The following is a 72,089-nucleotide window of genomic DNA, read 5'->3' on the forward strand; positions in this document are numbered from 1 at the left end:
GATAGCCAGTTTCAATTCCTATCACCATTCCCGTTCCAGCATGTCATTCCATGGCCTCTTCTTCTGCCCCGAAGAGGCCATTCTCAGTTTGGAAGAGCAACAACGCACACTCCCTCTAGTTAGCCTCTAACCTAATAGCATGAACTTCGATGTCTCCAACTTCCACTAATTAATTTCCCTGCCTCTTCATAATTTCCCCACTTTGGCCTCTAGTCTCTTTTCCTCAGCTGCCTATCACCTCCAATGGGAAACCTCTTCCTTCCCTTTCTCCCATAGTTCACTCTTCTCTCCTATCAGATTTCTTCTTCGACAGCAGTCGCTGGAATTAAGAAGCATCGTGGGGATCTCATTGAAACCTTCTGAACATTCAAATTCCTAGGCAGAGTAGATGTGGAAAGCGCGTTTCCCTTGGTGGGGGAATGTAGGACAAGAGGACACAGCCTCAGACTAAAGGGGCGTCCATTTAAAACGGTGATGCGGAAACATTTCTTTAGCCGGGAGTGGTGAGTTTGTGAAATTTGAGGCAGATGGATTTTATTCCAAACATGTTCGGGATGTTGCACTTCAGTAGGACGAACCAGGGTTTGGAGTATTGTGTGCAGTTTTGGTCACCAACCGACAGGAAAGATATAAATAAGATTGAAAAACGCACAGAGAAAATTTAGAAGTATGTTGCCGGGATTGGCAGACCTCAGTTCTGTGGAAAAATTGAATAGGTTAGGATTTTATTTCTTGGAACATAGAAGATGGAGGGGAGATTTTATAAAGATATGCACAATTATGAGTAAATGTAAGCAAGCTTTTTCCACTGAGGTTGGGTGGCACTGCAACTAGAGGCCATGGATTGGGGTGAAAGGTGAAGTGTTTGCGGGTATCATGAGGGGAAATGTCTTCGCTCAGAGGGTCATAAGAGTGGTGAATGAGCTGCCAGCGCAACCGGAACATGCGAACTCGATTTCAACGTTTAAGAGGAGTTTGGACAGGTACATGGATGGGAGTGGTATGGAGGGCTATCGTCCGGGTGCAGGTCGATGTGCGTGGCAGTTTAATTCAATGGTCACGGACTAGATGTGCTGAAGGGCTTTTTACTGCGCTATACATTTCTATGACTCTCAATCTAATCTGCAGAAAGAGGATATGGGTAATGGGCTGGGCGTGAGGGTGTGGGAGGGAAAAATATTGCGTTTACGGCAAGAGGGGTGAAAAAATAAAGGAGCAGGAGAACAGAGAGGACTGGTCACCAGAAGAAAAAGTCGGTAGTGATGACGTTAGGCTGGATACTGTGAACACGGAAAATGAGGTGTTATTCAATTAACCTGCGACAGATCTTACTGTAGCATTACAGGAGGCGTTTGACAGATATGTCAGTTTGGGAGTGGGAAGTGCAATTAAAATGGTTGGATGTTACGGCCGACTGAGTGAGGGTGCTCAACGAAGCCGTCTACCATCCCCGCTTCGTCTCACAGTTGTAGAGGAGGCCGCACCGGATGTAATAAATGACCTCGGTGGATTCACGGGTGAAGCGCAGCCTCAACTGCAAGGACTATTTTAGGGCATTTAAAGCATGACAAACGTGGAGGCTCTGGCTAAAAGAAGTTTTGTGTAGTGAAGAGCATCCAACCACATCGCCTCTGCACACTAAGAAATGTAATCACACTTTCCCTGCGGTAGGGTGACTAGAATTTAAGGTCATACTATCGCTTTATCTTCAGCCCTCTCTCCATCTGCGTTCCCTGCGTTTGCCAACAAAAGATCTAGTATGCCTTCGTCAATATCTTTATTCCCTAACCACGAATCCTAAATCCTAATCACTGGTCCAAATCACTCAGCTCCTGTTGTTCAGATGTCTGACAACAGACCATGTACCAGACAAGTTTTGATACGGAAAGAGATTAAAACGCGGTCAACAGGATTTGAAGGATTTATTCAAAATCTCCTTGGGGAAAATGCTTCACCTAACTGATTCCTAAACATTCCATGCCTGTCACTGTTTTAAGTGGTGACGCAGTGCGGGTGATCATACTGAGAATCTTGCACTGAAGTTCACTGATATCCAATATAAACGGCAAAAGAACCACATCCCATTCACAATCACACATCATCCGGGTCTTCCTCCTCATATGAGGTACATTCTGGGGTCTAAACAAAACCTTTGGTCTGTAAAAAAGTCCTCTGAGTTATGTTACTTTATGGAGCTGAATTATGGAGCAGGAACCTGAAAAACCCCTGAACAATGCCACCAAATAAACTTACGATATGTTTTGAGGATATGCTGGAAGGGCAGACGCACTACAGCACTGGAGGAAGCTTACAAGAACATCACCTCCACCACGATAATGCAACACCATCACCGATGGATAGATCATGTAAATCAAATACCTAACTCTCTTCTCCCGAAACAAATACTTTACTCTCAGTTGAATGAAGTGATCTGATTGCAGAGGAAACGCTTCAAATACATCATCAAAATCAGACTGAAGAAAGTCAACATTACATCTACAAAGTGGAGAAGGCATTGCACTCAGTTCATGTACCTGGAGGAACAATGTTCCAGATGGAACTGCGATACATGCGACTACATGCACTGAGCCGCAAGGAACATAGGGGGGTTGTGAAAGGAGAGACAGAACAAGCAAAAGACCCAACTGCTAACCAGAGCTCTTGTTCTATGTTCAAACTGCGAAGAGTTCTGCAAAACACATTTCCATTTATCCCGTAGTCCTTAATAACTGTATTTTTTCTTCACTGTGCTTTTCAAGGTTCAGCATTTGACAATAACTAGAAACAGTTAATCTTTTTCCAAATCTTCCACAGCATTTGGTTTATAAATCGTTGCCGTTCATTTTCTCACTGAGTAGATATATGGCTGACCTCACTAATTCTTCAATGAATTCTTCCAAATATCCTGACTACATCTTCAGATCACGAGGCTTAAATTGCAAATGAGCATCATAAACCTATCATGATTCTCTAAAACAGCAGCAGACAGTATATTTTTGCACTCCAGTATGTAAGGTACAGTGCATCTTTGTTGGATGGGTTTCAATTCCACACTGATTGAAATTGGAATCAGAATGTAATTGGAATCAGTGATGTTTATCATCGCTGACATCGTGAAATTTGTTGTTTCATAGCAGAGGTATAGTACAAGACATAAATTATTATAACTTACAATAAATAAATAAACAAACAAACACAAGCAGAATAACAAGATTGTGTTGATAGTTTCAAGGATTGTTTATCTATCTGATGGCACAGAGTGGGTGTTCAGGCTCTACTTCTCCTCGATGCAATAATAAGCAGAGGGTATGTCTCAGATGGTGAGAATGCTTAATGATGGATGCCGCCTGAGGAAGATATTTATGATGGTGGAACAATTATGTCTGTGCTAGAGTTGACTGAGCCTGTAACCCTCAGCAGCCTCTTTCAATACTTCACATTGGAGCATCTACAACAGACTACACTGTATAACTAGTCAGTGCATTCTCCACCGTACATATGTTGAAATTTGCTGGAACATTTGGTGATATCCCAAATCTCCTCAGATTCCCAATTCCTGATTCTATCAATGTGTTGGGCCCAGGATAGTTGCTCTGAGATTACGTCACCCAGTAGCTTATCTAGTATCTATTGCTTATCTATTTCACCACGGACCCATCAACTACCGAAGGACCAAATCACATTTCAAAAACTTGAAAAAGTCTGCAGAAGAGTTGATGAGCCCAGGACTGCATTTATAGTAGTTTTGCCATATAGAATACTGAAAATCTGAACAAATGCGAAGAGTTCTTTCGATGTACTTGATGCATTTGATGGCATATTTGATTGAACTTTAGGTCTATTCACTGAAATCACAACTATGTTGCAATTGTTTTTGAAAAGTCAAAAGCCGTCTTACAAGCCACTACTTCTCCATCTCTTCGACGAATCTATCAAACCCAGAGACTTGCCGTCCCGTGCTCCAACAATTGTTTCAATACTACTGACCTGCCAATTGTAATTGTGACGAATGCTCCCATGCTTTACATTTTTTTGGTCTCCGACACTTTCTCGACAGTAACCTCTGACACAAAATATATATTTTAACAAATCATCTGCCATATTCTTGTTTTCCGTTATTAATTCCATCATTCTTTGGAGAAGCAGAGTTTTTGAAATTTTGCTCAGTGTTTATTTGGAGCCCAGAAACTGTATATGGCTTTCTGAATTTTATTGGACAGCGGTTGCAAACTGATCACTGTATTGCTTCTGAAGCCACCGTACTAGCTAAATGTGTTGAGAAGCCACAGAATAAATCTCAATTAAATCAAATGCTTACATTTGTCCAACATCCAACTGACTTACGCAGAGAGGTTAGAGAAACTGGGCTTGTACACGCTGGAATTAAGGAGATTGAGAGGGGATCTGATTGAAACATATAAGATGGTTAAGGGATTGGACAAGATAGAGGCAGGAAATATGTTCCAGATGCTGGGAGAGTCCAGTACCAGAGGGCATGGTTTGAGAATAAGGGGTAGGTCATTTAGGACAGAGTTAAGGAAAAACATCTTCTCCCAGAGAGTTGTGGGGGTCTGGAATACACTGCCTCGGAAGGTAGTGGAGGCCAATTCTCTGGATGCTTTCAAGAAGGAGCTAGATAGGTATCTTATGAATAGGGGAATCAAGGGATATGGGGACAAGGCAGGAACCGGGTATTGATAGTAGTTGATCAGCCATGATCTCAAAATGGTGGTGCAGGCTCGAAGGGCCAAATGGTCTACTTCTGCACCTATTGTCTATTGTCTATTGTCTATCATCAAGTGAATGCCCATTGAATATGCTTATGACTTTGATTTTTCAACGCAGTGCAGGTGGCCGTTCGGCTCACGGAAACAGCTGTACAAGACTACTGCCACCTCCGCCCACCTATTCTATCTGTCATCCTGTGGTATAATTGTATTCACTGAATCATCGCAGAGTTTTACTTCCTGAAAGTTAAGTGAACACCTCTTCTCAATGCAGCACGGGGCAAACCCGACTTCAGATGTTGCGGTCACCAATACAGAACAGATGGGCGATAATGGATGGCAATTGAAAATAGATGCGCAGGGGTCACTTACTGGTCCTTCCACACGTTACACTCTTTTACTGGGCTGTTCTTTCATGACACAATGTTGTAGCGAAATAATGAATATTTTTACAAACCTCCATGTACTGCTTTGAAGCATCAACCTCGTTACATCAAGACACAGATAATATGGTACCAAGAATTAAATAGACTAGGCTTTTTGCATGAATAAACATATTTAAAGTCACGGCAATACCATCAATCGAAAGTGTCCTTGTTAGACTGTGAAAATTATGAATATTGGTTTCAATTTGATTTCAAATCTTTCTGCTCTTTAGTCATTACACTGAAGCGGATAGCACAATTAGTTTCAAGTGATAATAAAGTATTTCGTTGTGCCCGTTAAAAGATTTGGCAACCTTAAATAGCGCCATGAAATTGGCACGGCTTTATCACATAACATAGTCTCCAATCTTGGTTCCCTTGTCCGTGCAATTTATTCAGTCGATTGTCACTAACAGGAATTAATATTCCAGAATGAAGTAAAGAATAAACATGCGATTAACGAGCTTCGGAGGTAGACAGGCATTTGGGTAAATAAATAAAATTTTTGGACAGTGTCAGACGTATCATTTTGATTTGGAAAGTTGAGAAACGAATATATAATGTAAGTGTTCTTGTGTTAAGAGGAACTAGGAAGTTAAAGAATTGGATATATATTGGCTCAACGACATTGCACGTTTACAACAAGCAGCCAAGAGTAAAATTTTGCTCACTGTCTTGGCGGGATCATAATGGTAAATAGAGCCCCTGCCAAATTCTTTGTGGGTCCTCAGTTGGATAGACAACTGAAATATGTGGGAAGGCCTTTCGATTGATTATCTGATACACATCGTTTTTAAAGTTCAACGCTTTAGATATAAAAGACCATAAGACTATAAGGCATGGAACATATTTCCTCAAAGAATTCCAATGTCAATTTGGTGTGAAAGGATCATAGATTCCAACTGATTTTTGCAAAGTTGGAATACCAAAGTGATGAGCATTATTGTTTGAAGCACTCTTCGTATTATGCATTCTACATTCCGAAAAGTAGTAATTTGAGGATTTGGTGATGTAGCGTAACAAGTTTATTCTGATTTTTAGCCAGAGCAAGGGAGACTTTTCTCTTCACATCCATCTTTCTTCGGAAGCAGGCAGCGTCTTCCCTTCATTTTGCTCTCCAAGCATATGTTGAACATGAAGATATGTTCTGATTCGCGCATTGAATCTACTAAACTTTCCTTGATTAATGCCCAATTCACTTAAATATAACCTTGTAATTAGCGAGCCACAGTTTTGATTCATAATCTACTGGAGACTGCCCCTTTCAATCTATCCGGTGCCAAGACCTCATTTCAAAAGTCATTTTCACTACAACAATCGTTAGTCCGAGCAACACAACAGAATGCTGGAGGAACTCAGCAGGTCAGGCAGCATCCATGGAAAGTACAGTCAATGTTTCGGGTCACAGCCAAAGATGCTGTCTGGCCTGCTGAGTTCCTCCAGCATTTTATGTGTGTTGCTTGGATCTCCACCATCTGCAGATCTTCTCTTATTTGTGATTGAATCTTTAATCTGAGATCTTCAGAAGGACGACTTAGTCTCATCCTTAGTTTTTTCCCTATATTTCGTCAAGTTGGACTGATTTCCAGAGTATATCAGTTTGTAACTACTAACGCCACTGTACCAATGTAGAATTTTTAAAAACCTACGATCTATAGTGATGGGTCAAACAGAAACAAAATCTATAATGATTGCTAATCTGGCTTTTACATACTACGCTTGTGATAATAAGTTCAAGTCATTTTATTTGATTGTTAGTGTTAATAATCAGAGCTTTTATTTCTAATTGAGCTAATCATAATTATACTCATCCGTTCGGCCAGCACATGATTCACCCCCTCCCCCCATACACGCACACAGAATTCTCTGTATGTTCATGTGCCTGTGCAAGACCTTCCTGAACATCTCCATTGTATCTGTATCTGCCATCAGCCTTAGTCGAGCATTCCAGACACACATCACTCTCCATACAAAACACATGAGCCGCATGTCTCTTTTCAAATTTCCCTCACACCATAAATATATGTCCTCTAGCACTACACATTTCAATCCTGTGGAAAATATTTCAGCTGCTTAGTCTTTTTATGCTTCCCATGAATTTATAAGTGCTCTCAGGATTTCTCTTGCCACGTTACTCAAGAGTAAACAATTTATGTTTCCCAAGCTCTCCTTATACCCTCTAATCCAGACAGCATTCTCTTAAACCTCTTCTGCATTACTGAAACATTACTTCCTGATGCTTGAACACAGTTCTCTGATTAATAAAGACAAACATGACATTTATCTTCTTTACCATCCTATCAAATGTGCTGCAACTGTGAGATGTCGTGATGGATTCCCATGACCTCAAAGTCTGAAAGGGTCCTGTCGCTAACTGTGTAGATGGGACTTTATTTTAGATCTTCAAGAGTGCAGCATCTATATTTGCAGGGCTAAAGCTCTATCTGAATTTTCTCTACAATTTCTGCAATTGATCTATTTTCTGTTCTAACACTTGGCAAGCCTTTGTATTATCCATAATACTACCTACCTTCCTGCCATCTACAAACTTAGTATTCCCCACATCTACGGTTGTGTTAAAGCGATGTGTATGTATATGTAATCACAAACATCTAAAGTCCTAGAACAGAAGAACATTAGTGACGTACTTGCAACTAGAATAAGAGCCATTGGTTACTACACTCTGTCTTCTGTAGACAACAGAATTATGAATGCAAACGGCCAAGTCTCTCTGGATGCAGTGCTTCTTAATATTCTATACGAGATTCCCAAGAATGGTCTTGTCGAATATCTCACTGAAACCTACGTAGACATATTCTATCTCTATCTGTACCAATCACTTCCATCTTCTCGAAAACCTCAATGATGTTACTCAGACATGCTCTGCTTTTGCACAACACCATACTGACCATCCCTAATTAGGCCATGTTTTTCCAAATGCTCATAAATTCTGTCCCTAAGAATCATCTTATTTGTTTCCCTACCTCTGTCATGAGACCCACCAATTTATTATTTCCAAATTATCGCCATCTCCATTCTTGAGCAAAGGAGCAACACGGGCTACACACACCTTCCTTGAGATACACATTCCTTGAAATCACATTTCACAAACTTGAAAAAATCTGCCGAAGAGTTGATTGGCCCAGGACTGCATTTATAGTAGTTTTTCCATATAGAATACTGAAAAGCTGAACAAATGCGAAGAGTTCTTTCCATGTACTTGATGCATTTGATGGCATATTTGATTGAACTTTAGGTCTATTCACTGAAATCACAACTACGTTGGAATTGTTTTTGAAAAGTCAAAAGCCGTCTTACAAGCCACTACTTTTCCATCTCTTCGACGAATCTGTCAAACCCAGAGCATTGCCGTTCCGTGCTTCAACAATTCTTTAAGTACTATTAACCTGCCAATTGCAATTGTAACGAATGCTCCCATTCTTTATATTTTTTCTTTGGTCTCCGACACTTTCTCGACTGTAACCTCTGACACAAAATATATATTTTAACAAACCATCTGCCAACTTCTTGTTTTCCGTTATCAATTCCATCACTCTTTGGAGAAGCAGAGATTTAAAATTTTGCTCAGTGTTTATCTGGAGCCCAGAAACAATATTGGGAATGTGTGTATATGGCTTTCTGAATTTTATTGGAGAGCGGTTACAAACTGATGATCACTGTATTATTTCCGAAGCCACCGTACAAGCTAAATGTATTGAGAAGCTACAGGTTAAAATCTCAATTAAATTTAATGCTTACATTTGTCCACCATCACCGTGAATGCACATTGAATGTGCTTATAAATTTGATTTTTCACACAGTGCAGGTGGCAGCTCCGTTCACTGAAACAGCTGTACAAGACTACTGCCACCTCCGCCCACCTATTCTACCTGCCATCCAGTGATATAATTGTATTCACTAATTCATCCCATAGTTTTACTTCCTGAAATTTAAGTGTACACCTCCTTCTAAATGCAGTACGGGGCAAACCCGACCTCAGATGTTGCGGTCACCAATACAGAACAGATGGGCGATAACGGATGGCAACTGTAGATAGGTGCGCAGGGGTCACGTATTGCTCCTTCCACATGTTAGTTTTTTCCTGGGCAGTTCCTTCATGACACAATGTTGTAGAGAAATAATGAATGTTTTTACAAATCTCCATGTGGTGCTTTGAAGCATCAACCTCGTTACATCAAGACAGTGATAATATGGTACCAAGAATTAAGAAATAGACTAGGCCTTTTGCATGAATAAACATATTTAAAGTCACGGCAATACCATCAATCGAAAGTGTTCTTGTTAGACTGTGAAAATTATGAATATTGGTTTCAATTTGTTTTCAAATCTTTCTGCTCTTTAGTCATTGCACTGACGTGGATAGCACAATTAGTTTCAAGTGATAATAAAGTATTTCATTGTGCCCGTTATTCGATTCGGCAACCTTAAATAGCGCCATGAAATTGGCACGGCTTTGTCACGTAACATGGTCTCCAATCTTGGTTCCCTCGTCCGTGCAATTTATTCAGTTGACTGTTACTAACAGGAATTAATATTCCAGAATGTAGTAAAGAATAAACATGCGAGTAACGAGCTTCGGAGGTAGACTGGGATTTGGGTAAATAAATAACATTTTTGGACAGTGTGAGAAGTATCACTTTGTTTTGGAAAGTTGAGAAAGGAATATATAATGTAAGTGTTCTTGTGTTAAGAAGAACTAGGAGGTTAAAGAATCGGATATATATTGGCTCAACTACTTTGCACGTTTACAACAAGCAACCAAGAGTAAAATTCTGCTCACGGTCTTGGTGGGATCATGATGGTAAATAGAGCCCCTGCCAAATTCTATGTGGGTCCTCAGTTGGAAAGACAATTGAAATATGTGGGAGGGCCTTTCGATTGATTATCTGGTACACAGCGTTTTTAAAGTTCAACGCTTTAGATATAAAAGACCATAAGACTGTAAGGCATGGAACATATTTCCACAAAGATTTACAATGTCAAATTTTGTGTGAAATCATCATAGATTCCAAGAGCTTTTTGCAAAGTTGGAATACAAAAGTGATGAATATTATTGTTTGAAGCACTGTTCGTATTATGCATTCTACATTCCGAAAAGTAGTAATTTGGGGATTTGCTGATGTAGCGTAACAAGGTTATTCTGATTTTTACCCAGAGCGAGGGAGACATTTCTCTTCACATCAATCCCTTCATTTTGCTCTCCAAGCATATGTTGAACATGAAAATATGTTCTGATTTGCGCAATGAATATACTAACCTTTCCTTGATTAATGCCCAATTCACTTAAATAGAACCTTGTAATTAGCGAGCCACAGTTTAGATTCGTAATCTACTGGAGACTGCTGCTTTCAATCTATCCGGTGTCAAGACATCATTTTAAAAGTCATTTTCACTACAGCAATCGTAATCCGAGCAGGTCAAACAGCATCCATGGAAAGTACAGTCAATGTTCCGGGTTACAGCCATAGATGCTGTCTGGTCTGCTGAGTTCCTCCAGCGTTTTATGTGTGTTGATTGGATCTCCAGCATCTGCAGATCTTCTCTTATTTGTGATTGAATCTTTAATCTGAGATCTTCAGAAGGACGACTTACGTCTCATCCTTAGTTTTTTCCCTATATTTCGTCAAGTTGGACTGATTTCCAGAGTATATCAGTTTGTAACTACTAAAGCCACTGTACCAATGTAAAATCAGAAAAAAAAATACCTTATGATCTATAATGATGGGTCAAACAGAAACAAAATCTATAATGATTGCTAATCTGGCTTTTACATACTACGCTTATGATAATAAGTTCAAGTCATTTTATTTGATTGTTAATGTTAATAATCAGAACTTTTAATTCTAATTGAGCTAATAATGCGTAATTACACTCATCCGTTCGGCCAGCACATGATTCACCCGCCCCCCATACACGCACACAGAACTCTCTGTATGTTCATGTGCCTGTGCAAGACCATCCTGAACATCTCCATTGTATCTTTATCTGCCATCAACCTTAATCGAGCATTCCAGACACACATCACTCTCCATGTAAAACACATGCGCCGCATATCTCTTTTCAAATTTCCCTCACACCATAAATATATGTCCTCTAGCACTACACATTTTGATCCTGCGGAAAATATTTCGGCTGCTTAGTCTTTCTATGCTTCCCATAAATTTATAAGTGCTCTCAGGTTTTCTCTTGCCACGTTAGTCAAGAGTAAACAATTTCAGTTTCCCAAGCTCTCCTTATACCCCATACCCTCTAATCCAGACAGCATTCTCTTAAACCTCTTTTGCATTACTGAAACATTACTTCCTGATGCTTGAACACAGTTCTCTGATTAATAAAGGCAAACATGACATTTATCTTCTTTACTATCCAATCAAATGGGCTGCAACTGTGAGATGTCGACATGGATTCCCATAATCGCTCCGTACCTCAGAGTTTGAAAGGGTCCTGTCGCTAACTGTGTAGATGGGACTTTATTTTAGATCTTCAAGAGTGCAGCATCTACATTTGCAGGGCTAAAGCTCTATCTGAGTTTTCTCTGGCCATTTCTGCAACTGATCTATTTTCTGTTCTAACACTTGGCATGCCTCCATTATACCACCTCCCTTCCTGCCATCCACAAACTTACTATTCCCCACATCTATGTTTGTGTTAAAGCGATATGTATGTATATATAGTCACAAACATCGAAAGTCGTAGAACAGAAGAACATTAGTGACATACTTGCAACTAGAATAAGAGCCATTGATTACTGCACTCTGTCTTCTGTAGGCAACAGAATTATGAATGCAAACGGCCAAGTCGCTCGGGATGCAGTGCTTCTTAATATCCTATACGAGCTTCCCAAGAATGCTCTTGTCGAATATCTCACTGAAACCTACGTAGACATATTCTATCTCTATCTGTACCAATCACCTCCATCTTCTCGAAAACCTCAATGATGTTACTCAGACATGATCTGCCTCGGCACAACGCCATACCTACCATCCCTAATTAGGCCATGTTTTTCCAAATGCTCATATATTCTGTCCCTAGGAATCATCTTCATTAGTTTCCCTACCACTGACATGAGACCCACCAATCAATTATTTCCAGATTATCGCCATCTCCATTCTTGGACAATGGAACAACACTGGCTACACACACCTTCCTTGAGATGCAAAAATACAAGTTATACAAAGCATTACCAATTGTAAGTCAACACGGTGCATCAACAATGATGATGCCCTCCTTCTTAATAGGCTGAATGTCTTCTATCCATGATTTGACCAATTAAATGATGCGACATCAAAGTAAGGTCCCTCTCTTTCCGGAGAACAGGCACCATGACTGCCGGCAGCTGAGGCGAGGAGAACCCTATCTAGGGTAAATCCATGCAATGCTGCAGGTCTGGACAACATACCTGGGCAGGCACTAAGGATCTGGGCGGCCCAACTGACAGGGATCTTAACGGAGATCTTTCTATTTTTCTGAAACAGTCCACTGGCCCTGCACGTTTCGAGGCAACCACCATATATCGATACCCCTGAAAACAACAATAGCTGATGTAAATGACTGTCGCCCAGTGGCACTGACTTCAATAATCACGAAGTGGTTTGAGCGGCTGAGTAATGGAATACATAAAATCCTGCCTCCTAGCTGCATTGGACCATTTCCAGTTCGCCTACAGCTCAAACTGATATGCCATTGATGGTGCCATAGACTCAGCCACTCTTGTCCACCTGGAAAAGGATGCCTCGTACTCCAGAATGTTTTTCATTGACTGCAGCTCGATGTTTAATATTATCATCCCTCAGCAGTTGGTGGCTGAGTTGTCCTCGTTGGGACTCAACACCCCTCTCGGTAACTGGACTTTGGACGCCTTGATGGAAAGACCCCAATCACTTCGTGTTGGCCGGAACATCTCCAGCTCCATCATGCTGAGCACTGATGCCCCCATGGTTGTATTCTCAGCCTGCTGTTCACGCTTCAGGCTCACGGCTGCACTGCCTGATTCATCTCAACCCGCATCACCAGCTTCACTGATGATACTACAGTGGATGGCTTCATCAGCAACAATCACGAATCAGCATTCAGAGATGGGGTATAGAGGCATGTCAAATGTTGCTAGAATAACCTTCTGAGTCTCAAGGTGGATAAGTCAAAAGAGATTATTGTGGTCTTCAGGAAGGCACAGGTGGACCTCTCTCCATGGCACACCTTTGGCTGTGCCATGGAGAGAGATACAAGAGCGCAAAGTTTCTCAGTGTGCACGTAACTTACTATCTACCCTGGACGTACAACAACTCTTTACTAGTTAGGAAGGCACGACAGCTCTTTCATGCGAACTTGAGGCGTGCAAGGCTCCCGCTGCCATTCTAACAGCTTTCTACAGAAGTGCCGTCGAGTGTCATATTGGCTGCATCATTGTGTGGTACCAAAGCTCCAAGGCAACAGGGCGCAAGATCAGAAGACAACCAAACCAGCTGAAAGGATCATTGAGGGTCTCCCACAAGCCACCCCAACCCATATATGACATTTAGCAGAAGCATTGTTGTGGATCAATACCACCCAACCCACAATCTCTTAGTCCCACTTCCATCCGGAAGGAGGTAAAGAAGCGTCAGGAATAGGTCTGCCAGACAGGGTAACAGCTTTTTCCCTGAAGGCTGTGAGACTTATGAATACTCTGCCACAACTGGGGTCCCGTTACTAGGACTGAGAGCTGTTTACTGGTTACACGTGTAGCGTTTTACAACATGCACTTTCAATTATATTTTATTAACTCATTTATAGTATAATTCATTGGTTGACGTGCTGTGTGATATCTGTTGTGTTGAAGCACTGTGGTCTAACTGTACTGAATGTTATATTATTTGGGTTGTACTGTCAAATGACAATGAACTTGAACTTAAACAAAGTTGTTGGTCAACGGTAATTGCACCTATCGCCTCTATCCAGAAGACTTCAAAGTAATGATTTTAAAGTGATCTAACGTTACCTATTTCCTTGTCAAAATTTCCTAGCATCTTAGCATGCTCCACTCTGATCTCATTATCCTGTAAAGATTTCTCCTTGGTGAAAACCGACGCAAAATGCACGTTTAAAACCGCACTGCTGTCTCTCCAAAAACATGCTTCCTACTTTTTCTGTCAGTGGTTCTATCCTCGTCCTAGTTATCCCCTATCTCTTGATATATATGTCCGCCTTGCCAAAATTTGATTATAGCACCTAATTTAATACTGAACGTCTTTTCGGGCTTCTTTCTATTTTCTCGGTATCACTGTTCGATGTTATCCTCCTAAACCTTATGAATGATTTATTTTTCTTATTGACTAAATTTGCCACGCCTGTCACCATCGAAGGTTCCTTAGAAGTTGTATATTCCATTCAAGTTCCACAGTTTTATGAGTAACATCGACCTTCGGAGGTTGATAATTATTCACATCCGTTGCCCATCTGCTTCTTCCCTTCACTTCATAATGGAATGTGTATCGTATTTTGCCACGTTATTCGAATTTCGAACAAATATCTTTAATGTAAACAACCAGACAGGATCTTCGTCCCTAAATATAGCTGTGGTGTTTTCCCTGTTCTGTTCTTCCTGACCATAAATGACCCGAATTATTGCCCTAAATTAGGCACATCTGAATTCCTTTTTCGCAGAAATGTTTTCTGTCAAGCCGAATTCCTCCAGAATCTTGTGTGTTGCTTCGTTATTACGCACATACACTGCAAGCGAGGTCACTAAGTTCTAAGACACCACCATTGACAATAAACTTAAGGTCAGTTTTCTAACAACGGCTGGCCTCAGATTCATGTTGACTACCAATGTTGAACAGACGAAGGACCGCAAGGCAGAAATATGCTACAACAGGAATATTATTTAGTTATTCATGGTGATTAAACGAAAGGCTTTTAGTGCATTTGCTGTCTCAAGTTACTCGTGGATGCTTTTAACACATTATTGAAGCCCTCTCCAGATAATAAAGCAAAGAAGAATGGAAATACATTCAGTGGGGATGGAGATCTTTCTCTATATCTCTATCCATACGTTAATGCTCATATATTTCACCGATGTAATTATGGAAATATCAGATATAATATGTATCATTAACCGAGCTATAATCGCTGTTGATACGCCTTCTGCATTATGCAAATGAGCCCAGACTCCCGAGGCTTATAAAGTCTTTGCTCCTTCACAAGTTTGCACAGACAGCCGACGCTGATGTCTGGAAACTTCTCTACTTAACAGGCTTTCTGGTGGTGAAGAAACCATGAATATTTTGTGTGTTTTGATATTTTTAGCGTGGTTACCGAGTACGTGCAGTTTATTTTTAAAGAGAATGATGATTAGTATTTTGCCGTTGCGTAAACAAATTTCATTTTATGTTACATCCTGTGCTGCTTCAGATATGTGATGATTAAATTTGGTTTCCTCCCTTCAGATGCCTTCGGTGTATGGGTAGAACAGACACCAAAAGAAGCAACAAAACAAACAGGCGAAACTCTGACCATCAACTGTGTTTTAAAAGATGCTTTCTGTGGCCTGAATAGCACTCTTTGGTACCGCCAAAGACCCGGTCAAACCAATAACGAAAGCTTATCGATTGGAGGACGATATGCGGAATCTCTCAACAAGCCAACAAACTCCTCTTCGCTGCAGATCAGGAATCTAATTGTTGAAGATACAGCCACCTATTTCTGCCATGCTCTCTACTACCACAGTAACGAAGTTGAGCGCAAGCCAATTCAAATACGTTGGAAAATCTTTCACGCGAGAAACTATGATTGCTTCGGTCTTTTGGAGAAGAAAATTGCTGAGCAGTAACGGGTTACATTGTAGAGCGAGGGTTGGTTTATAAAACGTTAGCGACAGTCACTATGCCGCACATATCCAAGTGGGCACAGTTGGAGGTGCAGCGTCACTTTGTCCTTCCAGAGTTATGCAAATGGAGACATTATTGCTACTGAATGAACCACTGTGCAGATAAAGAATGCCACAGTGATCCAAAGCATGGAATCTGCAATTCAAAAATCACCAATGCATTTGGTAATTGGAGAAAGGACAATGCTAACCCGTTTCTGAACTGTACAATGCAGACGCTATTTTCGAGGGATTATTGGCCATAAAAGTAGCTGTGCGGAATAAAAACGGCCTTAAGCAAGATTGTAATTTGCGTCTTGACCACATGATCTAGTATTGATGTACAAGGAACCTTTTAGTACTGGCATCAATGACTGTGTGAACAAAAGTGTCACAGTGATGAATCTTCAATCGCCGTCATGCATAAATCTCCTCCGCAATTCTTAATGCAAAGCTAATGCAAGACATTCTTTCAGCAACTAAAACTTTTCACTGCCAAACATACTGCCTCTGCCAGACACTGGTACGCATAATAGAGCCTTGCTCTATATACTTGTGTAATTGTTGTGTAAATGTTATAATCATATGAATAACAAAGCTTTGATATTTTCCTTGATATCTGCCTGGCTGAGAGTTATTATCGATGGAAGCCAATACAACATTTTCATTCATGTCCAGTTCCCTCATATCATGGAGGGATAGGATTACTTGACCGATTTATACACTATTTACAACAGTGAGTTTATTGTGCTCACGTGAAATGATGTGTCAACACAAAGCCACAGCAGTCTAAGCCATAGCACAAACCTCCGGGGCAGTTTTATTTTGTTCGTCGATTTGTAAATGGGATTACAAACTGTGCCTTTACGTTCGTGGATGTTGCTCGACATAATTTTAAAAAGATACTTCTTCTTTGGGTTGAATTCCACCTACATTCCTTGGTGCTTAATCAACAATTTTCCCGTTTCAATATCACAAGCGCTTTTAATGCACCGAATATACAGAAGTGCGGATGAAAACTGAAAGAAATTGAGACCTGCTGACCACTAGAATATATTGTTAAGCATTTTGCTTCTGTCTTATTCTGGAAGACCTACCTCTATAATTCACTTTTAATGATCACTTTCCGTATTGGGATGAATAGGAAGTAAATCATTGTGTACGTATACGGAGGTGGCACAAAGCTGACTGTGACAGCTGGTAAGTGACATATTTTATTACATGTTGGGCAAGCGCATATGTTTCCCGATGAGAAGGGCAATTAGAATCTCACTTAATCTTCAATAAAAAAAGAAATTACAAAAAAAACCCACTTAAATTATGCAAACGGAGTAGTACACTATCATAATGTACTTTTGCAAATAGAAAAATGCTAACTCGCTGAGATGTCCCAGAAGAAGTTAAATACGCGCCTTTCCTCCCAAGATAATTCTTTCGTTGGCTTAAAAGAAGAAAATTGAACTTGGAGTACTTTTACAAATCGAAGCGTATCAATTACCCTCGACCTGCTGCATGCCTCCCCCGACAGTAACTTTAAAGTGTTACCTGATACATTGATATAATGCGATTTTTCATATATTTGTATATTTGAGTGCCGATTAGCAGACATGAGCTACATCGCCATGCGATACCTATATTAGAGAAAACCTCTTTATCAGTTGAAATATATGAAGATTTAGTGTGTAAAGTGAACCCAAGAACGAAAGAAGTTTGAAGATGAAATAGGTTTCAGTACACAAAGGGGTCGCTATAAATATAAACGGTATTTTATTAATTTGATGCTTGGCAGGGAATTTGAATCATAAACTCGTAGTGAAAACAACTTGATACATTGCTGGAATAGAATAAAATGTATTTATTTAGAAAGACATATCGTTTTCTAACAACCACTTAAAATCCGTGCAAGCCTGGAAGTACAGGATGAAACAAATTTTCTCAGACTCGTTTGACTTGTATAACTTTGGTTATATTTTAATGCACCGAATTTTAATGTCAATTGTCAGACTGTTCAGGGAGGGCAGAGGTAGGCGATAGGTGGTTCTGATCGCAAGGCGAGAAGAGGTACTAGTTGAATGATAACATAATCAACTTAGTCTGTGAAAGCGGGACACGATAATATTAAGTCCCCACCATCTCGCTGAATGCCTCGAAGTCAATTGCCAATTCAAATTCAAATAAAAATTACACTCCAGATCGTAATGAGTGTTATTTCAGGCGTTCAGTATCGCTCAAGATATCAATTATAAAATTGGTATTAAACAGACTGTGTTGCAGTACAAAATATAAAACTGCCGTTAGTTAAACGGTCTGCTAAATTATAGGTTGCAATGGAACCGTTGCTGCGAAACGAGTTTTAATTTTCATCAAATAAATTGAACGATAGTTCCTACAAGTAATTCCTCCCCCGATACAAACTCAAAAGAAGTTAAAAGTCTGACCCAGAAAAGCGGAGGGAAGCAATTTGCAATACTACCCATAATTGATGCAATTTACTTCAACTTATTGCTGTTTGTTTGCTTCACATTTCTTAGTTTTTAACATGCTGTGGAGCTCCTTTGTCCGAGCTTAGCTGGTTTTAAAAATCCACTGAATCTCATTTTTGTTTGTATTTTTGTTGGAACCTAATCCAGCTCTACGTGTTTTGTTTTTTAAATAGGCAAGTAAAAAAGTCGTCTTTGTTAGTATGTAGCGCTGTGTTATATTATTCCATCTGCCCAGCCCATTTTCTCCCAATACTCTAGCAATTAATGCAGACCTTCCCCTCGGGTTTTGATCATTTTCATGAAAGGAACTTCTCCGTCGTCAAGCACAGTCGATGCCACGCACTTAACCAAACAATTGGGGAGGTGAATTTATTGAATACTTCCAGACTAAATCAATGCCCTTTCTATTTTGCTGTGCTAATGACAATCAAAATGAAACTGTCCGATACCAGCACCTGTTATTCAGTCCAATGAAATGAATGGATGGTTCCTGATCTCCGAGTCGTATCTCAAGATTCCTTCGCTTCGGCAAGTGACATCCCAGGTTTTCTGTCTTGATCTCAAAAACTCAATTCACGTATTTTATCTTTCGCTTTCCTTCCCTTGCAAATCCAGTGAGGTTACAAATAACGCTCTCAGTTAGTGCCCAAGATTACCCATAAGGCCATGAGTCTGGAGCAGAACTAGGCAGTTCGGCGCACCGGTATGCTCCACCATTATCTGCACGCAAAGACTTATCAAGAATCTATCAACCGGAGCTTTAAATACACTCGAGGATCTGGCCTCTATCTACACCGTGTATGCCAACGAAATCCACAGATTCACCACCCTCTGGCTAATAAAAATATCATCCTCATCTCCTTTCTAAATGGACGTCCCTCGGTTCTGACGTTGTACCTTTTGATTCTAGACTCCCTCACAAGAGGAACCATATTTTCCTTGTCCACATTATTTAGACCTTTCCACACTTGATACGTTTCAACGTGACCACCCTCTTAATTTTACTAAATTCCAATGAATAAACGCTCCTGTGATAGACGTTCAAAATCGTAATCACTTTTGTGAATTTCCTTTGAACTTTCTACAATGTCATCACATTCTTTCTAAGAGGCCTCAAACTGCTCACAATCAACGATGTGATGCTTTATAAGGCACTGGTAATGAGGCCTTACCAGTGCCTTATAAAGCATTACATCCTTGATTTTATATTCTAGTCCTCTCGAAATGAATGCTAAAATTGCATTTGCCTTCCTGATCACCGATTCAACTTGCAATTAACCTTTAGAGGAATCCTGCACGAGGACACCCAATTCCCTTTACACCACAGATTCTTTGAAATTTCTCCTCATTCTAGTCTAGGCTTTAATTCCTTCTACCGATGTGCATGACCATACACTTCGTCTTTCTATTACAACTGTTACTTTTTTGCTCATTGTCCCAATCAGTCTAAGTCCTTCCGCAGACTCCCTGTTTCCTCAACACTACCCCGATTCTCAGCATATCTGGAATCCTCTGCAAACGGCCACAAAGTCATCAACTCTGTCATGCAATTCATTGGCATATAACGTAAAAAGAAGCAGCCCAACAGACCACTGTAGAACACCAGAGTCACCACAGCCAACCAATAAAGACTTGCATTATTCCCTCTCTTTGCCTCCTGCCAATCAGCCAATGCTCTGTCCATGCTAGTATCTTTCCTCTAATACCGACGCTACTTCTTCAAAGAGTTCTAAATGATTTGTGAGGATTTTCCCTTCAGGAAACTATGCTTTCAAGTATCCCGAAGCCTCAGCCTTAACAATCAAATCAAGTATTTTCCAACCACTGAGGTAAGCTTAACTGGCCTATAATTTACTTTACTCAACCTCCCTCCTTTCTTGAAGAGTGGAGTGACATTGGCAATTTTACATCCCTCCGGAATCATGCCAGAATCTAGTGATTCTTGAAAGATCACTACTAAAGATTCCACAATCTCATCAGCTACCACTTTTAGAACCGTAGGCCGTAGTCCATTTGGTCCAGATGACTTATCCACCTGCAGTCCTATCAGCTTTCCAAGCACCTTCTCCCTAGTAATACAATATCTCCCATCCATGCTTTATTACGCTTGCTGTTCCTTAACTCTACCTATAACGATTCTACATCTTTGATCCTATATCACCTCTTTCTCAGGATTGAATTTCATTTTCTCCCAACAGCATCACGCTATCCCTTCTGCCTACCTGCCTGTTCTTTCCATACAATGTGTATCTTTGGACGCTGAGCTCCCAACTATAATCTTATTTTAGCCATAACTCAGTGATGCCTACATCGTCATAACTGCCTGTCTTAAACTGCGCTACAAATCATCTACCTTATTTCGCAAACTGCATGCATTCAGATATAAGATATTCTGTCCAGTATTCGTCACCATTTTTCCACTTGTCCCCCTGTTGCACTGCAACTCACTGACTGTAATTTTGCCCAATCATCTATCTGACCTTCTTGAAAATCCCACTGCACACTACCTCTGCTTGCATACCAGCTGCCACATCCTCAGCACTATCTCACCGTCTCCCATCACCTCGCCAAGTTAGTTGAAACCCTCTTCAACAGCTCTTGTAAACATTAGCGCAAGTATATTGATCCCCAAACACGCTCCTATTGTGTAGGTCATCCAGAAGGGATCCCAATGATCCATAAATCTTCAACAGTGCCCCTGCACTAGTTCCTCAACCATACATTCATCTGCTAGACCATCCTATTTTGAACTTCACTGTGGCGTAACACAGGCAGAACTCCAGAGAGTACAGTACAACACTAGAGGTCCTGGTTTTCAGCTTTTTACTTAGCAGATTAAATTCTCTCTTCAGGGCTCCTCCCTTTTCCTACCTACGCCATTGGTGTTCCTATGTACCAAGACATCTGCCTGCTCATCTTCCCCATTTAAAATCCTCTGGATCCATTCTGAGACGTCTCTGAATCTTGCACTCAGGAAGCAACATACTATCCGGGTGACTCTCTCGTGTCCACAGATTCTGGTGTCAACTGTTCCTACCACTAGTTCAGTCCTCTTCTGCCCCCTTTCCTTTTGAAACATAGCAGCAGATGCAGTGCCAGAAACCCTAATGCTGCGGTTTCCCCCTGCTGGTAGGTCATCGTAGTGCACCACACACATACACACACACACACACACACACACACACACACACACACACACACACACACACACACACACACACACACACACACACACACACACACACACACACACACACACACACTCCAAAGTGGTATACTTATTATTGAGGGGAACGGCCACAAAGGTATTCTGCATCGGCTGCCCATTTTCTGTCCTCCTGACAGTCACCATGCTTAGGCGTGACCACTCCCTGTAGATGCTATTTCTCACCTCCTCATTTTCCCATATGAGCTGAAGGTCAACGAGCTGTGGCTCCAGTTCCATAACACGTTGTTTGAGGAGCTGCTGTTCGGTGAACCTGATGCAAATATGTTTATCCAGAAGGCTGGAGATCTCCCAGGGTTCCAATTCTGATAATTAAATTATCTGTGATAATTGCTCTAGTATCAATTGTTTAGTGACAATAAAGTATTAAAAAAATTAAAAATGGAATGCGGGTCATTTAGACCAATGTCCTTAATGTAGATTATAGATTATTTACCTCCATCATGGCCAAATGATTAGAGGAGTTTCTACCCATATTGATACGTAGCGATCAGACAGGTTTTATACGACAACGCCAGACTCAAGACAATATACGAAGGACACTTCACATTATGGATCATATACAAAAAATAAAATCGAAGCAATAGTGATAAGCGTGGACGCTGAAAAAGCATTTGATTCGGTTAATTGGAATTTATTTTACGGAGTTTTACATAGATTTGGTTTCCAAGACACAATTATTAAAACTATACAGTCACAATATGACAATCCTACTGCTAGGATTAAAATCAATGGATATTTATCAAATAGTCTTACCCTAGAAAGGGGCACGAGACAGGGTTGTGCATGATCACCGCTACTCTTCGCGTTATATCTGGAACCATTAGCTCAATATATCAGACAAAATGAAGATATCAGGGGAATTACTATTAAAGGGACAGAGCATAAATTGGCTTGTTATGCGGATGACATTTTGATCTATCCAGGGCAGCCAACATACTCTTTACATAAATTGATGCAATCCTTTGAAAAATATGGTCAATTATCAGGATACAAGATCAACATAGATAAAACCCAATTACTTTCATATTACTATACCCCACCAAGATAAATTGAAAGTAGGTACCCCTGGGCATGGCACACAGAGTCTTTCAAATATTTGGGCATCATTATGCCAAAAGATTTGGCAAAATTATCAGAAGTAATTTTCAGCGTTTATGTAAAAAAATTAAGGAAGGTATGGCAAGATGGAACCTGATTCCGTTTTTTCAGTCTCAGTTCAAGGATTGAGTCTATTAAAATGAATATACTGCCCAGACTGTTATATTTCTTTCAGACCCTACCAATAGAGATTAATCAAAATCAATTCAATAATGGAACAAGATGCTAATAAAGCTATATTTGGCAGGGTAAAAGGCCTAGAGTTCGTCTCAAAACTTTGCAATTAGCAAAGAAAAAGTGGAGATGGCGCCTTCCTTCCCTTAAAGATTAATTTTTTGCAGCACAATTGAGAGCTGTGATATGTTGGTGCAACCCATCATGTGACGCTCAATGGAAAAACATTGAGGAGCGGGTACTTCCCATCCTCATACAAGCAATTGTGACTGATAACAACCTGCAAAGGTACATTAACACTATTGATAACCCATGGGTGAAATTGACTCTTAAAATATGGAAAACTACTATAAAAGAATATAATCTAGAGGGAGATATTGCAATTCTTAAATGGTGTGCATATGACTCGGATTTTACACCAAATAAATTGGATGCTAGATTTATGGACTGGACAGCTAAAGGAATAACAGTTCTTTGCAACATAATGAAAGAAGGAACACTGTTCTGCTTTGAAATGCTTAAAGAGAAACACTTATTAGAAAAACAAGATTTTTATTGGTATTTACAGATGCGACAATATGGTAATAAGACGCTTAAAATGTAACCAAGGCAAGTACATGATTGGTAGAGCTATTTAGAAAAGCATATAATTCAGATAATGGTAGTAGAATCATTTCAAGCAGGTATAAGGGGTTGTCAGAACTTAAAACACATTTGACTTCATACATTAAAACAAAATGGGAGAAGGAAGGAGGGATAATTATATCTGCGGAAGAATGGACAATAATATGGAGGTATCAATGGAAGTGTTCAATTTCACAGAAATGGAGGGAGTTTGGATGGAAAATTTTGATAAGATACTTTATTACACCCTCTCAGAAATCCCATTATGATAGTAACCTCCATGTTTGCTGGAGAAATTGTGGGAATCAAACTGCAAATCATTATCATAATTTTTGGGACTGCCCTGTTATCAAAAAACTATTGGAGGGGGTACACAATGCCCTGCAAGATATCCTTAAATGTGAAATACCCTTAGAGAGTAAGACCATATATTTTGGATATATACCTCAAGAATGGTTGAAAAGAGATACATATTTAATGAATATATTGTTAGTGGCTGGTAAAAAGACTCTTACTGGGAAATGGTTATCACAGGAGAGCCCAACTTTAAATACATGGATGGAAATTACAATGAACATTTACAAAATGGAGAAGATAACAGCATCTGTTAATCATAAGCTGGAACAATTTGATTCATAATGGGAAAAATGGCTTAACTACATAATGCCTCATAGGCCTGATTTTATTCTCACAAATTAATGAATATGTTGTAAAAAAAAAAGATCCCTTCCTACTTGTACAAAGTTCTTTCCTTTTGCTTGTTTTTTCTTTCCAATCTTTTCTATAAGTGTATGCCTCAGATAAATACTCTGTGGAGATCTGTGATATATATGATTATATGATATATATGTACAATGCTAAAAAACATCTTATGGAAATGTTTGTCTCATGATGAACTTCAATTAAAAATAAATTACAAAAAAGGAAAGAAATAAATGAAAGGAAGAAAGTAGTCGAGGCAACCACCCGACAACTCCAACCGTTAAACTTTGTGCTAAACTGGTCTTTCATTCTTGAATAAATACATGGAATGACCTTAGACGCTGGTATTTTGCCACCTTTTTCCATAATATTCGCTTCCACGATCTAGCTTTCTGTGTTCTGTCCTCCCTCGACTAGCTCCATACCTCTGACTATTCTGCCACAAGCCACTGACCCCTTCCCCACTCCGGTATTTTGTCACTGTCGTCCTTTCAGGGAAAGACTGAATGCATCCGTCCCATCACCCTTCTTTATTATTAAATTGAAATTATTGCTAAGTTTCAGGCTCGTTATCAATAAATCATCCTTTCAATTTTGTGTTCTAGGTTTCGCATTGTTTCTCAGAGATCCTACCGTTGAAGAAATGTGCACAAACAAAACTGCCACACTGGTGTGTGAAGTGATCGCCATAACTCCAGCTGAGGTCTCCATATCTTGGAGAGTGGATGGAAAGGAAAGGGCTGATGGTGTTCAAACAGGACAAGCAACAAAGTTCGGAAGCCAATACCTGACAGTTAGCCGTTTGACCAGCAGCGTTGCGGAGTGGGACAGCGGGGTTGAATACTCCTGCTCGGTGCAGGACAATCAATTAGATACTCCGTTATCAAAACGGACACGAAACACAAAAGGTGGGTGCAATAAGAACAATCGAACTGCAAAGTAGTGTAGATGCAGAAAGAGGAACAGAAACTGCTGGATATCAGGCAGCAGATTGCAGAGGGAAAACGACATGACTGTGAGCGAGCTGCCCTCTGGTAAAGCTGTAAGTTAATACATAATTCAGGGAAGACTCAGGGTAGTTGAGGGGGCAAAAGTTTAGAGGTAACACGAAGGGGAACATCTTTACTCAGAGAGTTGTAGCTGTGTGGAACGAGCTTCCAGTATAAGTGGTAGAGGCAAGTTCGATATTGTCATTTTTTTAAAAATTGGGTAGGTATATGGACAGGAAACGAATGGAGGGTTATGGGCTGAGTGCAAGTCGGTGGGACTAGGTGAGAGTAAGCGTTCAGCACAGACTAGAAGGGCCGAGATGGCCTGTTTCCGTGCTGTAATTTTTATATGGTTATATGGCTACATAAAATGGTTATAAGACGGGCGTTGCGACAATTACGTCACCAATAAAATTCTCGCCATATCCTTTGATGCCGATCAGAAAACGATCAACTTCCGCCTTAACGATATGTACGGGTGGCCAACACCGCAGTCTGTGGCAGAGCATTCCACAGATCTACTATTCTCTGGCTGAAAAAATTCCTCGTTACCTCTGTTCTAAAGGGTCGCCCGTCAATGTTGAGGCTGTGCCATCTCGGTCTTGATACCCCACCATAGAAAACATCCTTTCCACATCACCCTATCTCGTCCTCTCAACATTAAGGAGGTTTCAATGAGATCCACACGCATTCTTCTAAATTCCAGTGAGTATAGTCCCAAAGCTGCCATACGCTCCGCATAAGTTTTCCCCGTCATTCCTGGAATGATCCGCGGGAACCTCCTCTGGACTCTCTTCAATGACAACACATCCTTTCTGTGATATTGGGCCCTAAACTGTTGACAATACTTTAAGTGCGGCCTGACTAGTGCCTTATAAATGATCAGCACAAACTCCTTGCCGTTATATTCTATTGCCCTAGAAATAAATGCCAACGTTGCATTGGACCTTCTTTACCACAAACTCAACCTGTAAATGAACCTTCTGGCAGTCTAGCACGAGGACATCTAAGTCCCTCTGCACCTCTGATATTTGAAACTTTTCCCCATTTAGATAATAGTCCACACTATTGTTCCTTTTGCCAAAATGTATTATCATACATTACCCAACACTGTCTTCCATTTGCCACCTTTTTGTCCATTCTTCCAATTTCTCCAAGCCCTGCTGCAATTGCATTGCTTCTTCAGCACTACCTGCTCCTTCACCTTTCTTCGTATAAGCCGCAAATTTTGCCACGAAGCCATCAATTCCATTAAGTGAACCATTGATAAACAATGTGAAAAACAGGTGTCCTATTCCTGACCCGTGAGGAACAGCAGTAGTCCCCGGCAGCTAACCAGAAAAAGACTCCTTTTATTCCCATTCACTGCCTCCTGTCTGTCAACTATTCTGGAATCCATACTTGCATCTTTCCGGTAAAGAGATGAGGTTTTATCTTGTTGAGCAGCCTCAGTTGTGGCATCTTATCACACCACTTCTGAAAATCCAATTAAATGATATTCACTCCCTCGCCTCTGTCCACCCTGGTTGTTACTTCCTCGAAGAATTCTGAAAGATTTGTCAGACAAGATTTCCCTTCACAGAAACCATGCTTACTTTGACCTTTTTAACATCAGTCTCCAAGTACCTCAAAACTTCACCCTTAGTAATAGACTCCAACGCTTTCCCAACCACTGAGGTTAGGCTAACTGGCCTATAACTCTCCCTCCTTAAAGAGTGGAGTGACATTTGCCATTTTCCAGACCTCCAGGACCATGCCAGAATCAAGTGATTCTTGAAAGATCATGGCCAATGCATCCGTTATCTCTTCAGCAACCTCTCTCAGGAGTCTGGGATGTAAACCATTTGACCTAGGTGACTTATGTACCTTAAGACCTTTAAGTTTGCCTTGCACTATTTTCCTTTGTAATAGCAATGGCACTCACTCCTGCTCCCTGATGCCCATTGACCTCTGGCACACTGCTAGTGTCTTCCACAGTGAAGACAGGTGCAAAGTACCCATTACGTTCATCTGGCATTTCTTTGTCCCCATTACTACCTTACCAGCTTCATTTTCTAATGGTCCAATATTACCACTCAACTCCCTTTTACCCTTTATATAATTGAAAAAAAAAAACTTTTAATATCCTGCTTTATATTATAGTCTAGTCTGTCCTCAAATTTCACTTTTTCCCTTTCTATAGCTTTTTTTTAGTTGCCTTTTGTTTGATTTTAAACGCTTCCCAATCATTTAAATTCCCACTCACTTCGGCTACCTTATATGCTCTTTCCTTGGCTTTTACACAGGCCTGATCTTCCTTTGCCAGCCACGGTTGCCTACCCCTTCCAGTTGAGAACTTCTTCCTCTGTGGCACATATCTATCCTGCGCCTTGTGGAACTATTCCCAGAAACTTCAGCCATCTCTGCTCTGCCGTTATCCCCGCCAATATTCTCTTCCAATCTACCTGGACAAGCTCCTCTCTCGTGCCTCTGCAATTCCATGTATTCCATTGCGATACAGATACATGCGAGTTATGCTTCTCAATGACCCCAACTAACCAACCCGGTATGTTCTTCTTTGACTCTGGGAAGAAACTGGAGCAGCTGGGGAAAACCCGTGCATTCCACGGGGACAACGTAGAGACTCCTTATAGAACAGCGCAGGCATTAAACTCCGAACTCCAAAACGTTCCGAGCGGTAATAGCGTCGCGCTACCGTGGCTCCGTGTTGTTGGTTGGCAAAGGTCGGAACCACTATTTGCCCCAAAGAAAATGATGGAAATCAATTATACAATCACAAATACGTCATCGTATTAGATGGTTAGGGCAGTTTAGTACCCTTCAGGAGCTTCATGAGTGAACTCTTTTTCATGATAAGCACAGATGGTCGTTTATGTCAGCATATTGAACAAATCCAGTCACAATCCTCATCAAATGAAGCAGTCCATGTCTTGCGGGAAGATCGATATCAGATTCTAAAGTTGACACCGATTGCAAAGTGAGATTTCTGCGGCATAAGTTCTAAACAATAACTAAAATAAATTGTAACAATCTGCTCCGCATATTCAATGGTTCACGCACAAGAACATTCAGACCACCCCGAACACCAACATTTTCCAGTTTCCGACCATTCATAAAATATACTATCGTCATATTTATTTCTCCTCAGTCGATATCCTCACGTTTTCCACGTAACATTCAATCTGCTGAGTACTTACCAATTTACTTACCTTGCGTACATCCCACCAAATTCTCCCAGAATCTTTTTCACAGGCCACGATTCCACATAACTTCTATTCCCAGTAAACAGACATATTACAGTATATAGAAACATAGGAAATAAGTGCAGGAGTAGGCCATTCGGCCCTTCGAGCCTGCACTGCCATTCAGTATGATCATGGCTGATCTTCCAACTCAGAACCCTGTACCTGCTTTCTCTCCATACCCCCTGATCCCTTTAGCCACAAGGGCCATATCTAACTTCCTCTTAAATATAGCCAATGAACCGGCCTCCACCGTTTCCTGTGTCAGAGAATTCCACAGATTCACCACTCTCTGTGTGAAGAAGTTTTTCTTCATCCTGGTCCTAAAAGGCTTCCACTTTAACCTTAAACTGTGACCCCTCGTTCTGGACTTCCCCAACATCGGAAACAATCTTCCTGCATCTAGCCTGTCCAATCCCTTTAGAATTTTATACGTTTCAATAAGATCCCCCCTCAATCTTCTAAATTCCAGTGAGTATAAGCCTAGTCGATCCAGTCTTTCTTCATATGAAAGTCCTGCCATCCCAGGAATCAATCTGCTGAACCTTCTCTGTCCTCCATCTATGGCAAGAATGTCTTTCCTCAGATTAGGGGACCAAAACTGCACACAATATTCTAGGTGCGGTCTCACCAAGGCCTTGAACAACTGCAGTAGAACCTCCCTGCTCCCGTGCTCAAATCTTCTTCCTATGAATGCCAACATACCATTCGCCTTTTTCACCGCCTGCTGTACCTGCATGCCCACTTTCAATGACTGGTGTACAAAGACACCCAGGTCTCGTTGCACCTCCCCTTTTCCTAATCGGCCACCGTTCAGATAATAATCTGTTTTCCTGTTCTTGCAACCAAAGTGGATAACCTCACATTTATCCACATTAAATTGCATCTGCCATGAATTTACCCACTCACCTAACCTATCCAAGTCACCCTGCATCCTCTTAGCATCCTCCTCACAGCTAACACCGCCGCCCAGCTTCGTGTCATCCGCAAACTTGGAGATGCTGCATTTAATTCCCTCGTCTAAATCATTAATATATATTGTAAACAACTGGGGTCCCAGCACTGAGCCTTGCGGTACCCCACTAGTCACTGCCTGCCATTCTGAAAAGGTCCCGTTTACTCCCACTCTTTGCTTCCTGTCTGCCAACCAATTCTCTATCCACATCAATAACATACCCCCAACACCGTGTGCTTTAAGTTTGCACACTAATCTCTTGTGTGGGACCTTGTCAAAAGCCTTTTGAAAATCTAAATATACCACTTCCACTGGCTCTCCCCTATCCACTCTACTAGTTACATCTTCAAAAAATTCTATAAGATTCGTCAGACATGATTTTCCTTTCACAAATCCATGCTGACTTTGTCTGATAATTTCACCTCTTTCCAAATGTACTGTTATCACATCTTTGACAACCGACTCTAGCATTTTCCCCACCACCGATGTCAGATTAACCGGTCTATAATTCCCCGGTTTCTGTCTCCCTACTTTTTTAAAAAATTGGGGTTACATTTGCCACCCTCCAATCCTCAGGAACTAATCCAGAATCTAAGGAATTTTGAAAAATTATCACTAATGCATCCACTATTTCTAGGGCTACTTCCATATGCACTCTGGGATGCAGACCATCTGGCCCTGGGGATTTATCTGCCTTTAATCCCTTCAATTTACCTAACACCACTTCCCTACTAACATGTATTTCCCTCAGTTCCTCCATCTCACTAGACCCTCGGTCCCTTACCATTTCCAGAAGATTATTTATGTCTTCTTTAGTGAAGACAGAACCAAAGTAGTTATTCAATTGGTCTGCCATGTCTTTGTTCCCTATGATCAATGCACCTGTTTCTGACTGTAAAGTACCTACATTTGTCTTGACCAATCTTTCTGTCTATAAAAGCTTTTACAGTCAGTTTTTATGTTCCCTGTCAGCTTTCTCTCATAATCTTTTTCCCCTTCCCTAATTAAGCCGTTTGTCCTCCTCTGCTGGTCTCCGAATTTCTCCCAGTCCTCAGCTGTGCCGCTTTTTTTGGCTAATTTATATGTTTCTTCTTTGGACTTGATACTATCCCTAATTTCCCTTGTCAGCCACGGGTACACTACCTTCCCTGGTTTATTCTTTTGCCAAACTGGGATGAACAATTGTTGTAGTTCATCCATGCGATCTTTAAATGCTTGCCATTGAATATCCACCGTCAACCCTTTAAGTATCATTTGCCAGTCTATCTTAGCTAATTCACATCTCACACCTTCAAAGTTAACCTTCTTTAAGTTCAGAAGCTTTGTTTCTGAATTAACTATGTCACTCTCCATCTTAATGAAGAATTCCACCGTATTATGGTCACTCTTACCCAAGGGGCTTCACACGACAAGATTGCTAATTAACCCTTCCTCATTGCTGAATACCCAACCTAGAATGGCCTGCTCTCTAGTTGGTTCCTCGACCTGTTGGTTCAGAAAACCATCACGCATACTTTCCAAGAAATCATCTTCCTCAACACCCTTACCAATTTGGTTCACCCAATCTATATGTAGATTGAAGTCACCCATTATAACGACCGTTCCTTTATTGCACGCATTTCTAATTTCCTGTTTAATGCCATCCCCAACCTCACTACTACTGTTAGGTGGCCTGTACACAACTCCCGCCAGTGTTTTCTGCCCCTTAGTGTTAGGCAGCTGTACCTATATCGATTCCACATCCTCCAGGCTAATGTCCTTCCTTTCTATTGCGTTAATCTCCTCTCTAACCAGCAATGCCTCCCCACCTCCTTTTCTTTCCTGTCTCTCCCTCCTGAATATTGAATATCCCTGGATGTTGATCTCCCATCCTTGGTCACCCTGGAGCCATGTCTCTATGATCCCAACCGTATCATATTCATTAATAACTATCTTTACATTCAATTCATCCACCTTGTTACGAATGCTCCTCGCATTGACACTCAAAGCCTTCAGGTTTCTTTTTACAACACTCTTAGCCCTTATACAATTATGTTGAAAAGTGGCTATTTTTGCTTTTTGCCCTGGATTTGCCTGCCTGCCAGTTTTACTTTTGAACTTACTACTTTTTGCTTCCACCCTCATTTTACACCCCTCTGTCTCTCTGCACTTGTATCCATCCCCCTGCCACATTAGTTTAAAGCCTCCTGAACAGCAGTAGCACACGCTCCCCCTAGGACATTGGTTTCAGTCTAGCACAGGTGCAGACTGTCCTGTTTATACCGGTCCCACCTCTCCCAGAACTGGTTCCAATGCCCCAGAAATTTGAATCTCTCCCCTTTGCACCATTGTTCAAGCCATGTATTCATCTGAAATATCCTCCTATTTCTACTCTAACTAGCACGTGGCACTGGTAGTAATCCAGAGATTATTACCTTTGTGGTCCTACTTTTTAATTTATCTCCAAACTCCCTAAATTCACCTTGTAGGACATCATCCCATTTTTTACCTATATCGTTGGTATATCCCCCAGTAATATCATTGAAATAGATTCAGAGCATCTGAGGCCCCAGTATCGATCACTGTGATATCCTGTTCGCCACAGCTTGTAGGGCCGTAAACCCTTACAGGGTTCGCTTCTGGTACATGGTTGCTGTACTGTTTAACATGCACAAAATAGACTGTTTTTATTCACTCGTGCTACTCTGACAGTATCACCCAAACACAAAATACCATGATGGACTGAGGCTTCAAATACGTGGTTGTCACTTGGAAATAGAGTATGGCACCTTCCCTTCAATTTCGATGGGTTTATATCCTGTAACTCCCTACCCAACAGCTGTGAAAATTATGCTTCACCAGAAGCGTTGAAGCAATTCAGGAAAATAGCTCACATTTTCTATGCAAGACAGGTAAACAATGAACTTACTAGCTGCATCGAGAATCGAAACAAAAGTAATAAAGCAAAATTACTAAAGGCTCATACACATCTGAAACTGAATTGATCCTCCTAATGTTACTGTATTTTAATACCACAGTTTAGATTTTTTCTGGAATGCGTTGGGTGGTAAATAATGTAGGTGTCGGCTCATACATCGCAGTAGACTTTTATAATTTTCAAGATCAATTAAGTGGCAAGCGCTTCCTTCGAATACGTGGTTCCATTACATTTTATGGCACGTGGTAACCTACAGAGTTAACGTGGCCGCTTCGGTTTCACGTTACTGGCAAATTTTCCTATTTCTAGTGGAGTAACTTCCACAAAATATGACCGAAAATATTGAAGAGCTGGCAGTCAGTCCTCGGTTCGTAAAGTAGTGATGTATTGAATGCTAATCACACAACAGTGTTCTTTATTAGAATTCATTGGCATGTTATATTTTGTTTTCTTATTTCGAAGAGCGTACTACTCCGTCCATAATGCAGAAAGTACTGCAGTTTTAACTGAGTATAACTTTCCGCGTAATAGTTCTTTTCGATCAACTTCTTTTAGAATCACACTGGGGACTGGCAGACAAACCTTTTGCTCATTTTGTGTGAATACCTTTGAAGGAGGCCACGTTTTCCCTCAGTATTTTGAAGATCTAAGGGGGAACGTTTGCATCCCTGAATGGGAAAAAAATACTTACTGTTAAAGTCATGTCAGTGTACTATTTGCGCTGTGGTATCTATCATCAGGAGAATCAATGAGGATATCAGACAAGGAAGATAGAGGAGTCTGGTTGATAAGGCAAGTATAGCTGTATTAGGGAAGCAGAAAAAAATGTCACAGAGAAATGCGTCGTCAGTGGGATTATGAGCTACTCCGGCCTGGTTATAGTTGTTATAATCCACATCGTGAACATCACAGAATGAATATAACCATTCCCACTTTTTTGCCAGAAGAATGCTTTATGGCTGACATTAATGCCATCATAAAAAGGCCTTCCTTTGAAGAGATTTGGATGCTTCGGAGAGCAACAATTGTGTGCGAAGTGGTTTACACAGATTTACAGAATGTCACAGTCTCCTGGCAAGTAAATGGGAGTCGGAGAATGAACGGAGTAGAGACTCGCGGTCCGGAGAGGAGGGGAAATAAATCCGTCATCATCAGCAAACTGAAGATCAGTGTGGAGGAGTGGAACAGCGGAACCGAATACCTGTGCTTCGTAGAAGACCGTGATCTGCCAACACCACTGACAATCGCCTCCAAAAAAAACAAGGGTAAGCGCAATTAACTGCCGTCTTGAGTACGCATGGTATATCAAACAAACTTTTTGGAAGTGACATTCATGACCTAATCAATAGAATTGAAAACATAATCTCCTCCATTCCGTTGCGTAACAGCAATCCAGAAGAAAAGAAATGATCAGGACACCCATGGTAACGTAGAAAAGAAGTAAATACACAAAACGGCAAAACTACAATTGGTATCTTAATTACAAAGAGCAAATGCAACACATTATTTATACCTGGAGCCGATATGTCTTGTGTTGAAAAGCTGATCTAATTTCTGAGTTTATTGATATTTGAACATCCGGAGTCTGGTGAAGATACAAATCTGCAAGTCAAAGATGAAACTAATTTAAGGTATGTTTTTCTCTTCCAGTTACTGAAATGCACCGTCCTAAAGCCTACCTCTTGTACCCATCAGCTGAGGAGATTCAAGCGGAGGAAGCAGCTACCCTAATTTGCCTCGTGACCGGTTTTTATCCGGAAGATATATACGTCGGCTGGATGGCTAATGACAACCTTTTGCATTCGGGATTCTCCACCCAGTTTAACAGCGATAAGGAAAACGGCTCTAACTCGGTTACCAGCAAACTGAGGATCAGCGCAGAAGACTGGGAGAAGGGAACCACCTATAGCTGTTTGGTTGGACATCCGTCGCTAAAAACAAATATAGTCAGAAGTATTAATAAATCCCAGGGTAAACCTACTTTAGTTAACGTGTCAGTTGTTCTAACTGACAGCTTTAAATCGTGCGCCTAATCATCCTTGATTTGATGACTAGTAGCTTGGAAGTGTTTCTTGCTTACTGCGTAGCTGTTTGAATTTCCGTTTTGCTGATTTACTGAAGACCACGCATAGCATTCACTCTTCAGGTTATCCTACCGCAAATGAAATATTCCATTAATTTCATTTATTCATTAACATTCTGAAGAGCTCTCGATAGCATTAGATTTTTTTAAACTTTACGTTGATTCTGAAAATGTAGTACTTCAGAGATGCTAGTAAGTCGCGGAATAGATAGCAGATAGCGATTTATTCTGTACGCCACATTATATTGAAATAAATTCAGAATGAAAACTTCTTGGTTTCCACATGTGTGTTCTTATTTTTGCTCTTAAGAGTAAAACATTTTTCAGTTTCTTTATATTAGCTTCATTAATATATATAGTATAGTTCTATTCTTCCCTTTTCACGTGTCGCAAATATGGCAGGGAGACGAGAGAGGTAACGATATACGGCTAATTACTAAGGTTATTCAGATCCTAGCGGTTCGTGGAGATTAGATTCGAGATCTGATTTGACGGATAGGCTCGTTCGTGCATGTGTACCTGTCATCTGACCTTTAAAAGCAAAAGGTGCACAGACAATAGACAACAGCACGGAATAAGCATCAGGATCAGAATAATTTTCTTTGACATTGTCGCGAATTTTATTGTTTTGCAGCAGCAGTACAATGCAATACATAAAACATGCTAAAAGTACAATATGAAAGAGATGCTTAAAAATAAATAAGTGGTGATAAAAGGGGGAAATTAGTGAGGTAGTTTTAGTGGGTTCATGGATTGTTCAGAATCTGATGAAGAAGGAACAGAAGCTGTTCCTAAAAAGTTGAGTGTGTGCCTTCATACCCCTGCACTTCTGATGGCAGTAATGAGAAGATGGTACATCCTGGATGGTGGGAGCCATTAATGATTGTTGCCAACCCCTTGAGGCACCGCCTTTTGACATGTTCTCAATGTTGGGGCGCCTCGTGCCTATGGATAGCTGCACACAACCATCTGCAGTATTTACGGTTCCCATGCAATGGTGCCGAAATACCAGCTGGCGATTTAGCCAGTTAGAATGCTGACGTTTTGAATATTAGACTTGTGCAAAAATTTTGTAGGGTCTTTGGTGATATACCAAATCTTCTCCAGCTCTTCATAAAATATACCAGTGACGTGCTTATTTCCCTATTTACATCCATATATTGGGATCTGGACAGATCTTCAGAGAATACCTCCTGGAACTTGAAATAGCTCACCTTTTCCACTGCCGAATCCTCGATTAGGACTGGCGTGTGTTCCTTCGACTCCTGCTTCCTGCTTGTCGACAATAAGTTCATTTCTCTTATTCTTGTTGAGAACACGGTTGTTGCTGCGGCACCACTCAACCAGCTGATTAATCTCACTGATGTACGCCTCTTTGTCACACTCTGAGATTCTGCTGACAGCAGTTTCGTTGGCAAATTTATAAATCACATTTCCTTCTCATCTCTTGGTGAATACAGTACACGATGCTTGGTTGCTGATTTCAAGCAGAAACATACCTGATGCTAGGTAAATACTATTGACCTCCATGTTTCATTTGGCCTCTAACACTGATTATACGGCATCCAGTGCTCAATAGAATTGAGAAGGCCGAAACAATCGACATCAGCGAATCCTAAAAGTCGTTCGCCTGCCACCATCCCGGCTGCTAGTGAATGGCTGAAGCGGATTTCATGTTCGCTGTTATATGATCTCATTTAATACCTGTTTCTCAGTCTGCCTCTACTGAATTGCCACTATAAAGCTTATGTTTCTATTAGTTCTGAGCACCCATAAACATGGCAATGCCCTCCCAAAAGCTCTTTAGTCTTTCACATTTTATATAACAGAGACTATGCCATCGTGTTCTAGAAGACAGGCTATTTGACTTACCTTCCCGATGCATCTTGACATACACGAGTTATAGATCTGCCAAAGTCTCTCTGTGAAGATAATTATCTTGAAATTGAGAGCTTACACAGCCTCGTCCTTGTCCTCTCAATCTCGTCATGCCCTACCCGATATCTCAAGCTGGATCCCTTTTTGGACTCCTCGGCACAATAATTGGCAGTCATATGAAGGGCCCAAACATTGTAGCCAGTTCAGTGACTGCACATTTCCTCGTCTATTTATATTAATATGCTACATAAATCCAGATGTTTAGATGATGTGTTTTAAATATGTTGTTAAATATTCCCCTTGATTTTTCTGTTAATGGTACTGTGATATCCTAAATAAATACACTTCAATGAGATTATAATCCATCCAGCTGTTCCTCTCGGCCCTGGGCTTTCCGTCTGCTAAACTTGGTTTCGGGCTTTGGCTGCATGATCCTGCTCAGGGCCTGCTTGATATGGTTACGCGAGACAAAGTGAACAACAAGAGAACAGTGTTCAAGTTTAAACAAACGCCGACTTAGACTGCAATGGACAATCACGTGTCCAAAATTAACTGATCTGCAAGGAGGGTGTAACCTGTAGTTATATAAAAATTAGTGCGTCAGCTGCAGTCAAATTCAATCCAATGTTGCTGTGTCCGGCATTATGAATTCCAAATGAACATCTGAAGTGGTACTCTTAAGTCTGTTTTGTATTATCTTGACTCGTGTGATGGTAGCTGAATTTTGAGAATTGTACAGTCTTGCTCAATAGGTTCCAATGTATTCTATTTAGAACTCCTCACAACCGTTAATAACTACTCAGCTGACAGAACAGAGAAGACCAAGTGACTGATGGCCACACAAATGACAGCATTGTAATCGTATGAAGGGATATTGATAAATGAAAGAATAGGCCTGTCATAAAGGGGAACGTGGGGAGTGGACCCAAAAGCAAGACACAGACACTGAACTACCAGGAACAGAACTAGGCGTGAGAAGGAAGCAAGGAAAGTGGGGAATAAAGGACGCTGGACATTACACAGGTTCCAGACGAGACAAGGATACCAGGCCTGGGCTAGGGATTGACGAGGATAGCGGAACCAGGACATGGAACTGGGAACAAGGAGCCTGGGCTTGGACTCCGTGCCAGAGACTAGACAAGGACCCAGAACCTGGGTCTTGACTCGGGCTCGGACTCCAGAACCAGGTGAGGACAAGACGTGGCTATAGAACGAGGCGAGGCACAGGACTGGACGTGAGACTCATTGACAGGACAAGGAAACCCCAGCACCGGACTGTGCAAGGTACTCCTGGGCTGGGCGGGGCACATGACAAGACGAGAACACAAAGCTGTTGCTTGGACAGGACAAGGACTTTTGACAGGACAAGGGAACCCCAGCACAGGACAAGGGAACCTCAGCACTGGGTTGGGCAAAGTACTCCTGTGCTGGGGTACTCCTGTGCTTCACTGCACATGACAAGACGAGAACGCAAAGGCTTGGACAGGACAAGGACCTTGGACGTGACTGGGACTGGACGAGACCCCGAAGCCTTGACTTGGTCGAGGGAGAGACAGGAACATGGAACACCGAGCCGGTACCCCTCCTTGGATACGGGACGTAGGTCCGGGGCTCATTACACAGAACGCTGAACACGACGAGACAGTTCCCAACGTTAGGTAGCGGCAAAACGGCCGGACCTATCTAGCGAAGACGTGGACACGGAGAGTCAGTTCTACACAGGGCGAGGCTCCAGACACAGGCAAGACGAGGCACGGCTCCAGACAGAGATACAGGCTCCAGGCAGAGGCGAGGCGAGACGAGGCAAGGCTCCAAGCAGAGGCAAGGCGAGGCGAGGAAAGGCAAGGCTCCAGGCGAAGCAAGGCAAGGCTTTTTCAGGGGATGAAAGGCAAGGCTTCAGGAGAAGCAAGGCAAGGCAAAGCTCCAGCCGAGGCAAGGCAAGGCGAGGCGGGGCAAGGCTCCAGACGAGGCAAGGCAAGGCTCCAGACGAGGCAAGGCAAGGCTCCAGGCGAAGCAAGGCAAGGAGAAGCTAGGCGAGGCAAGGCAAGGCAAGGCAAGGCTGCAGGAGGAAGGTGAAGGGAAGGGATACAGACAGGGGGTTTGGACAGGAACAATCCAACAGCCAAAGGCTGAATCCTGAAGCTATTTATGAAGCCAGCCCAAACGAGAATCAACTGCCTCAACAGAAACTGGGGAAAACCAGAAAACCTGGAATAAGGAGTATGGACCGGACCGTGAACCCAAATGTGGATTTCATGGACCGGACCATGACAAGGCCATGTTCTGGCAAATATTGTATAGTATCAGGAGCTCAGTTTAGGGAAGATAAATATATTTTTAAAACATAAATGTGTTAGAAGCAGAGGATGTTCTGGAATGAGACGAAAGAAATTTGTGTATGCAGATTATTGCAATGTCATGGACTAAAGCTGCAGCCAAAAGCGAATAGTATAAGTTTGCATTTAGAAGAGTAAAACACGCAAGTTGAAAACATGCTGCAACTACATAAAGCACAGCCCGCCAAAGGAAAGGGATGTCACGTGTATGTACTGAATTCTGTCTTTCCTTTGCCCTGTGGGATGTGATCAGGAGGCAATTACTCAGTATATGTTAGGAGTGGGAGGTGAATATTGTCCTTCGCCTGAAGGTGCTTAACAGCACTCTCCCTCATTAAATCTCGCTTTCATGAACTTGAGAAAGGGATTTCACCGTCTGGGTTTATGTTATCTAAAACCTAGATCAAGTAGATACCTGATCAGTTATTTAAAAGTTTTATCAAGTAGAATTGACAAGGACGACACAGAACTAATGTCAGTACGCGTTAAGGATGCCACTGAACGAATATAAAATTGAAACCTGAAGTTGAGAACAGTCTGATGAACAAGTGCGTCAAGGGAAGTGGGCCATTTGAATCTCTACTAAGAAAACATATAAAATCCAGTAAAACTCTAATCTATCGATTTCAGCAATCTGTGTAACTCTGGAAGACTTGGACGACTATTCAGGCGATGAAGAAAGATTCGAAAACCTGGATGAAGTTGTTAGTTCATCGTCAGCGCTCATCACCTTTGTGATCCTCTTTATGATGAGTATGATGTACAGCGCATTTACAACGACTGTTAAGGTAATAACGAGTTTCAATTGTCCAATAGTCTATGCAAATCCATTCAAATGTTTGGCGTAAATTTCACATTTCAAGTTTTGAAATAATCAGTCTAACAGAAACTTAATTCATGTTTCTCCCAATATGTGGTTGGGTTTCGGTGAGGCTTCCCTGGCGCTTATAGTCCATTCCTAATATCTCTTATGAACGTGACGTCCATGCATAAAAGAATTAAAAGACCATGCACAAAGATTATAACTAAAGGAAGGAATTACTGACAATGCCAGCGGGATTTGACAAGAAATTGCGATAAATAAAAGAGGAGAAAACGAGAGCATGATGTATTTTAAATCATTTTCTGAATGCATAGGTTCTTAGATTCACTCTTAGATTAGAGAGAGAGGGAGGGAGAGAGAGAGAGAGAGAGAGAGAGAGAGAGAGAGAGAGAGAGAGAGAGAGAGAGAGAGAGAGAGAGAGAGAGAGAGAGAGTGTGTGTGTGTGTGTGTGCTTGCACGCACGTCTGTTTGAGAGAAAGGCGCAGAGAGAGAGAGACCAGGAGCTGTAAAGGAGACGAGAACTCAGCGATGAAAACATTCATTTATGCTTAAACTTGATCGAGGAGAAGAAATAAATGGCACATTGATTAGGGAGAGGTCCGATTTTTCTCCGTTAGGAATCTGGTGGGAAAACAGTCATTTTCCAGCAGGTTATCAGCGCGTCCAATTTCAGGAAGAGTAAATGTAATTAGAAAGTTGACTGGTGGGGCTACTGAATTAGTACTTAGCAAATATCAATGAGTTATGCTAATCAACACAGTTGACGTTTACAAGATTGACAACTGACCAATGAATAAAATGTGATAGTCAATTTTATAATGAAATTTCTATAGAATTCTGTTCATATACAGAGTTAGAACAAACAAAGAACATAGTGATGGTAAAAATGGATGTGAATTTGTTGCATAGCAACAAAGCACAGGCGATTGATTTCTTGAGTTATTTTTTTCCACATAATAAAATAATTCTTGATTCGGATGAGCATGCAACCTATAAATCTTAGACGACTAATATAAATCAAGCATATTCACTTTTGAAAAATTCACCAACAGCAGTAATAGCTTCCTTGGCGACAATATTCCATGTGAATCTCAGTGCCAGTGGCCAAGGAATTTTTTTAAGGTCATTCCCAACTTATTGCAGCGTCTTCATCTAGAGGAAATAAGTTACATTTTCTTAACCTTCAAAAGTGCGGAGAATTATAAGAGAATCACTAGAAATACTCAGCAGTTTAAGCTGTATCTGTGGGAAGCAAAATACAGTTAACAATCCAGGTTGAAACCCTTTCTTCAGAACTTGCGAGGAAACAAAGAAATTTGTAAAGTACAATGTTTCTGACAGTGACAGGATAAAACCGGGATGAACCATGGTGATAAGATATGAACAAGGTTGTCTGATCTAAGAATTAATGAGAGCTCTTCGAGAATTAGAACGCAAGTCAAGTCAAGTTAAGTCAAGTCAACTTTTATTGTCATTTCGACCATAACTGCTGGTACAGTGCATAGTAAAAATGAGAGAAAGTTTTTCAGGACCATGGTGTTACATGACACAGTACAAAAAACTAGACTGAACTACGTAAAAAAAAAAACAGAGAAAGCAACACTAGACTACAGACCTACACTGGACTGCATAAAGTGCACAAAAATAGTGCAGGTATTACAATAAATAATAAACAGGACAGTAGGGCAAGGTGTCAGTCCAGGCTTCGGGTATTGAGGAGTCTGATAGCTTGGGGGAAGAAACTGTTATATAGTCTGGTCGTGAGAGCCCGACTGCTTCGGAGCCTTTTCCCAGATGGCAGGACGGAAAAGAGATTGTATGAGGGGTGCATGGGGTCCTTCATAATGCTGTTTCCTTTGCGGATGTAGCGTGTAGTGCAAATGTCCATGATGGCAAGAAGAGAGACACCGATGATTTTCTCAGCTGACCTCATTATCCGCTGCAGGGTCTTGCGATCCGAGATGGTGCAATTTCCGAACCAGGCAGTGATGCAGCTGCTCAGGATACTCTCAGTACAACCCCTGTAGAATGTGATGAGGATGGGGGGTAGGAGATGGACTTTCTTCAGCCTTCGCAAAACGTAGAGACGCTGCTGGGCTTTCTTTGCTATGGAGCTGGTGTTGAGGGACCAGGTGAGATTCACCGTCAGGTGAAAACCAAGACACACAGACATAGAAATGGGTCAGAAGAAACTGCAAAAGCTGGCAATCGGGCACAGAAACATACTACTTGAGACATTCGCCGGGTCATGCAAGATTGTGAGGGGAAAGTTTCAGAAGTTGAGCCGGTGTATCAGAACTGAAGTGAAGAAGGAATGTAGTCTCTATAAAGTGGAGAGCAGAAAGTTGACCCAAAAGGCTGGAGGTGAAAATCTTACCTAGCCGAGATGACAGACATGGGAAGCAGTAGGTAATTGTGAGAAGGGAGAGAATTTGTTGAAATGTAGAGGCAGGTATTTGATTGGTGGGGGCAGACAAAGATAAAGCGAACAATCGGCAAGGTGTATCCAGGCGGGGAGGCGAGGATAAATATGGAGAACAAGGATGGGTGGTGATATCCGGGGATAAAAGAGTTACACCTACTGGAATCTGATATCAAGAGGTATAATTAAGCGGGAAAATAATGTATGAGCTATAAAATGTTTAGCAGTGTGACAATCACGGCATGTTGGTCTGAATATGTCCTTTACTCAGAGCGAAATAAGTGGAGAAAGAGGATAGCTGAGTCAATAATACCAACCAACTACTAATACTCTGTACACAGATAAATCAAGTGATGTAAATTTGTGGAATTCATTACTCTTGGAATTAAAAGTATGGAGTCTTATATCGGTGGTGGGCAAACTATTGGAGAGGGTTGTTACAGACAGCTTTTACGAGCTTGTAGCGAAATGCCTTTGTGTGGTTCAGGCAGTGCCTCGCGAGAGTAATTAACTCTTTAGAGGACGTGAAAACAAGAAGCATTAAAGATCGAGCAGTAGATGTGGTCAATATGCATTTAAGTAAGGCATTTGTCAAGGTTGCCCATAGTAAGCTCAATAATACTGTCTGGATTGAGGCGATCGTGGGACAGTTGCTGCATAAATTGGAACTGGCTTGCCCACAGAAACAGAACTGTGGCAGTAAATGGAGCGCATTCCAGCTGAAGTTCCGTGAGTAGTGATAATTCGCAGGGAAATGTTCTGGTATCCCTGCTCTTTGGAGTTTTTACAAATGAAGAAGTGGAAGGGCGGTTTAGTCAGTTTGCGGATGACACGGATTGGCAGTTTTGTGGATATTGTAGAAGGTTTTCATATGTTGCAATTGGATATTAACAGTATCCCTAATATCCCTATAGTCAGTATCCCTAATATCAATATACTTCTTTTGTGTGTGTTTTTTCTGTTGTAGCTCACTCATGCGTGAAAACGTTCACAATGTTCATCTTTATCATGCACAATACGATTTTACTTGCTTCCAAACATCAGCGTACATGATTCTAAACTGCATATGTGTAATTGCAATCCTTCCAATTTTTGCTCGTGCGGCAAGTTATTCATTCCAATGAAGAAACTATTAAAACTTTACCGTATTTTCAGTGCAAAGAGAACGTTGTCCTTCATTATGCAGACTAGAAATGTGGTCAGTATTCAAAGAGTGCCTTCGGACGCACGTTATACTTTTGACATCTATTTATTGTGTAATGAAGCCGAGTGCTCCATAACACGTCTTGATTACTTGCAGCCTTGTTTGGCAATATTCCTTCTTTTACGTCCAACTACACAACAGTCCAGAACATTCCAAAGAGGAATTCATTCTTTGTGTTTAACGCAGATGGAGGTTCTTGTTCATGAAAATAATATGTAAAGTTGTGAACAATGTATTTTGGAGTATTAGTTCATTGAGGCGGGTTAAAGAAAATATGCCCAGTCACAGACATTACACCACGCGGCACCAGGTGTCGGATTAAGTAGCAAACAGTAAAATGCACCGGTACCTTCACATCTGACATATGACGGATCGGATGTTGATTGGAAACGTAAAGACGCAACGAGCCCATCGACCAATGTTTTTCCTATAAAAAAAATAGCTGATAATGAATCTAAAAATTTACAAGGAACATATTAAAACATTTTATTTTGTTACTGTACTCTTTCGATCCATTCGGTCGGTTTGACTGCTTGCCTCTCTCAGCTGCTCACTGGATTCTCTCTTCGTGTTCTATCATTTCAGGTGAAGTAGAGAATGTTGAAACGGACGCAGCTCCAGCTTTTGTTTTAATGGACCCGAAGCCAAATGATGACATCCGACTAACAGTGATTGTCCTAATGTAGGTCTCGGCCCGTAATGTCGATAGTTATGCCGCTCCATAGATGCTGCCTGACCTGCTGAGCTCCTCCAGCATTGATTGCCAGCATCTGCAGAATCTCTTGTGTAGATGATAACATCAGACCGCTGCATTTATAATAGCCTTAGTACTGTGTGTGTGAATTTATAATTTTGTTTCTGTTTATCCTATCAGTTTCATTCTGATTTCTGCTATATCAATGACTGGTTTTGGCTGGAATTTCACAAAACAGTTGCAAAACAATAAAATGCAATGTTTATTCCTCTGAATAATGTAAAATAAACTGGGGTGAAATAATTGTCCAGCAGTGAAAGATTGGAATCTCCCATAAATGTGAAAGAATTAAAAGCACCTAGCAATCTGGTATTCCAATTTCGTGCTCGAACAAAACTATCAGTTTAGTTTGACCTTATGAGCGGCGCCTTCCCCTACTATCCATATTCACTGACAAAGAAAACGTAGTTGTTTCGAATTGACTCTTCGTAACTTCTCTGTTGTCTGCTTTTCAAAATAACGTTTATACTCAAGGCTCTACACTGAGAAAAGGCTATGGATTAAGCAAACTATAATTCCCTGTGTCCAGCAGTTTAATCAGTTACCTTCCTTTATAAAAGAAACATCAGGTTGGAGGGTGCCACGTGCTAATATTATACTGAAATTGTAGGAATAACAAAACTTAAAGAAGATCTATTGGATTTTGGATATAATTGCATTGTTCCATTTAAGTGATTTTCTCAGACTGGAATTCTAAAAAGGAATATACTGATTACTGCTTCTGTTTATGCTTATTGATATTTTGCCAAGAGAGTAGGTATTCCATACGCTGCGTGCTGTAGTTCCGAATGATTTCCAAAGCTTTTCTGACGCGAATACATGGATGGTGCCCAATCACATAATTTATATTCAAGACCTCAAATAAAACAAACAAATGAACACTTACCTGCCAATCAGTTATCTTTAGTGTTCCAACCACCTTCCCTTTCTTCCAAGGTGTTCTGCCCTCTCCTATCAGATTTCCCCTTCTTCAGCCCTTTATCTCTTTCACCAATCTTCCCAGATATTTACTTGAATCCTTACCCTTCCTGGTGTCTCCTTTCACCAGCCATTTTATACTTCTTCTTCCCCTCCTCTCACCCTCTTATTCTAACTTCTCCCTTTCCTTTCCAGTGCTAATAAATGATCTTAGCGCGAAGTATCGACTGTTCACTCCTTTCCATAGATGTTGCCTGGCCTACTGAGTTCTGCCAGCATTTTGTGTGCGTTGCAACCAAATGAACATGTTGTGCTCCAAAGTAGAACCAGCTTTACTTTTTCCTACATGAGTACTAAATACTTCACAGGATTGTGAAGAAGTTGTTCATTGCAGACAACCTTGAATATTAATGTAAATACAATACAGATTATATTCTACAAACCTTTGGAATAAATACACGAGATATACGCATGCTTTTGTTGTGCGTGAACGTTTGATGGAAAACATGCAACATCTTTTTTGGCTCTCGATATATGTATGCATTACTCGGTTCTTCATTTACTCTGGTAGCCCAATTTGTTTTTGAAATTTTCCGCATTTCTAACGGAAATAAGACTGCCTTGAGATTCATCAATTAATTATCCGTGAGAGGAGACACTGCGCGGGCTCTTGATATGTAGCAATCAGAGCACTCGATAGAGAACACATACTCTCGCCAAAGCAACGGGAGTGAGGATCAAAATCTTTCATCCTCACAGGAATCCAGGAGAAGCCAAAATCTGATATTACTGACCGTCAAGGCAGAAGTTGCGTTGAATCACTCGAGACAATAAAATCACGGGGAAATTACATGATCTCAACAACAGATTATATGCTTATCGCAGTTTCGACTGATACTATTTTTTTCTTACTTGTGCCATATTATTGTCAGAATGTGAACAAAGAGATTTCAGTAAAATGCTATTTGACTGCTTTTTTAACCACTGAAAATTCCGATCTAAAATTCATATGCCTCCGAATAGGTTTTTAAAAAAAATACTGTATCTATTTCAATGCTACACTGACTATTGATAAAACCGAACCACAATGCTAATTAAATCCGCATGATGAGTAAAGGAAATAATACTACGTTAATAATTATAATCAAGTTGTTTGCTTATCGCTGTCGATTCAGTAACTTTCCAAACAGATGTTTTAAATGTATCAAGAAAATTTAAATAAATTTTAACCATATATAAATTAAAGTGAACGAGCTGCACTTCGGAACTAAATAATGTAAATAACTGGTCAACCGGGTGACCCGTTGGGGCACCCTTTCAGAGAAAGTTAGTGCAGACTGATGTGATGTGCTATGGAAATTAAAGAAGAAAAACTCAGTTGTTTGTTAAAGAAGAAAGACGCGTAGCAAGGCAAATATAGCCTTGGAGGGTAGTCTTCCTGGAGGAAGGTGAAGAGTGGAGTTCTGCAGGGATTGTTCTGTGACGCCTACTTTTTGCGTTTTGTTTTAATGACTTAGATGAGGAAGCAGAAAAGTGCGTTAGTACGTTTGCAAAGGAAACGGGTGAGGAGGTGGAAGGATGAGTCAGTGTGTTTGCAAAGGAGACGGGTGAGGAAGTGGAAGGGACCGTTAGTAAGTTTGAAGATGACACAGACATTAGCGGTGTTGTGATTAGTGTAAAAGGTTGTCTTAGGCAACAACGAGATACAGGCTGAGTGCAGAGCTGAGTGGGAAAATGGCAGATGGTCATTGAACTGTGGATTTTGTTCAGGAACTGTGGCGTGATGTTGCATCTCTATAAAATTCTAGTTACACCACATTTAAAGCTTCAACATTTTTTCTATAGTAAAAGAAGTTTAGTTCTGCTTTCTTCAGTATAGGAAGGATGTGGAAGCTTTAGAGAGGGTGCAGAGGAAATTTAACAAAATCCAGCCTGGATTGCAGAGTATGCGTTATGAAGAGAGATTGTGCGATATAGGGCTTTGCTCTTTGGAGCGAAGGTGGACAGGAGGCGTTTCTGGTTACGAGAAGCATAGAGAGCCCTATTTCTCAACAAGGCAATGGCCAGTACCAGAGGATATATTGAAGCAGAGTGGAGTACAGTTTCGGAGAAATGTCACAGATTGATTTGATGTTTACTTTGAGAGTGATGGGTGCCCGGAAAGTTCTGCCTGCGATGATGGTCAAGAGGAACATTTATAAAACAGGAACATTTAGAGACTCTTAGATAGGCACATACGGTGGATTACGGTTAAATGGGCCATTGGTTAATCGGGGCAGCAGCTTATTTGGGACAATTCTGAAGGAACAAGATCTATTCGAAAAAACAGCCGGGATTCCCTTCATTTACCTAGCACACTATGCAAGTTAATTGAGCCACGACACTGATGCCAAAGTTTCTAACTAGCGTCAATCGCGTGCACTTGTGTGGCGAACTTTGTGCTTAGACCGAACAGTTTTTATTAGTGTCTGTTGTGTGTGTTTCTGTCCATGAAACAGTGCTTTTTGTCACTGTTAGCTGGTCAGAAGTAAGCAGGAAAACAATTCAGAAATGCTTTGCTCACTGCGGTTTCAAAAATTCAGCCGTGGAGACGGCCGGGAGTGAAAATGAAACGATTTGGCTAATTTAACAATTCGAAAATCCGAAGAATTTGAAGGTTTCGACAATTATCTTGAATGCTTTGAGCATGCAATCGTCGATTACTTTGTATTAAGTTAGTCCATTATCTACACAAGGTGCCTGCGCTGATATGTTCACAGTAAATCAAATGAACAGGGCAGAATACACTTTGATGAACTCCTAGCATTATATTCATTAGGGGAAAAAATATAGTACTGTAGTAGTATTATTAGTGCTCTAATTTGTTATGTATTCCATTTATATAATGTGTTATAATAGTTTGTCTTTTCTATTATGTTTTAAAATATTTCCACGAAACTTTCCCCAGTTTGGCCACTCAGTTGGGCCAAACTGTACTGGTCCCGATGTGTCCTAATTAAGCGGAATCTACTGTCCACGTAAGTAAATGAAGGGATCAATGGGATTGATCGTGCGGAATGTTGGGGCCAAGGGTTGCACAGTCCGTGTCCATGTTCTCCGTTCAGTGTGCTACTCAGAATCGGAATCAATTTATACTGAAACTCATAAGCAGATATTTACATAAACTAGAGCAATGGGGTATTTTTTTTAAGGTAGTGGCCATGTTAAGAAACCACAACCTCCTTTGAAGGAATTTGAGGGCCTCGACATTTAAAAGATAATTCTAAAATGACAAGGTATGGGGATGGTCAATGGGAGATTATTGGGTTTGGGAACGTGGTTTGGAGATTGACAAGAGTCAGAGTTTACAGAGATAGGAAGGGTAAGATCGGAAAGAAATTTGAGAAGAGAGACGAGATTTTAAAACTGTCTGACTGGGTTCAAGGATAGGACGAGTGATGTGGTAAATGTTCTGGACTGGGTCAGATGAGCTTAAGGGTGAATCGCGGCAGAAACGTGGTGTTTTCGCGGTTATAGAAGGCAGATGAAGGAACATAAACGTGATATTTGTTTTCCAACAGTGCCGCCATCAGGCACAAAACCCATGGGTCCTTCTTTCAATGTTATTCTTTCAAGGTCGTGCTTGGTGACAATGTGGGAGCAATGTTATATGTCCATGCTAAGCAGTGAATACATGTCCGTATTAATCCCACCTTCCAGCACTCGGCTTAAAGCCCCAGAGGTCATTCCTGTGCTGCTCCAGATACATTTTAAATGCTGTCAACGAGTCTGCTTCACCGCTCACTAAGGACACTGAATTCTAGGCAATCGACATTTCCTTAGAGATAAAATCTCTCTTGATCTCTCGAAATCCTTTCACCCTTTTACTTCCTTTATCTTAAATGTGTGTTTCTAATTTTATATGCCTCCAATATAGAGACAATTTAACCATTAACCAATGCCAACAGCCCCGTTACCACCACACACACACACACACACACACACACACACACACACACACACACACACACACACACACACACACACACACACACACACACACACACACACACACACACACTCAAGCTTTTTTGAAGAAACCTATGCCCAACCAGAAGCCCTGGATAAACCATGAGATCCGCAATCTGCTGAGGGCCAGATCAGTGGCATTCAGGTCTAGTGACCATTGTAAGATACAAAAGGTTCACATACGATCTCCGGAAAGCCATCTCACGGCACAATGTGGCAATTCCGGACAAAACATGAACCATGGAAGAATGCTCGACCACTGTGGCAAGGATTTAATGCCATTTCCTCTTGCAAAGAGAACTGGGTGATAACACGCGACATTAGTGATAAGAACGCTGTCAGGATGCTGGAACAGGGATCCACTCGCAGACACAGTACTGTGCACACAGTGATATTAATTGAATAACAAATCCCGAGTTGCAAACAAAGTTGCGTCAAAGTTGAGGCAGAGATCAAATCATCCAAAAAAATCCAAAAAACCAGAATCGGGGGAACAGACAGTGTCAATATTCAGACGGATAGAGTACAGATACGAATACTAAAAAGGCTAAGGAAAATTCACTGGCACAATCTGGCAACAAACAGGTGAAATCACGGGACTAGTATACACTGAGCAATAGACAGAGAGATAGATGATAGGTGGAGCACAATGAGACAGAAGTGGCAGTAAAACAGGTAATAATGAGAAACAGATGAGTTACAGAGTACTCAGTGATACAGGAGCCGGAGTAAAGCGGGAGCGGGGACAGGAGCACATGGGGAATGAAAACAAATAAGAGCACATGGCAATACAAACCCACAGACTGAAGGCGAGGGGGAAAACACACAAAAAGACAACGTTCAACTGGTGTTACTGACAAAAACTTAGTTCCCGGAGGGGCTCAGTGCCTTCTATGTTCGCTTTGACCATCAAAACGTGGATGAACCTTCACAAACTCACACAGACGACAGATGCGGTACCTGGCTGAGTATTAAAAATATGTGCTGATCAGCTGGCTGAGATGTTCACCGATAATTTCAAATTCTCACTTCGGCAGTCTGAGGTGCCTCCACTTTTTGTTAGAAATTGAGAAGACTCGCCATCTCATCTAAAACTTTAACAAACTTCTGTAGATGTGTGGTGGAAAGTATATTGACTGGTTGCATCACGACCTGATACGGAAACAGAAACGTCCTTTAACGGTAAGCTCTATGAAAGGTAGTGGATACGACCCAGTCAATCAAGGGTAAAACGCTCCCCACCATAGAGCACATCTACACGGAGCAACTTGCTAGAAGGCAACAACCATCATCAAGGACCCCCACCATCCAGGCCATGCTCTCGTCTCGCTGCTGCCATCAGGAAGAGGGTACAGTAGCCTCGGGACACTCGCCAACAGGTTCACGAACAGTTATTATCCCTCAAACATCAGGCTGTTGAACCATTTGGTATAACTTCACTCACCCCATCACTGAACCGTTCCCACAACCCAGTGATTCACTTTCAAGGACTCTTATCATTATCATTAGAATTTCTTTATTTCTCTCTTCGGTATTTGCATAGTTTGGTCCATTTTGAACATTGGTACGTTGTTCTTCCTGTCGGGTGCAATCTTTTATTGATTCTGTTGTTTCTTGGATTTACTGAGAATGCCCAGAAAGAAACGAAGCTCTGAGTTGTATATGCCGATATATGTTTTTTATATAATAAATTTACTTTGAAACTTGTACTTTGTAATTTAACACTAACTCCTAATGCACAGTCACGCCATTCACATTATTGAAAACACAAAAGTTTCCAGTACCAATCCCTGTGGAACACCAATTAGCACCTTCTAAAACTCAAAGAAAAACCCTTCTAAGGTCAGCAGAAACCCTCATCTTAACACCATTCCCTGAATCAAATAGGCCCTAACATTTTAGATTACATTCCTAAAATGGACTTGCTGACGTCAATATCAACGGTATTTATTACGGTACTTATTACGGTACCTCAACAATTGGAGCTGCAGTAGGATATAATTAGGACCATTCTGGTATTATAGACGAGGCTTTTGAAGAGGTGGCCACACCCAGTGTATTGCCTTCGGACAGTGAGCTTGTGGCCACCAGGGGAGGTAGGGGATTAAGAACTCAGTGCCATTTTCCTCAGCAACAAGTACGCTCCTTTGTCTTCTGCTGGGGGTGGATGACACATCAGATCACTGCAACAGCGGACAGACTGTTGGCACTGTTGCCGGCTCTGAGGCTTCACAGGGAAGGATAAAGTCAGGCACTGCAGTTGTAATAGGGCACTCGATAGGTAGGGAGAGAGAAAAGAGATTATGTAGTCACAAAACAAGGCACTGGAATGGTGTGTTTCCTCCCAGTTTCTGGGCTCCATGATGCATTGGAGCAGCTGCAAGATATTGTCAAGCAGAAGAGGGAACAACCAGAGCTCGTGGAGCATATTGACAACAATTACATAGAAATAGGGTGATAGCACGGATGAGTGAGTGGCTGCAGAGATGGTGCAACGGACCAAGTTCTTGGATCATTGGAATCTTTTCTGAGATAGAGGTGACCTGTACAAGACGGACCAATTGCACCTGAACTGGAAGGAAACCAATATCCTGGCCGCACAAATTTGTTGCTGCTGCTTGGGAGAGCTGAAACTAGTTTTGCAGGGGCTGGGAAACGGATACGCAGGTCAGTAACGGAAGGATCGAACCAGACGGTAAATGTCAGGGAAATTATTGAAAGGCAAAATCGAAATACGTAGAATGCTGGGTCAGATAGTTCTTAGAGCATGGATCAGTACATGGAACTACGATGCTGAAGCCATTACTGAAATTTGGCTGAGAAGGGAGGAGGATTGTATGATTAATGTACCAGGTTTTCGAAGTTTTAGAAAATGTAGAGGAGGAGGTAAACGAGTGAGTGGAGTTGCACTAGTAATATCTCAGCTGAACTCAGAGGAGTCAGATACTGAATCCATTTAGGTGGAATTCAGGAATAGGAAGGGTGGAATCACACTGATGGGAATGTACTACAGATCCCCGAATAGGCACCGGGACATTGAGGAAGGGATATGCAACCAGATTAAGGAAATGTGTAAAAATAATAGGGTTGCTGTCATGGGAAATTTCATAGTCCCTAGTGTAAACTTCGACCTTCTTATTGTAAGGGATTTAGATGGGGCTGAATTGGTTAAATGTTTCTAGGAAGGTTTCTTAAATCAATATGTAGGCGGTTGAACGAGCGGAGCAGCAATGCTGGAACTCGTGTTGGGAATCAGTCTGGCCAGGTGACTGACCTTTCGGTCGTTGAACAGTTAGATAACAGTAGTCACAACTCCTTAGCTTTCAAGGTAGCTTTGGGATAGGTGTGGTCCTTCTGGGAAAGTTTTAAAATGGAGTAGGCCAAATGACGAGAGCACTGGGCAGTAACTAAAAAGCTTTAATTGAGAAAACCTTTTCTCTCGCAAGTCCAGATCAGACATGTGGAGGAGGGTTTAAAGATCAATTGCACAGAGTATAGGAAAGGTTTTTTTCCCATCAGAAGGAAGGACATGAATGCAAAGTTAAGAACACCATGTTCATAGAGGTGATGAACTAAGTCAAGAAGAAAAGGAAAAAGTATTTAAAGCTTTGAAAGTCGGGGTCAAAAAAACACATGAGGAGTATAAAGAGGCCGAAGAGCCATGAAATGTCCTTGACAGGCAAGATTAAGATAAATTCCAAGGTATTCCATACATACATCAACAGTAAAAGGATAACTAGGGAGAGGCTGGAACCTGTCATGGATAAAGTGGGCTGGGGGAAATTGGAGTCCAGTTCTTAACGAGTACGTTGCTTCAGTATTTACTCAGGGAAACGATATGGAGGGCCAGGAGGTCAGGACTGTGTGTATAAACACTTTAGGGCGTTTCGAGTTCAAGGGAGAGGAAGTGTTGAGCCTTCTAATGACTATTAAGGCGGATAAATCCTCAGAGCTTGATGGGATTTACCCCAGGCTTTTGAAGGAGACAAGGGACCAGATTACTGGGCCCTTAACAAGTGCCTTGATGTCCACTCTAGCCACACGCAATGTCCCAGAGGACTAATGAGTGGATAATGTTTTACCTCTTTTTAAGAATGGAACAAGGAAAAATCCTTGGAACTATAGATTGGTAGGTCTCAAGACATTTGTAGGATAATTGCTGGAGAAAATTCTTAGGGATAGGATACATGTGCTTCGGTTAACCCATGGTCTAACTAGGGAGAGCCAGTATGGCTTTGCTTGTGGTAGATCGTGCCTTATCATCTTGATTGAGTTTTTTTGACAAGATGATGAGAGAGATTTCTGATGGTAGGACAGTGGCTGTTATTTACATGGTTTTTAGTAAGGCGTTTGACAAAATCCCGCATGGAGGCTAAACCAGAAGATTAGATGCATGGTTTGCGCAGTGAATTGGCTGTTTGGATTCAGCGCTGACTTGCACATAGAAGAGAGAGGGGAGTGGTCAAAGGAGCTTATTCGAGCTGGAGTTCTGTAATAGTGGAGTTCCGCACGGATCTGTGCTGGAACCTCAGCTGTTTGTAATATATACAAATCACCTAGATGAAAATGTAGATGGGTGCGTTAGTAAATTTGTGGATGATAACAAGATTGGTGGAGTTGTGGATAGTGTAGAAGATTGGCAGAAAACAGCATGATATGAATTAGTTGCAGACATGGGCTAAGAAATGGCAGATATAGTTTAACCCAGATAACTGTGAAGTGTTTCACCTCGGTAGGGCAAATGCAATGTCCTCAACAATGTCGCTGAGCAGAGCAATCTTATGATCCAAGCTCATATCTACTTGAAAGTGGTTCCACAGTTGATAAGGCATAGAGAATTCTTGCTCAAATTAGTCACCGCATTGATTTCAAAAGTCAGGAGGTTATGTTGCAAATCTATCAAACTCTGGTTAGGTCACACTTGAAGTATTGTGTGTATTTCTGGTCACCCACTATAGAAAGGATGTTGAGGCTTTGGAGAGGGTGCAGAAGAGGTTTATCAGCATACTGCCTGGATTAGAGCTATGACGAGAGGCAAGATAAACTTGGCTGGTTTCTCTGAAACGTTAGAACTTGAGGGGATACCTGAGAGAGGTTTACAAGATTATGAGGGGCATAGATGGAGTATACATAGTGTCTGTTCCACAGGGTTGAAATGTCTAATACCCGAGAGCATGCATTGAAGGTGAGAGGGGCAAGGTTGAAGGGGAATGTGAGAGGTAAGTTGTTTACTCAAAGAGTCGTGGATGCCTGGAATGCGCTGCCTGGTATGGTGGTAGAAGCAAATACATTAGAGGCTTTTGAAAGATGTTTGGAACGGCACATTAATGTAAGGATGATGGAGGAATATGGATATAGTGTAGGCAGGTGGGATGAGTGTTCGGGTATTTTTGATTTGGTTTGTAGCTGGTTCGACACAACATTGTGGGTTAAATGACCTGTTCCTGTGGTACTCTTCTAAGTTCTATGTCCAATGTTCTAATACACAATTGCCTTCTTTAAGATAAGTACAGATTCGTCACTGAAACCTGCCCTTAACATATCCGGTACTCCTGGTTGATACGGTGACCCGAACAATTCCATCCCCACACACACTAGTTCCAAGTTTATCAATCCAAAATTTATGAAAGTGAAGTACCAGCTCCTCTTTGGCATCTCCTCTTCTTTTAACTGAAAAAAAATCTATAACCTGTTGCCAGATTACCCAATTTTCAAACATCTGACAATAAAAGAAATAAAGGGGTGAAGAATAATGTGTTGCAGGACATAGAAAGTGTAGCGTCTATACTAAATAAGGTGCAAAGTCACAAAAAGGTAGATTGTGAAATCAAAAGTCCACCATATTATACCAGTGAACCATTCAGTCATCTGATAACAATAATATGTAAGTTCTTCTTGAACCTGGTATCTTCTGCCCACTGGAAGAACGGAGATGAAAGCATGACTGGGGAGGATGGGTTCTTTGATTATGCTGGTTGCTTTACTGAGGCAGTGAGACGTATGGCCAAGTATCCATAGAGGGGAGGGTGATTCATGTGATGGGCTGCGCTGTCCAGAACTCTCTGTAGTTTCTTGAGTTCACGCATAGAGCATCGCCATACCAAGCCACGTTACACCCAGCCAGTATGCTTTCTATCATATTTCGGTAAAAGTTGCCAAGATGCACGGGAATATGATAAATTCTAGTATATCCTGAGGAGGTAGACGCGCTGCTGAACTTTCTTGGTCTGGTGTTTAGGTAGTTAGGCCAGGATGGACTATTGTCTATGTTGTCCCTTAGGAACCTAAAGCTCTCAACGCTTCAATTCTCAACAGTTGATGTAGAGAGGAGCATGTGCACGGTCTGCCTTTCTGAAGTAAACAACACTTGTTTGTTTGTTATTACTGAGGGAAATGTTGTTGTCGTAATTCCATGCCACTAAGCTCTCTATCTCCTTCACCTGTCACGGCGTCAACATCTCAAATCGCAGCTTCAAGTTCTTGGGCATCAGCATCACCAACGATCAATTCCCTGCTCAATGTATCAAAGCAATCACGAAGAAAGTAAGCCAGGAGTTTCGGGAAATTTGGAATGTTGTTGAAGACTTGAGCAAATTTCTATATATGTTCTGTGGAGAGAATTAGGACTGGTTGCATCACCGGCTGTTATTTGCAAAGGGAGGTTACTGGGATGATATCGTCTTCTTAAAGCAGGAGGGATCCACAGTCTGGAGCAGGGAGAGGTTAAAAAAGTTTGAAAGTATACCGACCAGTTGACCCTCACAAGAACTCAAGACATGGTCAGGAACAATACCAGACCGACAATACATCCGTCTTGATGTCTGTAACTCAGGTGCAGTGGAGACTGTCAGGGTTGATGGTGACAGACTCGTTCCTTTCTGTTCAGAACGTGTAAGGAAGGTGATAAACTCCTGATGAAGGGTTTCGGCCCGAAACGTCGTCACTACCTCCTCCCATAGATGCTCTCTGGCCTGCTGAGCTCTACCAGCATTTTGTGTTTTTATTTGATAAACTCATTCTAGGTTAAGCATTACCTGAATATGATTGAATGGAAATGATATGAAAAGACAGTACAACTCCAGTTTCACATTACATCAAATGACACGACATTCAGATGAAGTGATAAATACATCAGCTCCTTTATATCTGAGATATAATGATCAGATTCTGATTGGAAACGTACAAAGAATATGAGCCAATTGATAATTCATATTCCTGTATTATCGCTATTGCATATGTACCACAACTAAAATGCCTTCAACTGTGAAAGGACCAAATGATTTACAAATGAAATGATGTGTTGATACACACTTTTGACCATTCAGTCTGGTTGTCTCCTTACCGCAATCTCTGATTCACAGTTAGTGTTCTGTCATTGCAGGCGAACTAGTGGATGCAAAATCGCCTCTGCAAATCTATAACAACTTTGGTTCACTTGCTCCCAACCATAGAACCATAGAACATTACAGCACAGAAACAGGCCTTTTGACCCTTATTTGTTTTTCCGAACATTTGATTCCGCATTGTCAATTGCTGTTGGATTGACTTTTATAAAACAAATGCTAAGTTAATGACAGAAAAATATGTCCTTTATAATAAGAACATAATAAGAATATATTAAGAAATAATAATAATAATTATTATTATTATTAGTAGTAGTAGTAGTAGCAGTAGTAGTAGTAGTAGTAGTAGTAGTATAAGAAAGGTAAGGGGAAATTATCCCGGAACAGTTTGGAAACTGGTTCGATTGTGAAAAAATTCGATGACCCTTTCAGTACAGCATTGTAATTTTGTACTCTGAAAGAAAGCCCATGTTTAAAAGGCTGCCTCTCTTAATATACAAAAACACAGAACAGTAATCCTTAAGAATTACTAGTCGATGAGTTTTAACGTGATCCTCCGTTAGTTGGTTTTATTTTTACATCTGTAATTACTTTTTAAAACAGAGTTTGATATGTGAAGGTAATTTTCTGGAATGTTTAGTTTTCCTGTAAAGTACCACATTGTTCCATTTAAGTCCTTCTCTCAGGGTAGAATTTTAGAATATATTAATTTTTCCTTTTTTTTCTTCTTATCCACAATCTGTCAGAGAGTCTGTATTCCATCGGACTCTTCCCAAAATGTTTCTCGCGCTCATGCAGGAGTTATTGCAGAATCATAATTCATTTCTAAAAACCATCTCGAGTAACACATCTCAGTAGCAATTTCCATTCTCCACTTGAGAACGTTTTTATTTTCTACGTGAGAGCTAAATGTTTAACTGAATTGTGAAGAAGTTGGTCATTACAGAATAAGTTGTATTTTAAAATAATTCCAATGTAAAATTCATGCAGGGAAATTCTAGAATTAATAGACGAGATCTACATATAGGTCGGTTGGTGGCGTAATGGCATCAGCGTCGGACTAATGAGTGAAGGCTCCGAGTTCGAATCCATGGGCTTTCTCCAAAATACCTGGAGAGGGATGGGTTTCAGATGCCCAAGACACGCCGTATAATGAGCAATCACCAAAAAGATCGGTGCAAAAAGCTTGTCATGACGGCGCCCCGACGACTCCACCAGGAGTTAAAGGCGCACCCACACATCTGCATATGCCTTGGTAGGCCATAAGCAGTTCAGGGGAAAAGGAATAGCAACTGATATGGTATATACTGTACATATCACATTGCCGTACAATGCACAATGTGATCCTAACGAAAACTGTTATCACGATGTTATTAAAATTAGCATTGGAAACAGTCCTACCATACTTCTCAAATGTCCTGGAGTCGAAAGTTTTGAACTTCCCTCTGGATATTGGTTACAGTCAGGGTTCACAAGATATTCAATATGGGCGAACGAAAAGCATTACGAGACTCCAAAATTGCAGGAATGCACATATTGAAAATAAAATCTAGCGGTAAGAATATGACTAACAATTGTAAAGGTTCCCTAGCTAGCTTTCTGAAGTCCAGTGGATACAAGTCTCACCTGTTCAACCTTTCGTCATAAGTCAAACTTCACAACTCTTCTATTCCGTTTATCAGTCAGCGACCTTTCAAATCCAAAGAATTAACATTTTCCCACAAAACTGCAATACTCCGTACAGGTCTCTAAGTATTATTTCGCTGATATTTGAACGATCCATGGACATCGGACACGACCTCATTATTTCTATTTTTGCACTATTTACAGATTTTTATGTCTTTGCACTGCACTGCTGCTGAATAACAACAAATTTCACCTCAGTTTTTCAGTGATAATAAAGTTGGATCTGACACTAGTTCTTAACATGAAGCAGAACCAATTTTGAATTCAATTTCTCTGCCAATAAGCAATAACATTCTACTGAATATCCAGATTTCAAAATTTTTAAACTTTATAGGCGGGGGATCTAAATGGGAGAGATGTGGGCAGTTAAATTGACAGACTATTAATAAATCCAAATAGCCCTCCAGTGGATTAACAGCAGGGTTTCTGCCGAACAGTTTCCCAATTACCTTTTGGCTTCCGGAATCTGTACGATGGACATCGATTGTATCATGCGAATTTGGTAGTTAAATAGTTCAATTATTCCTTCACCTGATATTCGATGCAACTTCCCCTTTGTACATCTGCGCTTCCTCGTTTTGTTCACAACATTCATACTTGACTTTTAAATTCGCAGGATTTACGAATGAGCAGTCATTCTGCTCAATATATTTTGAAACCTCAGAGCATTATCCCGGTTATGATCCCGTTCTTACAAAGTAAAGATGAGAGTGTTTTACCTGTTTTGCGAAAGCCCCAAAGATGGCACAGCGAAATCCAGCTGATAGGAATAGCGCTAGGTATTTATTTTCTCCATAGCAAAGACTTTTTTTTCCCTATCGGAATGAAAGAGCAAAGCACAGTCGAGGACACTCCAAAGACGCCTCCATTGAATTTTAATCCAACATCTGTTTCTCAGACTAAAAGTGCGTCACCACAAAATGTTGGCAAAATCTTATTTGCCTGCGTTTCCTGGCCGAATTTCTTGATTGAACAAATAGCTCTCCATGGAGAAACTTGTGTAACCTCAATAAGTTCCCCTCCGATTGCTACATTTGAGAACAAACAGTCATAATCACTGGTCGCACCACCCTTTGCGTCTCGGGGCTCTCCCGCTCGAATTATTCCGCTCCGTTCCTGAATATACCCTTCACTGTTATCCCACGGGAGGTCACAGCTCAAGAACCAGTGAGGTTAGCTTTAACCTGTTCATACGTCAATGGAAATAAATGAAAATCGGAGTTGGAATATCTATTGATTTTCCACCAGTTTAAAGTTTATTTGTATTAATCGACCATCCACCAGACGTCACAGATTCCCCTAACTAATATTTTAATGGAAACAAATTGCATCTAAGCGAAAAACACAGAAATCAGAGGCTTAAAAATCACAACTGCAGATCGTAATCGAAGTGTCAGTGTTCAATTCTTCTCCCCACTACACGGAGGCAATATATTTCATAAGCCTAAAAGAATGGTAAATTGCTGCCAGCCTAACCAGCCACGCCTTTAGTAGAACCCACAGAATCAAGTTTATTGCCATATACACAAAAACATGAGTGCACAGGTTCAATGGAAAATACCTGCAGCAGCTTCATTGGCATAAATTGTATAAACATTCGCAAGGAGCATAAAATTAAACATAAATTTTACACAAAGACGAGAAAGTCTGCAGATCCATAGCAACATAAACAAAATGCTGGAGGAACTCAGCAGATATTGTGGCGTCGAAGGAATAGAATAAACAGTGGACGTTATGGGCCGAGACCTTTTTCGGGACTAAGAAGGAAGGGGGAAGATGGCAAAACTAAAATGTGGGAGGGGAAAGAGGCTGGCTGGAAGGTGATAAGTGAAGCCACGTGCATGAAACAGCTCAAGGACTGGAAAATGAAGGAACTGACAGGAGATGAGAATGGACCATAGGAGAACGGGAAAGAAGAGGGGACCCAGGACGAAATAATAGGCAGGTGAGAAGTAAAAGATCAGAGTGAGGAATAGAGGAATTCCAGTTTGGTTCCCTTTCGGATGTATCAATACATGGCCTCCTCTTGTGACGAGATAAAGCCACGATCAGGGTCAAGGAGCAACAGCTCGTATTCCGACCGGGTACCTCCAACCTGCTGGCCTGAATATCAATATCTTGTTTCAGTAAATGAACCCCCACTCCCATTCCACTGCTCCGTACTCTGACCGTTTACTTCTTCTCACCTGACTATTACTTCCCCCGGCTCCCCTCCTTCTTCCTTCATCCCCCTATGGTCCACTATCGTCTTGTATCAGATTCTTACTTCTCCAGCCCTTGATCTTTCACACTCACCTTGCTTCACCCATCACTTTCCACCTAGCATGTATCCACTCCCACCACCCACCCACTTTTTTTATTCTGGCAACTTCTCCCATTTTTCTCAGTGCTGACGAATGGACTTGGCCCGAAACTTCGACTGTTTTTTTTTTCTTTCCATTGATGGTGCCTGACCTTCTGAGTTCGTTCAGCGTGTGCGTTGCTTTAAAAGATGCATAATTTTATTTGATAAATCTGTTTTGAGATTATTTTGACAGCAAGACTCTGCTGTCACGACCCTGCGAGCTTTCCAACTACAACACCAATTCATGATGAAGAACAAGCGAAATCTGCAGATGCTGGGAATCAGAGTAATTTGTGATATCAGGTTTGGGCTAGGTCCTTGACAATATCGCTGTGTTCAATTTCTGTAACAAGTTTTGGAAGACGTAATGAAATCTGAAACAAAAGCTGCATGGAGGCAAGAAATTCGATTCAAAATCCTTAGCTTTAATTATCTATCATCACTGTGATATGTAACTTATCATATCTCAGCACTGTGACATCACAGTTACCCTGAAGTCATATACAAGTTGCCATTTTCAATCGAAGTTCAAAGTATATTTATTTTCAATCTTTTTGTTAGTTGCATTGCATATTATAATACAATTCGTTCTTTTTGCAGTACAATGCACTATTATGTACGAAGTAGTGATATAGTTGACAGTCAAATCACATGAACACGGGTCTGTATTGAGGTGGCGAATCTCGACGACACTGGAAGCCAAATACTGAAGAAATTGAGGGTTTCGATTTTCCAGCAGAGCAACAGAGTTCTACAAAAGTTTCGGTCATCTTTCTAGGGCAAAGATGAAAATGTATATACCATATTATCGCCGGATTATTATGAAATGATACAGCAACTCTTGGGTCCAATCCATACCGCAGTTGCACCGCATTTAGATAGAGTGATAAAGTATGCTTGCCTCGTCGTTAGGGGTCTTGAGTGTAAGAGCCAGGAAGTCGTGATGCAGATGTACAACATTTTGGTTACAATATTTTCTGTAGGTCTGTGGCTCAACTATAGAAATAATGTGAAATGCTTTGGAGAGAATGAAAAAGCGGAGTTATAAGGATTCTGCATGGATCAGAGGACATTAGTTATCAGGAGTTGTTGCATAAATTTGCATTGTTTTCTCTGGAGCATAGTAGGCTGAGGAGCGACCGATAGTTGTAAGTTCATAAGAGGCATGACAGCGAGAAACACTGTTCCCGGAGAGAAATGTCAAGTATAAGAGAGAATGACTTTAAGGCGAGGGGTGGGGTAGGGCCACCAGGCGTAGTAATGGAGACATTAAAGTGGTCTTCAAGAGGCTTTTAGAGAGACACACGCATATGCAGTGAGCGGAATGTTATGAGTCATATGCAGACAGGAGGAAACCATTAAATTTGGTATAAAAAGCAGAAAGGTTGGTTCCCGTACTGTACCATTCTATGTTCGACGTTCGTAGGACACAGAGACAAAATGATTTTCGTTCATTTGATAGTGTAAAAACATTTTGTGCCAGTCTGTATATAGACCTGGATTAGTTCATGGTATTCCATGGTTTGAGGCAAAAGCTGAGGCAGTGGGAAATCAGTTTTGCTTGAAAGGAACATTATAGTTACAAGAATAGCTCAAGGTCGATTTATCTGGACTAAATTGTTCGTACTGGGCCATTTGTGATGGGATGTGGCAGGACAGGAAAGCATCGATTGTTCATCGAGTTTAAGTCATTCGGTATATGATTCTGGTCACCACGCTGCAGGAAGGATCAGGTAGTACAAGAGAGCAGAAGAGATTCAGCGGGATGTTACCTGGAATTGAGGACCCCATTTACAAGCAGAGATTGGGTAGGCTGCGATTGTTCCCAATGAAACTCTAGATGCATGGGCATGCTCATGAAGTTATGAGAGGAAGGAAGGGTGGTTTTTCCAAAGACAGTCAAGTTTAGAATGAGAAAAGACAGGTTCAAGGTGAGAGAGGAAATTTTAATGAGATCTGAAGGGTAACTGTATTCACACAGAGGGTATGGTTATCTGGAACAAGCTGATAGAAGTGGACACAACTATACCATTTAAAAGACATTTGTACAGATGCCTATATAGGAAAGGAAAAGAAGAAATCCAGCCTCATACAGATAAATACGATTGTTGTTAAGAAACAGGTGGACCGTTAGTGGCCGTTCCTGCGTTGTAGATGGTAAGATTTTTTTTCCCCTAATCTTATCTTCTTTCTATAGGTGTAGGGGACCCTGGAAGAGGTAGTGCCTTTGATGTCCGGCAGCTCCACTCTACCTAGTCGGGTGGACGGGCTATGATAGAGGGCAATGGGGTATTAAACAGAGACAGTATTTGCCTGCAGACGATCTGGAGGAGTACATGCTGCAATGTGGGAGAAAATTAGTACAGACTTTCGAAATGCCGTCGCCTCTTTCCAATGTGTATAACATAATTCAATTTCCGGGCATGCCTGTAGTCTCCGCATGCCGACCATGATTCATAACTTTTCTGTCGGTTTCCTTCTCTGCTATGCAGCGAGTAAACATTGAAAACATCCTTCAGATTATCAGTAACAGACACATTTCCTTCAGCTTAGTTTGGCATTTTTACCAAATCCTCTCGGCATTGAAAAGGAAACAATGAATAATTCGCTGCAGTTCCCTGACATTTAGCGGTTATAAGTGTTTCTTATTTCTATTGGAAAGAAAGGAAATAGCAGAAACAGTTCAGCAACTCGAACTGAGAAGTGCAGACGATATCAATTAATTCATTATGTGTTCCGTCTCGATTTCAAATCTCAGAGGGATATATTCCTGGAAGATTAAATAAACTACTGTTTCCGGAGACCCGTTGTAGAGAGGTTCCTGTTTTATCATCAACCATTTTATCATAAACTCGTAGCTGATGGAATTGCCCAACCATTCATAGATAAGTCCTATGCTGGTTTGACTTTCCAAATTCCCTGACCTCACACTTTAATGTTGAATCTCCTTGGTCCACTTCCCTAATTGGTCAAGAATTTGGTACTTGCAGGCATATAATAAATCAGGCCAATTCAGCATGGTTTAGTGAAGGGGAAATCTTGCTTCACACATCTGCTCGAGTTCTTTTTGGAAATATCAAGCAAAATAGACTAAAAAGAGTCGGTGGATGCTGTTTACTTGGATTTTCTGAAGGCCCTTGACAAGACGCCATCGATAAAGCTGCTAAACAAAATTATAGGACATGGTCCTACAGGAAAAATACTAGCATTGATAGATTGGATGACTGACAGAAGGCAGAGTGAAAATAAAGGAGGCCTTTTCCGGTTTGCTGCCAGTGGCTAACAGTGTTCGACAGGGGTAGGTGTTGGGACCACTTATTTTCAGGTTATATGTCAATGATTTGGATGATGGGATCAATGCCATAGTAGGTGGAGGGCAGGTAGTGTTTCCTATAGTGAGGGATGCTGGGACAAGTGGGCAGAGACTCAGAATACAAAGACATCCCTTTAGACCAGCTTATTTTCTGAGACAAAACCTTCACCCACCACTCTGCTTCCTACCTCCAAGCCAGTCTTGAATCCGTCTAACTACCTTTGTCTGGATTCCTGGACTTCCAGACCAGCCTAATATGTGGGATCTAATCGAAGGCTCAGTTCTACCCTCAAATAGCATTTTGTTAACTTCTTCAAAAATTCTAGAATATTCATCAAGCATGACTTCCCACAAATAAAGCCAGATTAACTCCTCCAGACCCTGTCATTCAGAATTCCCTTGAGCGAATTCAGTACCAGTGATGTCAACCTGAGGGTCTTGTAGTTCGCTGGCTTGTAATTGTTACTTTCTCAAAGTTCTTTGACAATGTAACTGGTGGGATAAAAGGGTACAACACACAATCACTCACAGGAACCTATTATTCTGATTCACTTATGTTTCAAAAAAGCTTCGATGTTAAAGTCTATTGCATCATATAGACGATTACTAGAAAGACACAAAGATCTGCAATTATGTATGGACAGGTTTGGTAAGTTATCAGAAAGGCAGCTGGAGTATACATCCAAGAGTTCCTGCAGCTGCTGGAAATCCCATGTAAAATGCTGGAGGAACTCATCAAATCAGGCAATACCCTACCTATAGAATGGAGGCAATATACAGTCGATGTTTGAAGCCGAGACACTTCATCAGTACTGGCAAGGAAGGTAGAACAAGCTAGAATAAGAAGGTGGGGAGATGGAAGGAGTACAAGCTTATGAAGACAGATGAGGAGGAAAATAATTTAGTGGGGCAGGGAGAATGAAGTGAAAGGCATGAAGGTGAAAAGTGAGAAGTATAGTCATTACAATGAAAAGTTGTTGGTTTAGGAAAAATGGTTGTACAGCTTAATATATGAACGACATTAAATAACAATAACCACTCATGGTCCATGAAGGGGCTTCCAGAAAACAGCTAATACAACCGATGACTCATAGCTCTACCAACTCAGAGCCTTGCATGGACACGCATAGGCCAGCTTGGGGTTTTATGGGCCACACTAAATCCCTCCCACTTTTCACCAAATTCATATTCCATTGATCTTTCCTGAGTTGAGTGCATGATAAGCTATTCCACATTACATATTAAAGTTTTCTGACGGCAAATCGTCTGTGAAAATTAAAAACATTGTAATCCAAGCATGAATCTAATTGTAAATCCAAGACTCCTGTGAAACATTGTATTTGAATTGATGGCTCGAGGAAGCACACTGGGATTCCCAAAGGTGCTCTTCAGAGCAGCTCATGATTTCACAGAAGGAAATACCTCCTGCTGTCTCTTTCAATCATTCTCACCTTAGTAAGGTTAGCTAATCAGGGACCAACACGGTGGGTTGCTCTGGGGTAAAGAAATAATCTTTTCTTCAAGTCATGATTTGTGAACAAAGATATGAGTTTTATTTATACATAATTATGAAGAAAAAAAAATTGAAACCCATGGAACTGAAATCAATCATATTCATGTGGTCTGGAAATCAGTTGATCAGCTGTGTAGCAACTGATATAGTACTAAACTGATGGGCACAGATTTACAGAATGTGGACTGAAGGTTGTGTGAAGGACTCTGCAGAGTCAATCCCCAGGGCCAGCAAATATCATTGGCCGAGTACTCAGGGACTGTGCACACCTGCTCACTGATGACTTCATCAACATCTTTAATTCTTCAGTCATCCAGGCTACTGTGCCACAAGTTAAAATCAGCCACCATCGTCCCGGTGCCAAAGTACTCTACACCTTCAGAAATAAATGACTACCGCCTGGTGGCATTGATGCCAGTAATTCTGAAGTTCTTTGAGGGGCTGGAAATGACACATATCAAAAACAATTTTTGCGGAACTTCCGGGTTGAGTATGGAGTGAGTAGGTGCGTGTGACTGTCGCTCTCAACTTTTATTGAAAATCTACCTGTTTATCTTTGCTGTATTCTCGAGATAACTGAATATTTAATATTGTGAACAACACAGGACTTTGCTGGACTTTGAAATGACAAATAAGATGCACCTTCGAAGTAAAACTGGGGGAAAAGCGAAGCCTCGAGCAAGAAAGCTGATGTTACGGTTATGGCGCCATTGCACGGTACTGGACCTGTGCTACCTGATAACCTTGAGAGGCTTCCTTTAGTACTTTTACTGATCTGACGTAAGCGGTGCATTCTGCCCTAAAAAGAGAACTTGAAGATGCTTTGTCACCAGTGAATGCTACCATGGAACAAATTATGTCTTTTTACGAGTCGCCCGATGAACGAATTCGTAAGGTTGAAGATGACCTGAATGATTATAGTGACCAACTGGCGAGCGCCGAAGCCGCCATTGCAGCGCTGCAGAGTGAAAACGCATTTCTGAAGGGAAGGCTAGATTACCTCGAAAATCAGTCTTGGAGATCCAATTTGAGAGTGGTCTGTTTTCGTGAAAATTTGGAAGGTTCGGGCCCTGTTAAATTTATGATCGAGTTTTTGGACGAAGTGCTGGGGACGAATTTCTTCCCATGGCCTCTCGTGTTTTCGCGTGCTCACCGAGTCGGGTCTAAACCATCCGACGTCCATGAAGCCAAGCAAACGAGACCAAGAACATCCCTGGTTCTCTTTCATTTCTTTCAAGATAAGCAACGCATCATCAATAGACGGAAGCAGGAGCTGTATTTCCGTGGGCATCGCGTGTTTTTTCATGAAGATTATAGTGCGGAGCTGGGGAACAAACGAGCAGCATTCAAGGAGGTGAAATCCCTGCTTTACGGGAAAAGGGTCAGGCTCGGCCTCTTGTATTCTGCCCGGCTCCGTGTCATCCATGAAGTTAAAGAGCATTATTTCGATACACCAGAGGCGGCCAAAGAGTTTTACCATTCGCGCTGGGGAGTAGAAGAACGAGAAGAGCAATAACTTTTTTAAGGCTATTCATGCAGCATTGAAGAAGCCTCCCGTCGAGGTAAACTGTTCAACATGTACAAACAAGCTGGGTGAACTCAGCAGGTCGGGCAGCATCCGTTGAAACGAACAGTTAACGTTTCGGGCTGAGACCCTTCGTCAGGACTGAGGGAAACTGTTAATTTTGACAATTCACTTCTTTGTTTATTTTTTCCAGTTTAATTTGTGGAACACGGTTGGGTTGAACTGCTGTGCTGCGGAAGCTGACAAAAACAAAAACTTTCAACCAGCAAAATGTAAATATTTGGGATTAGCATCTCTGGCGTTTAGTTCCTAGTTTTTTTTTTGCTGTTGTTTTTAATGCTTTGCTTGACCTGTGTTATCTTTAGCCTATATATATATATTAAAGGTAGAATAAGTGTGTGCATAAATTTTAAGGAGGGGAGCCACCCTAGATTAGATTGAAAGTTTAGGTTGTACGGGGAATGCTTTGTCAGTATTTTTGTTTGGTAATGCCTGCGATCATCCTCAGCTGGGGCGTTATATCTGGGCTCCCGGGGTTAATTGTATTTTTTCTTTGTGTCAAGGGGTAGGGGGAGTGTTTTGGGAGATCACCATGGCAGCTTATTATTTTGTGTGTTACGGGTTGGTCAGACTTTCTTTTCATTGTGCGTTATTGTGTGCAGCTTGTGCCCTCGCACTGTTTTGGATGGTGGGCCCTGTGTGTCTTTCGATATGAATGCTGCTGATGGAGGCCACCCTGTGAGGTTTATTTCTTGGAATGTAAAGGGGCTCAATGGTCCTGTTAAAAAGAGCTGAAGTTTTCTCTCAACTGAAACAATTAAAACCAGATATAATATTTCTACAAGAGACACATTTGAGATAGGAAAAATAATAGACTCCGTAAAGCATGGATTAGTCAGATTTAGTCAGTACATCATCTGATGTAATCAGTGACCCTAATGGTCGCTTTATTATAGTCTCTGGATATCCTTTTCAGGTACCTGTCATTTCAGTAAATGTTTATGCCCCTAATTGGGATGACGTCCACTTCGCAAATAACGTTTTGTCATTAATACCTAACCTGAATACATACCAACTAATCTTTTCAGGAGATTTGAACTGTGCTATTGACCCACTGCTTGATAGGTCTAAGCCCTAGGGGAGCATCTACTGGTATGGCAAAGGCCTTCTCGATGTTTATGCAACAAAATGGATATATTGAACCTTGGAGATTTTTGAATCCATCTGTTAGGCAATTCTCTTTGCTCACCACTCCTATTCCAGGCTAGACTATTTCTTTATAGATAGCTCCTTGATTAGACAAATTGAATACACTGCTATAGTTATATCTGATCACTCACTCATGAAACTGGACCTCTGTTTTCTTTTAAACTTTGGAGAACGTCCTCTGTGGAGACTTGATCCCCTTTTGCTTTCCAGTGAGAAATTTTGTAGTTATGTATTGGCTAATATTGACTAACAAGACTAACAAAACTGAGTTGGTATCATACTCTAAACTTTGGGAAACTTTAAAAGCTTACTTAAGGGGTCAAATAATATCTTATTCTTCACATGTCAATAAAGAGCGTAGGAAGGGAATGCAAGTGTTATTGCAATCTATGATGGACCTGGATAGACAATATTCTGAGGCACCCACTGTGGAATTATATAAAAGCTGGGCTGATTTGCAAGTGAAGTTTAATCTTCTATCTACAAACCTATCAGAACAATTAACTCTTAAGACACGTGGCCTCTATTATGAATATGGTGACAAGGTGAGCCAGCTTTTAGCTCATCAGTTGAAGTGTCAAGCTGCATCACGACTTATTCCCCAGATAAGAGACACGCACCAAAACTTGACAAACAATCCAAAAGAGATCAACAGCAATTTTGCAACTTTTTATTCCACTCTGTATACCTCAAGAGTTTCCCTCAGATATAACAAATATGGAACATGTTTTTAGATAATTTAGAAATACCAACTCTTGAACCAGAGGAGGTGGAAAATTTAGATTGAGCTCTTGGGCAAGAAGAGATTAATAATGCCATTATGGCTATGCAGAGTGGTAAGTCCCCAGGCCCTGATCGTTATCCGATAGAATTTTATAAGAATTTTTTTAAAAAATCATTCTTTTTTTACTATCCATCGACTGGCTGTTGTGGTTATTCACCCACTGATTCTCCAAGTCCGGAGGTTGTGAGCTCCTTGGACGCAGAGAAGGCGTTTGATAGAGTGGAGTGGGTATACTTGTTGAGTGTTTTGGAGAATTTTGGATTTGGCAGAATATTTGTAGCCTGGGTTAAGCTATTATATCACTTGCCTTTTGCGTGTATACAAAGTATTTTCAATCTGACTATTTTCCATTAACACGTGGAACTCACCAAGGCTGCCCATTGTCCCCTCTTCTTTTTGCAATTGTAATTGAACCTCTTTCTATTGCACTTAAGTCAGCTGCATTATTTCAAGGTGTTAGGAGAGGGGACATTGAGCACCGTGTATCCCTATATGCTGATAACCCTTTACTTTATAGTAGCGACCCTGTAGATAGCAGTCCTGCTATTGTATCATTATTAGGTCAATTTGGAGCCTTCTCTGGCTATGAACTTAACCTCAATAAAGCAAATGCTTTCCCATTAATAACTTGGCCCTACAGAACCAACATGAATCTTTGCCTTTTTATTTATCTCAAGATTGTTTTGTATACCTAGGAATACACATTACTCACTCTTTGACATATCTATTTGAAGCTAACTACAGGCTACAGGTTAGCCAAATGAAGGCTGATTTTGAGAGATGGCACAGCTTACCCCTTACTATAGCTGGGAGAATTCAAACAGTGAAAATGACTATCCTTCCAGATTTCTTTATTTGTTCCAGTGCTTGCCAGTTTTCTTATCCAAGTTATTTTTTCAAATCAGTTGACCAAACTATAACCTCCCTTATTTGGGAAAATAAGTTCCTAAGGGTTAATAAGCGCACTCTCCAAAGAGGTCATGACGTAGGTGGAATGGGCCTTCTTAGCTTTATTCATTATTATCGGGTATCGGACATTCAAAGGGTATTATTTTGGCTTCACCAGCCAGATATAAATTGGTGTCTGCTTGAGACACAATCTTGCACTCTTCGTCTCTCCCAGCGTTTGTGTATTTTTCCTTGCCATTGAAATCCTCTCAATTCACAACTAACCCAGTCAAGCTCTCCACCCTCAAAATTTTTAATCAGTTTCACTGCCACTATAAGTTCACATCAGCTTCAGTTTTGGGTCCCATTCATAGAAACTATCTATTTCTTCCCTCCACACTTGATTCAGTTTTTAGACAATTGGGTTTGAACGGTCTTAACCGCATTAAGGATTTGTACACTGATAATATATTTGATAGGTTTGACAACATGTGCAGTAAATATAGCCTTCCACGTAATCTTTTTTTTTAAATAATGGTAGATTCACCACTTTGTCAAGGAAAAATTTCCCTCTTTTCCTGATCTACCACCTGCTATGTTGTGGGAAAAACTCACTCTTAGCTTTAATAATAAAGGGCTGATCTCTGTACTGTACTCTTAGCTGATGTCTTTGTAAGTACAAGATCTAAACAAAACTAAAACTAGGTGGGAGGATGACCTTGGTATGGATCTAGCTGAGGAACATTGGGCAAAGGCATTGAATAGGGTTAATTCCTCATCATCATGTGCTAGAATGGGGCTCATACCATTTTACAGTTTTACACAGGATACATTTAAGTAAAGCCAGGCTTGCTGACATATATCCTGGGACAGACGCTGGCTGTGACAGGTGTTCCTTCTCTCCGGCTGGTTTAGTGCATGCATTTTGGTCTTGCCCTCGGCTTGATGGCTATTGGGCACTGGTTTTTAAAGTTATCAGTGAGGTTTTGGGGGTGGCACTGAGACCTTGCCCACTTATCGCTACATTTGGTGTGGCAGATGATGCTTTGGGTTTAAGTGCAAACCAGTTGGATATTATTGGATTTACATTGCTTTTGGCCCGTAGGAGAGTCTTGCTGGCTTGGAAATCTGCCACTACCCCATCTGCTGCTGCTTGATTACAGGACGTAATATTTTTTCTGAAATTAGAAAAGATTAAATTCACTCTGAGGGGGTCTGTGAAAAAGTTCTATTCAAAATGGGGACCTTTCTAGTCATATTTTGGAGTCTTAAGCAATTACCTACTAGTTAAAGGAAATTGATTGCACTTGGGAAGTTGCCTCCCTTTTAACACGCATATGGTTTACCTCACAGGGTGGTTGATGAATTGTAATATGAGTGTATTTTGGATCATCTGACATGTTGTGAATGTGTGTGGGCCTTCGCCTTGAAGTAGTGTGCGGGTATGGCTGCGAAATGTCTGTACTTGTATTTGTGAAGAGTTGTATTGTAAATGCATTAGCTGCCATGGTATGTTCAGGGAGGGTGGGGTGTGAAGAGTTTTGTTTAGGGGTAAGATATAAAAGCAAAATGAAGGAAAATGCAATCCATTATGTATTCTGTATTGTGTCATTCCTTCAATAAAAAAAACAAAATTAAAAAAATACAATTTTTGCCACATTGAACACTCACCTCTATGCTTACTGACAGAACCACTCTGTGATTGATGCCACAGCATCAGTCATGCTTCAAGGCCTGACACACATAGAAAACAACAAATGATGTTTCTGGATTTATTTTAGCTATTTAACATTATTATTCCAAAGATCTTAGAGTCATAAAAAAGTACAGCACAGATACAGACCCTTTGACCCATTTAGTCCATGGCAAAACTATTTAAACTTCCTACTCCCGTGGACCTGTACCAGGAACAGATCCATCCATAGCCCTACTATCCACGAACCTATCCAAACTTCTCTTAAACATCGAAATAGAGCTCGCATGCACCACTTTAGCTGGCAATTCATTCCACACTCTCACAATTCTCTGAGTGAAGAGGTTTCCTCTGATGTTCCCTGAAACTTCTTGCTTTTCACACGTAACACCATGACTTCTGGTTTTAGACCCACAGAACATCCGAGGAAAAAGCCTGTTTGCACTTACCCTATCTATACCTTTCATAATATTTATACCCCCTATCAAATATCCCCTCAACTATCTATGTTTTAAAGAATACAGTCCTAATATAATCAATCTTTCCTTATAACTCAGGTCCTCCAGATCCAGAAACATTCTTGTAAATTTTCTCTGCACTCCTTCAACCTTGTTTACATCTTTCATATAGGTAGATGACCAAAACTGCAATAATGCATCAAATTAGTCTTCACCAACATCTTATACAACTTCAACATAACATCCCATCTCCTGTACTCAGTACGTTGATTTATGAAGGCCAAAGTACCAAAAGCTTTCTTTCGACCCTATCTACTTGTGATACCACTTTCAACAAATTGGCACTATCGTACGCTCTCTCGTTGGGTCTTCTACATACTGATGAAAGAAACCTTCTTGAACACATTTGACAAACTCTATCACATCTAGTCCTTTGATACTATGGGATTCCCAGTTAATGTTGAAAGTTAAAATCGCT

The 72,089-nt window shown here is 41.0% G+C and overlaps 1 gene segment (V, D, J or C); it reads left to right on the forward strand.

The window, feature by feature from the left end:
- Window positions 1-16,181: 16,181 nt before the first annotated feature.
- On the forward strand, window positions 16,182-34,783 carry LOC140716196 (Ig heavy chain C region-like). The segment is given in 4 exon segments: window positions 16,182-17,216; window positions 24,932-25,234; window positions 33,377-33,694; window positions 34,080-34,783. Coding segments are annotated over 3 exon segments (966 nt in total).
- The last annotated feature ends 37,306 nt before the right edge of the window (window positions 34,784-72,089 follow it).

Source organism: Hemitrygon akajei, chromosome 25 (genome assembly GCF_048418815.1).
Source record: "Hemitrygon akajei chromosome 25, sHemAka1.3, whole genome shotgun sequence".
In the NCBI taxonomy this organism is placed as follows: Eukaryota; Metazoa; Chordata; class Chondrichthyes; order Myliobatiformes; family Dasyatidae; genus Hemitrygon; species Hemitrygon akajei.